This window comes from Ambystoma mexicanum, chromosome 5q (genome assembly GCF_040938575.1).
Source record: "Ambystoma mexicanum isolate Mex_15411 chromosome 5q, UKY_AmexF1_1, whole genome shotgun sequence".
NCBI classification, from domain to species: Eukaryota; Metazoa; Chordata; class Amphibia; order Caudata; family Ambystomatidae; genus Ambystoma; species Ambystoma mexicanum.
The window spans coordinates 539,341,441-539,413,529 of record NC_090933.1 but is presented as its reverse complement, the minus strand read 5'-3'; positions in this window follow the sequence as shown (position 1 = coordinate 539,413,529).

Here is a 72,089-nt window from a genome sequence, read left to right as displayed (position 1 = left end):
TATCAAACAATCTCTGGGGAGGTGAGGGGTGATGAGGATGGGATGGGATATGACCGAAAGAAGCCAAAAAATTGGTGTTTTTCATACCCGATGTCCGCAAATAGTCCAGATGTTCTGATACAGTCCTGTGATGGTGGCAAACACTTCAGATGTTCAGGGACATCTATGCCTATTTTTGCATTACAGGGTTGGTGAAAAGCAGTTATTGGATGGCTTATTACTTTGGTGCGACTCAATCAAACTGTTTGTTGGGATTTTGTCAAGAATGGGCAACATTAGAGGGGGGAATCCTAAAATATTGTATAGGCTTATACATGTTATGCCATTTGATGAATCTACACCAAAAGTTTGTAAAAACATTTTAGATCTAGATATAAATGCTTTTGTAAAGTTTGGTGGGATTTTGTGAGGAGGGGGCTAAATCAAAGGGGGGTCTCAACATGTTTGAATGGCTTATAACTTAGTTGCGGTTTTACACATGTGGACAAAAGTTTACAGAAAGATTATAGACCCAACATTGAATGTTTTTGTAAAGTCTGAAGTCCTTAGTGGGGGCTAAGTTATATGACTATTGTATGCACATACATTTGCGACTTTTGAAAAAATTAAATATGGACGGATTTCCAGCAAACTCATGTAAGGAGCATTGGCAAGGACCATAAAGCATTGTTTTGCAAATGTGCCCGTTTTTTATTTTTTGACAAGTGTCATAATGTAGGTATAAAAAATTGTGATATGCCTTTGGGGACTGACCCAGACTATCGGGCAACTGGCCATGAATACGAGGGACAAAAGGGGGTTAAAGTGGCCATGTCCAACTGGGACCGGCTATGTTGTAAAGTTAATTGAAAGTGGCATAGGTTTGAAAGGGAAAATAAATTGTGCTTGTGATAATATGGTCATAGGGTTCTCTCTTCGCCTTCTTCAGGCTGCAATGGAAAGGGAAGATGAGTTGTGTACGAAGCCCCACCTTTCCTTTCCATGGTGGCCTTCTTGGACAAGGATTTTCTGGGATGCAGCAGAATCATTATTTTTCTTTTTTGGCAACACGGATGCCACTTTGGGAACCCGGGGTACAAATGGACTTCATCCCACATTGCAGGGGTCGGCACGGGTATAATGGTCCAGAGCCCTGATTATCCGCCCTTGCTTCTCTTGGGCTGATAACTTGTGCTGCCAGGCCATTATCACCTGTTCCAGTCCCAGGAATGAAGGATGAATGCCACATTATTATCATTAGCGTAACACAAAATGCTAACAGGAATGTTGGAAAATCTTATTGAATCTTATGACTCCCCATATGGTAGATGGGGAGCAGGTGCAAGTGAATTTAGGTCACCTGGCCTAAGCCCCACCCACCTAGCACCTTCCAGGTTGCCGCTCTTTTTCCCCAATTAGCAAGCCCCGCCCACCTAGTGCCTTCCTGGTTGCCGCTCTTTTCCCCCTACTTAAGGAGCCCTCCTGTCTCTTTTCCTTTGCAGATGGGGAGCTGGTCCAAGTCGATCTAGGTCACCTGGCCTAAACCTTGCCCACCTGGCACCTTCCAGGTTGCCTTTCTTTTTCCCCACTTAGCAAGCCCGCCCACCTGGTGCCTTCCTGGTTGCCGCTCTTTTTCCCTACATAAGGAGCCCTCCAGCCTCTTTTCCTTTGCAAATGGTCCAGAGCCCTGATTATACACCCTTGCTTCTCCTGGGGTGAAAACTTGTGCTGCCAGGCCATTATCACCTGTTCCAGTCCCCGGAACAGGGGATGAACGCCATATTATTCTCATTAGCATAACACAAAATGCTAACGGGAATGTTGAAAAATCTTATTGAATCTAATTACTCCCCATATGGCAGATGGGGAGCAGGTGCAAGTGGATCTAGGTCACCTGGCCTAAGCCCTGCCCACCTGGTGCCTTCCAGGTTGCCGTTATTTTTTCCCACTTAGCAAGCCCCGACCACCTGATGTATTCCTGGTTGTCACTCTTTTTCCCTACTTAAGGAGCCCTCCAGCCTCTTTTCCTTTGTAGATGGGGAGCAGGTGCAAGTGGATCTAGGTCACCTGGCCTAAACCCCACCCACCTGGCACCTTCTAGGTTTACTCTTTTTTTGCCCACTTAGCAAGCCCCGCCCACCCGCAGCCTTCCTGGTTGCTGCTCTTTTTCCCTATTTAAGGAGCCCTTCAGCCTCTTTTAACTTGCAAATGGGGAGCAGGTGCAAGTGGATCTAGGTCTCCTGGCCTAAGCCCTGCCCACCTGATACCTTCCAAGTTGCTGCTCTTTTTCCCCACTTAGCAAGCCCCGCCCAGCTGGTGCCTTCCTAGTTACCGCCCTTCTTCCCTATGAAGCAGCCCTCCAGCCTCTTTTCCTTTGCCGATGGGGAGTTGGTGCAAGTGGATCTAGGTCACCTGGCTTAAGTTCCACCCACCTAGTGCCTTTCAGGTTGCCACTCTTTTTCACCACTTTTTGAAGCCCCACCTACCTGGTGCCTCCCTGGTTGCCACTCATTTTCCGTACTTATGGAGCCCTCAGCCTCTTTTCCTTTGCAGATGGGGAGCAGGTGCAGTGGATCTAGGTCACCTGGCCTAAGCAGCGCCCACCTGGTGCCTTCCTGGTTTCCACTCTGTTTATCTACTTAAGGAGCCCTCCAGCCTCTTTTCCTTTGCAGATGGGGAGCAGGTGCAAGTGGATCTAGGTCACCTGGCCTAATCCCCGCCCACCTGGTGCCTTTCAGGTTGCTGCTCTTTTTCCCCACTTAGCAAGTTCCGCCAACCTGGTGCCTTCCTGGTTGCCATTCAATTTCCCTACTTAAGGAGCCCTCCAGCCTCTTTCCTTTGCAGATGAGGAGCAAGTGCAAGTGGATCTAGGTCACCTAGCTTAAGCCCAGCACACCTGGCGCCTTCCAGGTTGCCGCTCTTTTCCCCCACTTAGCAAGCCCCATCTGCCTGGCACCTTCCTGGTTGCTGCTCTTTTTCCCTACTTCTGGAGCCCTCCAGACTCTTCCTTTGCAGATGGGGAGCAGGTGAAAGTGGATCAAGGTCACCTGGCCTAAGCCCCGCTCTCCTGGTGCCTTCCTGGTTGTCACTCTTTTCCCTACTTAAGGAGCCCTCACACCTCTTTTCCTTTGTAGATGGGGAGCAGGTGCAAGTAGATCTAGGTAACCTGGCCTAAGCCCCACCAACCTGGCATCTTCCAGGTTGCCACTCTTTTTTCCCATTTAGCAAGCCCCGCCCACCTAGTGCCATCCTGGTTGCCGCTCTTATTCCCTACTTAAGGAACCCTCCAGCCTGATTTGCTTTGCAGATGGAGAGCAGGTGCAAGTAGATCTAGGTCACCCGGCCTAAGCCCCACCCACCTGGTGCCTTCCAGGTTGCTGCTCTTTTTCCCCACTTAGCAAGTCCCCCCTGCCTGGTGACTACCTGGTTGCCGCTCTTTTTCCGTACTTAGGAGCCCGCCAGCCGCTTTTCCTTTGCAGATGGAGAGCAGGTGCAAGTGGATTTCGGTCTCCTGGCCTAAGCCCTGCCCACTTGGTGCCTTCCAGGTTGCCATTCCTTATCCCCACATAGCAAGCCCCGCCCACCTCCTGTCTTCCTGGTTGTGCTCTTTTTCCCTACTAAGGAGCCCTCCAGTTTCTTTTCCATTGCAGATGGGGAGCAGGTGCAAGTGGATCTATGTCACCTGGCCTAAACCCCGCCCACATGGTACCTTCCAGGTTGCCGCTCTTTTTTCCCTACTTAAGGAGCCCTCCAGCCTCTTTTCCTTTGCAAGTGGAACTAGGTCACCTGGCCTAAGCCCCGATCACCTGACACCTTCCAAGTTGCTGCTCTTTGTCCCCACTTAGCAAGCCCCACCCAGCTGGTGCTCTCTGGGTTGCTGCTCTTTTTCCCTACTTAAGGATCCCTCCAGCCTCTTTTCCTTTGCAGTTGGGGAGCAGGTGCAAGTGGATCTAGGTCACCTGGCCTAAGCCCTGCCCACCTGGTGCCTTCCAGGTTGCCGTTATTTTTTCCCACTTAGCAAGCCCCGACCACCTGATGTATTCCTGGTTGTCACTCTTTTTCCCTACTTAAGGAGCCCTCCAGCCTCTTTTCCTTTGTAGATGGGGAGCAGGTGCAAGTGGATCTAGGTCACCTGGCCTAAACCCCACCCACCTGGCACCTTCTAGGTTTACTCTTTTTTTGCCCACTTAGCAAGCCCCGCCCACCCGCAGCCTTCCTGGTTGCTGCTCTTTTTCCCTACTTAAGGAGCCCTTCAGCCTCTTTTAACTTGCAAATGGGGAGCAGGTGCAAGTGGATCTAGGTCTCCTGGCCTAAGCCCTGCCCACCTGATACCTTCCAAGTTGCTGCTCTTTTTCCCCACTTAGCAAGCCCCGCCCAGCTGGTGCCTTCCTAGTTACCGCCCTTCTTCCCTATGAAGCAGCCCTCCAGCCTCTTTTCCTTTGCCGATGGGGAGTTGGTGCAAGTGGATTTAGGTCACCTGGCTTAAGTTCCACCCACCTAGTGCCTTTCAGGTTGCCACTCTTTTTCACCACTTTTTGAAGCCCCACCTACCTGGTGCCTCCCTGGTTGCCACTCATTTTCCGTACTTATGGAGCCCTCAGCCTCTTTTCCTTTGCAGATGGGGAGCAGGTGCAGTGGATCTAGGTCACCTGGCCTAAGCAGCGCCCACCTGGTGCCTTCCTGGTTTCCACTCTGTTTATCTACTTAAGGAGCCCTCCAGCCTCTTTTCCTTTGCAGATGGGGAGCAGGTGCAAGTGGATCTAGGTCACCTGGCCTAATCCCCGCCCACCTGGTGCCTTTCAGGTTGCTGCTCTTTTTCCCCACTTAGCAAGTTCCGCCAACCTGGTGCCTTCCTGGTTGCCATTCAATTTCCCTACTTAAGGAGCCCTCCAGCCTCTTTCCTTTGCAGATGAGGAGCAAGTGCAAGTGGATCTAGGTCACCTAGCTTAAGCCCAGCACACCTGGCGCCTTCCAGGTTGCCGTTCTTTTCCCCCACTTAGCAAGCCCCATCTGCCTGGCACCTTCCTGGTTGCTGCTCTTTTTCCCTACTTCTGGAGCCCTCCAGACTCTTCCTTTGCAGATGGGGAGCAGGTGCAAGTGGATCAAGGTCACCTGGCCTAAGCCCCGCTCTCCTGGTGCCTTCCTGGTTGTCACTCTTTTCCCTACTTAAGGAGCCCTCACACCTCTTTTCCTTTGTAGATGGGGAGCAGGTGCAAGTAGATCTAGGTAACCTGGCCTAAGCCCCACCAACCTGGCATCTTCCAGGTTGCCACTCTTTTTTCCCACTTAGCAAGCCCCGCCCACCTAGTGCCATCCTGGTTGCCGCTCTTATTCCCTACTTAAGGAACCCTCCAGCCTGATTTGCTTTGCAGATGGAGAGCAGGTGCAAGTAGATCTAGGTCACCCGGCCTAAGCCCCACCCACCTGGTGCCTTCCAGGTTGCTGCTCTTTTTCCCCACTTAGCAAGTCCCCCCTGCCTGGTGACTACCTGGTTGCCGCTCTTTTTCCCTACTTAGGAGCCCGCCAGCCGCTTTTCCTTTGCAGATGGAGAGCAGGTGCAAGTGGATTTAGGTCTCCTGGCCTAAGCCCTGCCCACTTGGTGCCTTCCAGGTTGCCATTCCTTATCCCCACATAGCAAGCCCCGCGCACCTCCTGTCTTCCTGGTTGTGCTCTTTTTCCCTACTAAGGAGCCCTCCAGTTTCTTTTCCATTGCAGATGGGGAGCAGGTGCAAGTGGATCTATGTCACCTGGCCTAAACCCCGCCCACATGGTACCTTCCAGGTTGCTGCTCTTTTTTCCCTACTTAAGGAGCCCTCCAGCCTCTTTTCCTTTGCAAGTGGAACTAGGTCACCTGGCCTAAGCCCCGATCACCTGACACCTTCCAAGTTGCTGCTCTTTGTCCCCACTTAGCAAGCCCCGCCCAGCTGGTGCTCTCTGGGTTGCTGCTCTTTTTCCCTACTTAAGGATCCCTCCAGCCTCTTTTCCTTTGCAGTTGGGGAGCAGGTGCAAGTGGATTTAGGTCACCTGGCCTATGCAGCTCCCACCTGGTGCCTTCCTGGTTGCCCCTCTTTTTCCCTAATTAAGGAGTCATCCAGCCTCTTTTCCTTTGCAGATGGGGAACAGGTGCAAGTGAATCTATATCACCTGTCCTAAACCCTGCCCACCTAGCACCTTCCAGGTTGTTGCCCGTTTCCCCACTTAGCAAGCCCCACCCACCTGGTGTGTTCCTGGTTGTCGCTCTTTTTCCCTACTTAAGGTGCCCTCCAGCTTCTTTTCATTTTGCAGATGGGGAGCAGGTGCAAGTGGATCTAGGTCACCTGGCCTAAGCACCGCCCACCTTGTGCCTTCCTGGTTTCCACTCCTTTTCCCTACTTAAGGAGCCCTCCAGCCTCTTTTCCTTTGCAGATGGGGAGCAGCTGCAAGTGGATCTAGATCACCTGGCCTAATCCCTGCCCCCCTGACCCCTTTCAGTTTGCGGCACTTTTTCCCCATTTAGCAAGACCGTGCATTCCTGGTTGCCACTCGTTTTCCCTACTTAAGGAGCCCTCCAGCCTCTTTTCCTTTGCAGATGAGGAGCAGGTACAAGTGGATCTAGGTCACCTGGCTTAAGCCCAGCCTATATGGCGCCTTAGAGGTTGCCGCTCTTTTTTCTCACTTAGCAAGCCCCATCCACTTCACACCTTCCTGGTTGCTGCTCTTTTCCCTACATACGGAGCCCTCCAGCCTCTTTTCCTTTGCAGATGTGGAGCAGGTGCAAGTGGATCTAGGTCAGCTGGCTTAAGCCCGGCTCTCCTGGTGCCTTCCTAGTTGTCACTCTTTTTCCCTACTTAAGGAGCCCTTCAGCCTCTTTGCCTTTGCAGATGGGGAGCAAATGCAAGTCAATCTGTGTCACCAGGCCTAAGCCCCGCCAACCTGGCACCTTCCAGGTTTTTGCTCTTTTCCCCACTTAGCATGCCCCGCCCACCTTGTGTGTTCCTGGTTGTCGCTCTTTTTACCTACTTAAGGAGCCCTCCAGCCTCTTTTCCTTTGCAGATCGGGAGCAGGTGCAAGTGGATCTAGGTCACCTGGCCTAAACCCCGCCCACCTGGCACCTTCCAGGTTGCCGCTCTTTTTCCCCACTTAGCAAGCCCCATGCACCTGGTGCCTTCCTGGTTGTCTCTCTGTTTTCCCACTTAGCAAGCCCTGCGCACCTGGCTCCTTCCTGGTTGCTGCTCTTTTTCCCTACTTAAGGGGCCCTCCAGCCTCTTTTATGTTGCAGATGGGGAGCAGTTGTAAGTGGATCTAGGTCACCTGGCTTAAGCATTGCCCACCTGGTGCCTTCCTGATTGGAGGCCTCCAGACTCTTTTCCTTTGCAGATGGGGAGCAGGTGCAAGTGGATCTAGGTCACCTGGCCTAATCCCCACCCACCTGGTTCCTTTCAGGTTGTGGTTCTTTCTCCCCACTTAGCAAGCGCTGCACACCTGGTGCCTTCCTGGTTGCCGCTTGTTTCCCTACTTAAGGAGCCCTCCAGCCTCTTTTACTTTGCAGATGAGGAGCAGGTGAAAGTGGATCTAGGTTACCTAGCTTAAGTCCAGCCAACTTGGCGCCTTCCAAGTTGCTGCTCTTTTTCCCCTCTTAGCAAGCCCCATCCACCTGGCACCTTCCTGGTTGCTGCTCTTTTTCCCTACTTATGGAGCCCTCCAGCCTCTTTTCCTTTGCAGATGGGGAGCAGGTGCAAGTGGATCTAGGTCACCTGGCCTAAGCACCACCCATGTGGTGCCTTCCTGGTTGCCACTCTTTTTCCCTACTGAAGGAGTCTTCCACCCTCTTTTCCTTTGCAGATGGGGAGCAGGTGCAAGTGGATCTATTTCACCTGGCCTAATCCCCGCCACCTGGCGCCTTTCAGGTTGCTGCTCTTTTTCTCAACTTAGCATGCCCCGCACAGCTGGTGCCTTCCTGGTTGCCACTCGTTTTCCCTACTTAAGGAGCCCTCCAGCCTCTTTTCCTTTGCAGATGAGGAGCAGTTGCAAGTGGATCAAGATCACCTGGCTTAAGCCCAGTCTACCTGGCCCTTCCAGGTTGCAGCTCTTTCTCCCCACTTAGCAAGCCCTTTCGACCTGGCACCTTCCAGGTTGCTGCTCTTTTTCCCTACTTATGGAGCCCTCCAGCCTCTTTTCCTTTGCAGATGGGGAGCAGGTGCAAGTGGATCTAGGTCACCTGGCCTAAGCACCACCCACCTGGTGCCTTCCTGGTTGCCACTCTTTTTCCCTACTGAAGGAGTCCTCCATCCTCTTTTCCTTTGCAGATGGGGAGCAGGTGCAAGTGGATCTATTTCACCTGGCCTAATCCCCACCCACCTACGCCTTTCAGGTTGCTGCTCTTTTTCCCCACTTAGCAAGCCCGTCCACCTGTCGCCTTTCTGGTTCCTGCTCTTTTTCCCTACTTAAGGAGCCCTCCTGCCTCTTTTCATTTGCAGATATGGAGCAGGTGCAAGTGGATTTAGGTCACCTGGCCTAAGCCCCGCCCTCCTGGTTCCTTTCTGGTTGTCACTCTTTTCCCCTACTTAACTAGCCCTCCAGCCTCTTTTCCTTTGCAGATGGGGAGCAGGTACAAGTGGATCTAGGTCACCTGGCCTAAGCCCCGCCCACCTGGCACCTTTCAGGTTGCTGCTCTTTTTCACCACTTAAGCAGCCCTTCAGCCTCTTCATTGCAACATTATGTAACATTATGTGTTACTACTGACTTCTGCAATTGTATTCACTCTCGCCTCTTCTCCACTCTTTTTTGACTGCTTACTCTCTGTTCTCTCCTCCTCGCACTTTCTCCCCTTTCCTATCTCCTCCCCTTACTTTCTTCTATGCACTTACTCTATCAGAAATGTCCCTGGACCTAGTATGATAGCAACCTCGTCTGTCTCCTCCCCCCTCCCCTTAATTGTTTCCCCCTCCCCCTCCAGCACTATCTGAAATGTTGTCTTTGCCTAGTACGATAGTCGCTTGTTTTGCTACTCCCCTCCCTTTCTGTACCCCTCTCCCTCACCTTTTGTTTTTCTCAGGCTCTACCAGAAATGTTGTCAGGCCTAATATGGTAGTCACCTGTCTGTTTCCATTTCCTTTCCACTCTCCCCCTCCCTTCCTTATCTATGTCTTAGATCTTGCACTATCTGAAATGTTGTCAGGCCGAGTACAATAGTTAATTTCACATCCTTACTGTTAATGGCCTGTAAGAATGTCATTGTATTTTCAATTGTTCCCTCCCTTGCCTTGAAGCGCATGAAACACATTGCATATAGGCGCTATATGCATAGACTATCATATCATATCATGTGCTTTACTGAGAAATGTTAAGTAGATGGAGTCTATAATATTTTTTTGTTTTGTTCTATTTTTCTAACTGTGAAAGGTGGTACCCAAAGGAACCTTCCATGTGTTATTGTTTGATGTATTTTTCTTTTTTGCAGGAGAGGTTAGAATGTAAGGTGGGGAGAGAATTGAGGGAAGAGGCACCAAGCATTAATATGGAGGAGCAGGTGGACAGGGGAAGATGTTGCGTGTATGTTACTTCTAGTAGTTGGCAGAGTTTCTCATGCTCCTTGATTACAGCTTCCAAAGAACTTTGAAATTGCTTCTCCCTGCAGAGTGGTGTGTTGCAGTATATACACAGGATTGTTGTCTTCAAAAGATGTGGATTAACTGCCTCTTTTATTGCTTGTAAGTTAGCTGGTGGGATTTTGTGTCTCACAGAAGTAGGCTGTGTGGTTACAGTATTGGTTGAGGAAGATGAGGTGGAGGAAGAAAGGCTACTACATGCTAAGAAAGGAACAGCCTTTCTGAGAGCATTGCAATGGTTGAATTGGGTGTGTCGGCACATGGCGGTGGGCCTGTTGTAGTACTGTCCAGGTAACCCGTGACTGTACAAAGTTGCACTCAGTGAATTTCACTTTGGTAGCTTTAACCTTTTGTACATTCCCAACAGTGGTAAATAACTGCCACACCAATGATTATCTATGGGTGCTAGAGGTAGGCTCTTCCTCTACCTCATGTTCTTGGCCATCGTCATTGTCTTTGGAAGTACTGTGCTTTTTTTGTTATGTAGGTCCTCCAGCTGGTGGTGGTGGTGGCTCTTGGGAGGAGGGATGGCAATAGCTGATGCCATTTTAAAGATACATAGCAGTTCTGCTAATATTCTTCCAAGTATGTACTTTGTTCTAGATTTTTACTGGATAATGCGTAAGTTTAGGTGTAGGAGCTGTGCAAATGGTACATTTTGAGCTTGAAAGTTCCTAGATCAGTAGAAAATGTAGCTCCGAACTGTCCTCTAAGCTTGGACCCAATAGCGAAGTGCAGACGCGTTCACAGACACGTCATCATGCCACATGCGAGAGCATGGTCACGTGGCACTGTCCGGAAGTTCCACGATGACATCAGATGTTTTCAGCCATCGACGGACGCAAAAACAGTAGGAAAGGTTGTAAAAAGTGTATAGAAGTGTTAACAATGATGCTTGAAGGTGATAAAAGACCGAGCTTTAAGGTGTAAATTGTACAACAATGTTGCTATATTGGAGAAAGTATGATATTGGTAATGTTGTAGGGAAATTGCATGCACTGGTAAAAACCCATGAAATTCACAGAAAAAAAACTTTGTTAAAGGGACTTTATGGTTAAGTTTCACTAATAAAAACATATGAAATTCAATGAAAAAACATTGATAAAGGGACGTTATGGTTACAAGTAAAACTGAAAAACCACAGAAATTCTCCAGTTATGTAAGCTAAGCAACCATAGCTTGTGCCACCACTGTGCACTGCTAAGACTAACACCAAGGACATCAAAGAGAACATCACAAATGTCATTGATGACATCACTGATGATATCACATGATATCACACGTGACATTAATTTTGATGAAAAGTCCCTACAAGGAGTGGTGTTTATAATGTTGATAACAATATGTCTGGGGTGATCGGGAGACCTATCATGAACTACTTAATCTAGTAAAGAATGTACTCATCTAAACTACATTGTAGTGGAGTGTTGTTGTTAATAATTGAACCAAATCATACATAAACATAGGCAATGGCAGCAGCATGCACCATAGAAGTACAATATTTATAATCTTGTAATTTTGGATAGTAAAATAATGAATGCTACCTTATCAGAGTTTGGAGTAATGTTAAACATGTAATAACTAGCTAACAAATCAAGACTCACTACACACTTGTGTTAGTACAAACAATACATATGAAGACCCAGAATGCATACAAATCAAAGGCACATACAGAGAACTAAAGCAAGGAAGAAAGAAACAGCATCATCCTATGACAAGGTTAATGTCTAGATATATAGAACCTTTTGAATATTAATATTCTGACCGTCAGTGAACAAACCACCTGGCCTAGATATGTCAGTGAACAAAAACAAGTGACCCAGAATTGTGATGTCATCAATTTCATTTGTGATGTCCTGGGTGTTAGTCTTAGCAGTACACGGTGGTGGCGTGAGTAATGGTTGCTTAGCTTACCCTAACTGGCGAATTTCTGAGGTTTTTCCGGTTTATTTTCGTTGAATTTCATAGGTTTGTATTAGTGCAACTTAACCATAACATCTCTTTAACGAAATTTGTTCAGTGAATATTACACGGCCAGCGGTTCATAGGAAAACCACTTTTTGGCCGGCTTGTAATTTTGCTTCTCTTGGATGAATTGGCATAAAACTTTGCAAATTATTATACGGCTTTCTCCGAATCTTTTTGGGAAGATGGTTGAGGGTTTGTGGAGAGGGGTGAAAGTTATAGCAGGGGGGCCAAATTATTATTTTTTTCCACAGACTTAATGGGCAAAAACTTTGGGCATGGCTAAATGCTAAACCTATGGACTGATTTTCACCATATTTGCGGCAGGAGCGGTGTCTTGGTTCCAAAAGTGTGCTTACATATTAAAAAAATGATGATATATGGTTCCGCTCTGCTGTCCCCGTTCCCTGTGCGCTCGGCAGTCAAAAGTCTCATTGGCATGGAGTGTGGTGTGATGTCGGCCAACATTGGACGCACCCAGTGGTTGGCTGTAGGGAAGCGTGATGTGCGTCACGAAACGTTGCTGTGTTGTATCAGAGGATAGTACGGCACCGAAAGGGTCTGGAAATCTTGGTTTGCTGCATCTGGTGAGTGGAAGAGGTGGTGGAAAGGGTTGGGGAGTGAAAAGCGGTTTATATGATATTATATTTGTTTAGGTGGAAGAAGACAGTGGTGTGCAATCAGGGTCCGCGAGTACTCTGGCAATTCGCGGATAGCTCCTCAGGAGACTAGCTTCTGTGGTGACTGCAGGGAGGCTCAATTGGGGATGACGAGCGCATTGCATATGATACCTAGTTATTCCCATTGTGTTGTGGGATTTGGTAACGGTGCCGGTGGCTGTGTTACATTTTTGGGTTGTGGTAAGTGGCCACATATTCCCATGCATGGCTGCATTGCGCTGCCGCGGTTGTTGCCAAGGCTAAGCCTCTTGGGTGCCTACAGCCTCCGCATGCACCTTAGAGTCTAGGCCTTGGCCACAACCACTGCAACGCAATGCAGCCATGCATGAGAACAGTGTGATACTGGTATGTGGATTGCACAAATATGTATACAGATTGCATTTTATTTTACTTTGCTCATTTGGGCAAGTTCTTATAACCATACATTGCTCCACCCTTTTAAATATGCATCTCTCCTAGGGTAGTCACCTTTACAGATTGGTTGTAGAGGACATTGTAGACTTGCAACAGAACCAGAAGTGAGCTGAAATGCGTGCACTTCCATATGCTGTACTTTATTGCCCTTGTTGCACATTATGGAGTGACATGCCACCATTTGCGTTTGCCCCTGATCACACCCTTTCCTCAGCGAGTGTCGTAAGATATTGCCACATTAAAGGATTTCCATAGCATCACACAAGATATTGCCAAATGAAAGGATTTTATTAGCATCACACATTTACAATATGGACAATGTACTTACCTACTCACATATACTTGATTCTTGGGTAGCTCCACAGGCGACTACCTTCTGTGGTGAGTGCAAGCAGACTTCATTGGGGTTGGGGATGGGGAGAGGATTGCAGATGATATGTGGAAATGTACATTTGGTCCACTAGTCTGTGTTGTGTGTGCCAAGCCCCTAGTGCCTTGTGAGCACGACTGGAGGACTTGGACCGAAGAGTCTGCCCAATGGTTGCAAGTAGGTTTGTGACTTTGACTTGTGTGTGTGCTTTGTGACAGTGCACACATTTTTGATTGCAAGGGTGTGGTGATTGTGAGCACATCCTACAGTTTTCCGTCCATGCCTGAAGGTGCTGGAGTCAATAGTCCTGCAGAGTGTCCACTGGCTGAAGTGTTGCAATAATGTATGTAGAGAAGTGGATAGGGTTCATGTGGATGGTTTATGTGTTTGGGTTGTGCCCATAGGCCAGATGACTGAGAACTTTACTGCATTATTGGTTGTCAGTACTTAATACAGTCTTAGGTGTAGGGCCAATGCCCTGAAGATTTTGTGCTTTAGTTAAAATGAGTACAATAGTATGTGAACGGAAGTGTTTGGGGATGCTGGAGGCTGTGTTATGTTTGCGGCTTCTGGTAACGGGCTAGATGTTTGTGTGCATGTGTCTATTATGTTGCTGAGGTTTGGTTGGGGTGCTGTTGGCTGTGTGATGTTTGTGGGTTGTGCTAACTAGACAGATGTTTGCCTCTTGGGTGCATGCGGAGGCCTACAGTCTCCACCCATGCACCCAAGTGGCTAGGCCTTGGCCACAACCAGCCCAACCTAATGCAGCCTTGCATGCCAACACTGTGATACTGATATATGGATTCCACAAATATGTTTATGGAGTGCATGTTCTTTTCCTTTGCTCGTTTGGGGAAGTTGTTATAACCATATGTTGTTCCATCATACACCCTTTCAAATATACATGTCTCCTATAGGTGGTCACCATTACGGAATGGTTGTGGAGGACATTTTACACTTGGTAGAGCACTAGAGGTGCCTTGAAATGCATGGACTCTCTTATGGTGTACTTCATTAGACTTTTGCCCTTTACGGAGTGACATGCCACCATTTGGTTTCGTATGGTTTTACCCTGATTGCACCCTTTGCTTTGGGAGTGAAGTAAGAAATTGGGACATGACACAAGTTCCTAAGCATCACACATTTGAAATGTGGATAATGTACAGAGGTACCAATACATATTTGAAGGTGTACTTCACATATATTTGTACAAAATGGTCGCCTTATAGAAATGCTTTGGAAAGCAAACATATCCCACTACAAGAAAAGGTGCACTTCACAATGATATACCATTGCGCTACATATTTGGTCATAGACATATGTTCTGCGAAATTAGTATGCTGTAATTGTTTTCTCCCCCATCCAGCATGGAAGGTAGATCAGTACTAAACACACTACTGTGGGAGAAAAATGTTATACTTCACTCAGAAACGTACACGCTTAGTTGCCAGACAACATGCTCCACTGCTGCTGCTGTTCACTTGGAGTCCACATTTCTTACGGAAAAACAGTCCTTGCTAATATCCCCCTCTGGCCTCTATTGATGTTTATCTGCTGCCATTGCAGTGGTCTGTTTACAGAGAGCAACATCTTAAAATGCTGCACATCCTGGGAGAGCTCCCCTAAAGCCTTTCTGCTTTAGCGTTAAATTTTCACACAGAAGTGTGAGCACAGGGCACAAAAGCTTTTATGCAGACAGCGAGTGAAGGCACATTTGGCATGTTTAGAGGTGCGCGGAGAATGCCAGCAAATCACCAGAAAAAAAAACATCTATGTGGTTAAGAACTGCAAAATACAGGAGGGGCATCCATCTCACTAATAGCTTTCTTTTGTGTACTTTTTGAGGTGCGCAAAGAACGCGGTCCACACTGCCATTCTGTGCTACTGTTATGTGTGCCATCGCTTGCACTAACTTTATGTCTGGGCGCGGCAGAACATCACAACACTCACCTCATAGCTGACATTAGTTGTTGACAGTAGTTGCTCAAGGCGTGTACCACAGACATTTTCATAACATGCATCACCAGCTAAGCCCACCCTGTCCATGTGAGGGGCTAGGTCCTGAAATCAGTAACATAAACAGAAGGTAAAGTAGACATGTGCGGTCTTGTTCTACACAGTAGTTGCTCAGAGACCATTTCAATAATTTTTGAATAATACTGTGTACTGTTGCAAGTGGCTTTATTTTTCATACAATGTTCACAAGAAAGTGTAAGCTGCTTGCAACTACTGATTTTTTTCATTTTGCTGATAAATTCCAGTGTAGAATTCCATCTGTGTTTTTCTGTACTTGTGTTGTATGGGAAAGTAGCAAAAGGATTAATTGGTGGTTCATGTGGGAGAACACACTTTCTTTGTAAGTTAGGAGACCAGCAGTTGTCTCTGGGATGCCTTCCATCGTAAAGGTTTGCAGACTGCTTCTTATTGCCGGAAATGTAAATGGACAAACAGGCCCATAGCAGTCATCCCAGATTACAATGAGCGAAAACACAGCGTTTATGGTAATCTTGCAATGATTGCTCCACCATCCTTCTGTTGGAATGTGGAAGGGGTAACATGCGCAGTAAGGTGCAAGGGATCTGAGAACAAACAGGAATAAGAATACATTTAAGTAGCCTTTATCAGTAGCAGCGAACAGGACAAGGGTCTGCAGGAAGGATGTTGTAAACCGGCTCTAGGTGGCTGCATCATGGACCTTTGGGTGATCTACTTTGTGTTATTGTGTATCGTCATATGTTCACCTACTGCCTTTTGCTCTGTTTTGTAGGTTCCTCTCTCCTTCTACGGCTACAGACATGTGAATCATCTATGAAACATTGCCAACACACCCGCCTTTCATGAGTGCGCTTTTCACAAAAGATGTCAGTGGCAGCGAGTGTTGTCAGATCCACTGCACATTCTCAGTGTGTGTGTGTGTGTGTGTGTGTGCAAAGAAACATGAAAAAAGATGCAACACTACAATATTACTTGTTGACATATGTGTGCCGGTCGAGTGCTATATGGACCTCTGACCGTTAATAGTTTTAATACAATGAAGGCGCGTACAACTCTTAAGTGTTTCAAAGGTCATTGGAAGGACAATACAGGCAATGTAGGAGCACACAATTGAGCATATGGTGTGCTGTTTCAGTGCACGAGTTGCATTCACTTTCAGTGTTGTGCTTTATGTATAGATTTGCATGGGCTGGAGAAGCATGTCTACAAAATCAACAACAATCAGCTTATCTGCCTTAAGTATTTCTTTAGAGACTCACAACCAAAACAGGATCGAGATAACATCACGGGACTTAAACCTGCTTCCACCTTTATTCCTAATAACAGTATGGTTAGTTCAGCCATTTTGGCATTTGAAAATAAGATCAGCCATGAAAGCGATGTTTACTCAAAAACAGAAACTACCACCATGACAATCTTTCTCATAAAGAACGTATTGCCCTAACACAACTTCAAAACAATGAATCTTTGGTCATAAAACCTGCCGACAAGGGGGGCGGCATTGTCCTTTGGGACAAAAAAGCATATGACATAGAAGTAAAACTACAACTTGATAACACCTTGTTCTATCGTCAAATTAATATTGATCCATACCGAAACTAACAGAGGAAATTACCAGCCTCATGTACCATGCACATCTTGAAGGCTGGATAAGCCTAGATGAACAGCAATTCTTGATCGCTAAGAATCCAATTATTCCAGTATTCTATCTGTTACCTAAGGTCCATAAAATCGCCACTTGTCCACCAAGTAGACCTATTGTCTCAGCTCTTAATTCCATTCTTGAGCTGTTATCCATCTATGCCGATTGGTTCCTTCGTCCATTTATCAAAGAGATGAAATCTTTTATTAAAGATACAACTAACATGATCCAAATAATAGACAACCTATTTACCATAGACACAGATATCTTGGTCACTCTTGATGTAACTTGGTTATATACAAGCATACCTCAATCGGACTGCCTTCAAGTCATTGAACTCTATCTTAACCAAAGAACATCGACTTTACTCTCTGTACCTACACCTTTTCTTCTAGAATGTGCCAGAATTGCATTAATGGCAAACTTTTTTCTCAACAATGGCTCATTTTACAATCAGAGGCACGGCACAAGTATGGGGGCTACTTTTGCCCCAGATCTGGCCAATTTATTTATGGCCAATCTGGAAGAACATTCCATTTACCATCCTGACAATCCATATAAAAATAAAATTCTTTGTTGGTATAGGTACATTGATGATATTTTTATGGTTTGGAGAGCGTCAACCAACAACCTCTGCTTATTTATCCAATGGATCAACGGACAAAATCCACACATACAATTTACGGGGACAAATTGTTTCATCTCTATTCCTTTTATGGACTTAGTCATCAAAAAATCCCCGAATGGTCATCTAGAAACATCATTATATCGAAAGGAAACTGATAAAAACACCTTGCTAAGATTCGATAGCTTTCATCCGGCCAGCTTAAAAGAAAACCTGCCAATCGGTCAATTTCTCTGAATCAGACGTAACTGACCTAACATATCTGATTTTGAACATCATAGAAAAACCCTAAAAACCCGCCTATCCAACCGGGGTTATCCGTCTAGGACCATACAACGAGCATACAAAAGAGCAAAACACACTAACAGACAAAACTGTTTGGCACTGGCCATTAGAAACACAATAGACAAAATCACCTGTGTCTCAACATTTTCACCCATCAGTAATCTTCTAAGGAAGACAATAATAAAAAACTGGCACATCATAACAACTCCTGGTATAAACAAAATAATCGGGATGGGGAGATCCAAAACAGCGACACAGAAGTGCTAAGTGTGTGGGTTTATTATGTATTCACACAGGACGAGGTAGAAAACTTCACAATTTAATTTACATTACTTCCGATAAGCACGAAAGTTTGATTGAAAAAAGACGGACAGGGTTGGTTTATGCAGTAATGACACAAATAGGTGTAGACCTCTGTAGTATAGAGGTCGGCACTACACTGGGATACATGTTGCCTAATAAATCAGGGGGGTATAGGAACCCACAGTTACATAAAACATGAAGTGCACACAACAATCTTTGAATTTTAACGAGTGCAGGTAATGATACAGTTGTGATAGGGAGTTCGACACAGGGAGTGACACAAAGTGTGTTTCGGCCAAAGAAAGTGGCTTGGTTGTAGCCGTCTTTGTGCTGGCCTTCGTCAGGAATCCGGCGCCCAGCAGTCTACGTCCAGCACGGCAGCGCACCATCCAGACAATAACTGGGGTTCAATTACGCCCCACTCCGGCTTCGTGAGTCTTTGAACCACGCCAGCCCCTAGGAAACTAAAGCCTTTCACCAAGTGCTAATCCCAGCACCGGACGTTCCGCACCTTTCGCGGCTTCCCTGACAGCACCCACCTGACTCCCTGCACGGCAGACAGCACGGACAGCACCACCATTGGTGCCCCTTTTTCCTGACGAAGGCCAGCACAAAGACGGCTACAACCAAGCCACTTTCTTTGGCCGAAACACACTTTGTGTCACTCCCTGTGTCGAACTCCCTATCACAACTGTATCATTACCTGCACTCGTTAAAATTCAAAGATTGTTGTGTGCACTTCATGTTTTATGTAACTGTGGGTTCCTATACCCCCCTGATTTATTAGGCAACATGTATCCCAGTGTAGTGCCGACCTCTATACTACAGAGGTCTACACCTATTTGTGTCACTACTGCATAAACCAACCCTGTCCGTCTTTTTTCAATCAAACTTTCGTGCTTATCGGAAGTAATGTAAATTAAATTGTGAAGTTTTCTACCTCGTCCTGTGTGAATACATAATAAACCCACACACTTAGCACTTCTGTGTCGCTGTTTTGGATCTCCCCATCCCGATTATTTTGTTTATACCACGTATACCCACCTGGGTAAATCGGGACCTAGCCAGGTGCCCTCAGATTGAAATATCATAACAACTCCTAACTTTGTCCCTCCGATACCCTGTTTTGCGTTCAAGAGACAACTCAATCTCAGAGACAAACTTGTACACACATATCCAATTACCCGCAAGCCAGCAGTCACACAAACCACACTGTGGTCTATGCCACCTGTGGTAGGTCATTTCAAATGCTGTTCGTGCTCTGTTTGCTCTTTAACAAAGAACGTAAAAACACTTGAATTGTATGAAACGAAATGGACTCTAACAGGCTTTACCAATTGCAATGCTCCGTGGGCCATCTATGGCATCAAATGCCCCTGCAATTTATTGTATATTGGAAAAACCAAACGTCCAATAAAACAAAGAATATGCAAGCATCGCTTGTGTATTAAAAATAAGATCGACAATAAACCAATGATGGCACATTTCACACAGTTAAAACACTCTTATAATGATTTATTCTGGTTTATAATTCAAACCATTCCAGCGCCCGCACGAGGAGGCAATAGAGATCTGCTCCTCACTAAACATGAACAGAAATGGATCTTTAACTTGGATACTGTTAAACGGGGTCTAAATACCACAGTGGAGTGGTCCCTCTTCTTTTAGAGAATTTGAGTCCACCGGTTCCCAATATATGTAGACCACCTGTCCCCTTCACAAGAATAACAAGAGTAGTTTTCATGCACAGCTTTTTGGTCCTCAGACCTGACACCGCAATCATGTAGATTTTCATCTCGTGATTTGCCCAAATAACAAAAAAAAACAAAACAACAAACTCTTGTCTTTGCATTTCTGCACCCTTCATCTCTTATGCTGAAACTGGAGAGCGCTTCAGGTTTCATTTGAAAAGAGCCATTTCGTTAGGTCAAATAACATTTAATACAAGTGGGTTTCATGCCCATATGAAGTCACCCCAACATAGGGTTTTAGCATGCACGCGTTACACCCTGCCGCTTTTGACACAATTTAATCATGCTTTCACTTTAAGCACTCAACAACGCCAACGCCTCGGCTCGCACTCAGCTGCTCACGTCAACACGTACGTTTGACCAGCTGACTGCCACGGCTTCAAGGCTCTGGACAACTCCGCCCCACAGAGACTGCTCCCGGCTTCCCTGAACAAGAACGAAGCGTTTCACAAGCCTGCTCGTCCAACGTTGTGGCCATATCAATTATAAGGTATACAGGAGTCCATTGCCTCCAGGATCTCAGCACGCTGAGATCCTTTCGGCTATATTTAAACTCAGCACTGACATATGTGCTTTTTACTATGTTTCCTCTAGGCACCACTCTTGATTAGTGTGAAAGGGCCAGCTGTAACATCCCTCAAGCGGATTTACCCACCGGTCCATCTAGAGGTAATAACTTTCCACCTCTTCGTATACAATGAACAAGCATTCTGCTGTTATGAATCTGTTTTAATGTACTCCCATAAATTTCAGATTTGTACAAATGCTAATTCTTCTGAAATGGCCTCTCTGGACTAATTATTACTAAAAAATACCCCTCAAGGCCACACCACAGAAGCATTCAGCTTATTGTACATAGCTCGAAACAATTTTTCTAATGTAAGCACACAAATGCAATCAGGTATGCCAAATACATATGCTTCTGTTCTAGGTGTCTTCTACCAATAGACCTCTATCGACTCCTGTGTTAATCAACAGATTTGCTTGCGCTGAAATCTTGTGAAGCTAACTGCAACTTTGTCTGCTTTAAATTCATATATAGGTGAGTTCCGCCACCTTATTTAAATATGTCCTCACAGACATGGGTTGATCATAACAGGTTTTAACAACCCACCAGTCGGAAGGTCAAAAAAACATGCCTCCTCACTCATTGCATGATAATTCAATAACACATGCTTTTGGTTCTTTTCCCTTGGCCGCAGTCAGTGATGGTAAATAATGATGTGTACCGTCAGTTTGGTTTTTCCCCTCTGACATTGTTAGTGTTTTAACTTAACAATCTCATTCAACCACTTTAATAAACTTAGTTTTAATTGATTTTTTACTTGATTTTCACCAATATGTTCATGTGTGTTTCATTCTTCAGTGGGTTTCGTGTTAAAAAACACAGCGATTAAGAAGTACTCAGCACTATCAAAATTGTTGTACTGTTCTTCTCCTCTTGTCCTATATTTGCATAAACAGACAACATTCTTGTGCTTTGTCTGATTTTTTCTGATGCCATTAGCTGAAACATATGTCGACTCTCACAAAATCAAACCTAGGACATCTAATAGGTTTTCTTTTTATTTGATAGAGCTGGCTTAATTATATGATGCTCTACTGTTAAGAGTTGGATGTTACAAATTGAGTGCTCACACAACTTCTTTGGTTCCTCACGTACTAACCCCACTTAAAACTATCTTTGATGCAATCATATTATATAATGTGTTTTCTCTCTAAAGGAAAAAACATTTTAGATCGATTTTAACTTGCTAAAAAAAAAGTAATTTTGTTATGACCTAGTGGTTTTTTTTTCAATATATCTTGACAAATGTTTTTTGAGTGAAATCTGGTGCCACTTGTATTTTCAAGCCCCCTCTTTTTACCCTAAGTCTAAACAAGTGTGCCGGGGGTAATTCTCCCCAATGATAGGCACATCATTGACCTGACTGAGGTTCCAAGGGCATAGGGTCACCACCTCCCCCTGTTGCTCTCTTTCCTAACGCTAATCTATCCCAATACTCAGGCAATATAAAGTTGTACTTACATAACTTCTACAAATTCCATGGTTATACTGTGTGGATGAGAAATTGCTGTGTACTGCGTATTCAACAGTCACAGACTACCTTTGCAGAACATATGCGCAGCAACTACACTGTTAGTTATTTTTGCTATTTTTAAAATGTCATACATTGTGTGCCCTTGGAGGTAATGATACGTCCTACTTTTACAATAAGCATTTTTCTTGTTGGAAGAGTGGTATGTTGGATTTGCTTTCCGCCAACCATATGTGCAAAAAGAAAATCAGGTGCCAACATGTTTCGATTTCACTGTGCATTTCCGAATATTAGTAGTGTTGTTACGTTGAAGTTAGTATGACGGACATGGAGAGATGATGGTACCTTACACATGCTGCACTGAATTCACAGATGACAAAGTACATACAATGTACATTTACAGCCCCTATGGACTATTTATATGAGGAGTGTCAAATGAAGCCAAGGAGAACGATGGCAGACTGTGTGTGCGATGTCTCTGCATACTTGGTTGGAGGGCCATCTTACGCAGTTTGGTGTCTTGCAGCACAAGGATATTTGGGTCTCTCGTTTAGCAAAGAAAAGGAATTACTTAACACCTTCTTCAAACATTGTAAGGGGGTATGGTTTTCAAATTGTGTCTCCATTAAACATTAAAAAAGAGAAGGAGAAGTTTGAAATATTAAGGAGTACTGCACACTTTACAATATGGCTGCCGAGTTGTGCACCATGTGCTCCATTGTGATCTGTACCTTCCACTGAAATGGTGTACATAGCAACAAAGATGACCTAATGCCCTAAACGGTGGAATGCAAGGAGGCAAAACTTACAGCACATATGACAGTAACATAAGACATATTGATGCATTTTTCAGTTTGGACTGTTGTGTTTGTGCATATTATTCAGTAGGTTACTGTACTATAGTGCATTGAATGTGCCCACTTATTAAAGGCTTAGGTGAAGAAGGTATTCAGCAAAGAGGTTGTCCATCGTGTGGAAGTAATTTCATACAATGTGAACTGAAGTGGCTAAGGGGTAGGTGGCTGTGTTTGTTTGTTTGTTTGTTTATTCATTTGTTAAGCTCACTAGACTCGTAAGTAAAAGGGCGCAACGACAAGGAAATGCAAGGCTTACATAGTTACGTATACACAGGTTACAGGATTTACATATAGCAAGATGAACAATTTTTGCATGACTACAGGATATATACAATATGAACAAAAGGACTGAAGCAAAGGTACATGCACTAAGGATATAAAACTTATATTGTTACATATACACAGGCTACAATATATACATAAAGAAAGAATATAGCAAGATATACAGTTTTCTTAATTGCAGGCTAGTGTCTTCAGGGGAGAGGTTGATGGGAGGCTAAGGATTGGTTGCAGTGATGTGTTTTATTAAGTTTTTCTTGAAGAGTGGATATGGTTGGTCAGCTCTCAACTCCTGGGGCTGTGAATTCCAGCTTTTGGCAGCCTTAACAGTGAAGCCATTACCCCTGATGGTAGTAAGTTTGTATTTGGGGATATTTAGGCAATTGGTGTTCCCACTTCTAGTTGGTCTGAGAGAAGTTCTTCTCTGGAGTGTGTCTATAAGGTAGCTAGGGGCCGCATTGTTCAAGGCTTTGTGTGTCAAAGAGAGTGTTTTTAGAAGTATTTTATTGGATGTGGAGAGCCATTTGTGTTGACGTCTCAAGACAGAAATGTGGGTTTTCTTGTTTATGCCAAGGGCTGCTCTTAAGGCGTTTTTCTGTAGCGTTGGAGTTTTTGAATAGTAGATTTGTTAGCCCCAATGTAGAGGGCATTGCAATAGTCGATTCTAGAGAGTATAAGAGCTCTAGCCAGGATCAGACAACTATTGTCGGAGAGGAACGGTTTACCAGCTCTAAGAAGTTTGCATGTGTAAGCCGTAGCCGAGGTAAGGGATTTGACCTGCTTGTCAAAGGATAGTGTGGAGTCCAAGTAAAATCCCAAGGTTTTTACTTCCTTGGAGACTTTAATAGTATTGCCGTCAATATTGAAGGATGAATATTCTTGACCTAATTTTTTGATATTGGCCTGTGAACCCAATATTATTAGTTCAGTCTTATCATCGTTCAAGCATAGACCGTGAGTGGCCATCCATGCTTGGATGATAAGGCAAACCTTGTTCACTAGGCCCATGTCCGTACTGTAATCCCCAGAAAGTGGTAAGAGAATCTGAGTATCATCTGCATAGTTAGTGTAGGTGATACCCAGCTGGTCCAGATTGTCGAACAGTGGCTTAGTGAAGATGTTGTAGAGGGTAGGCGAGATGCAGGATCCTTGGGGAACACCACATAGGATAGGTGTAGGATCGGCTGATGCTGAGGGGGAGAAGACTCTCATGGTCCTCTCACTCAGGAAAGACTCAATCCACTTGATAGCGTCCGTGGAGAAGTGAGCTGCAGAGTCAAGGTGCCGACATAAGACTCTGTGGTTGACCAGGTCGAATGCACCGGAGAGGTCGAGTAGGAGCAGGAGTACTGTCCTTCCTTTGTCTCTCAACTCGTCTCTTTGGGACTTGAGGTCGATTAGGGCAGTCTCAGTTCCGTGCAGTGGACAGAAGCCAGATTGTCTGTTGCCCAGGAGTTTGTGCAATTCTAAGTGCTTCTGGATTTGAGTGTAGGCGGCCTTATCCAATATTTTTAATAAAAATGGGACCGTGGTAATAGGCCGGTAGTTTGTAGGAATGAGGGGATCAAGTGTCTGTTTCTTGAGGAGTGGTAGCACCCAGGATTGCTTGAGGTTGGTAGGTATAGTACCTGTAGCAAATGAGGCATTTATCAGTTTGGTTATAAATGGGGAGAGTTCTCTAGCAGCATCTTTTATTAGCTGTGCAGGGCAGATATCGCCTTTGCAGTTTGAGGGCTTCAAAGATAGGATAATTTTTTCTACCTCTAGGATGGACATTTTAGAGAAGTGGAATGTGGTATTATGTGCGGGTGGAGGCTCGTTGGGCAGGAGAGTGTTAGGCGAATGCAGTAAGTTTAGAGCCTTCTTTTTTAGTTGAATTTTATTCTGAAGTGTGTCAATTTTATGCGCTAAGGCTTGTTGTATATCTGTACACCAGGATTTGTCCTTGGTGCAGACGTCCGGGATAGCAATAGGAGACTCTAGTTATTTGAGTATGCAGAAGAGTTCTTTCATGCTTGAGTTTGAGTTAGCAATACGTTTGTCGTAGGACTCGCGTTTTGCTTGGCAGATTTCTTTTTTGTAATGTGAGGAAAGTGCAGTTAATTTAGCTTTATTCTCACTAGAGGGGCATAGTCTCCAATTTGTTTCACTTTTGTTCTTTAAGGTGCAAAGGTCTTTGAGTTGTGGGGTGAACCATTTGTTTAGGTGGGCTATGGGTTTCCTTGGTCTGAGTTTGATGGGAGCAGTTTTATCCAATGTGGTGAGCATGATATTGTTAAATTCCTGAACTAGGCTGCTGGGGTCGAGATTATCAGGCAGTGCGTTGAGAGTGGGCAGTATGGCGGGAATAATTTTTTCTCCCTTAATACTTTTATTGCTTCTGGTTGGGCATGGTGGCACTCGTGGTCGAGCCAGTGGAGTGGCTCTGATAGTAGATAAGTGAAAGGAGATCAGAGAATGGTCTGTCCATGCTAAATGCAGGATGGAGGTGATAGTGGCAGAGCAGTTAAGGTCCGCTACCCAGTCCAATATTCTCCCTTTAAGGTGGGTGGGTGTGGTGACTTTTTGGGTAAGGCCTAGTGCTTTGATCGTGTTAGCTGTTTCTGTGGCATTTTTGTCCATTTGGTCATTAAATCCTAATTTGAAGTCACCTACTATAAGTAGTTGTGTGGTAGGTTTCAGGTTGTTCATAATTATATTATGCAAGTCTTCCTCAAAGGTACCAAGAGGGCTGGGTGGTCTGTAAATAAGATGTATGGTAATGGATTGCGTATTGTTTATCTGAATTTTGGCAGTGAGGGTTTCACATCATTGTAGAGGCTGGGTAGGGGCTAGTCTGAGACCAAGAGCCGTTTAGAAATAATAGCAATGCTGCCACCTCATGCATTATCACGGTCGTGTCTGATTATGGTGTAGCCATCAGGGACAGCTAGCATGAGGGCAGGTCCTGCTGCATTATGGAGGCAAGTTTCTGTAATTGCAAGATAATCCAGGTTCCCTTCCGTAATTAAGTCGGCAATATCCGTGGCGTGAGCGACTAGTGATCTAGCATTAAGGAGCGCTCCCTTGAGAGGGGGGGCTTCAAGAGTTTTGTTAGCTCAGATGGGTTTGTCTACAGTGGGGCAAGCTTTAGGTTGGAGGTTATTAAGCTGGAAGGTGTTTACATTCAAGGTAGATGTTTGAGTAGGCCCTTTAGATTGGCTGGGCAATCGTGGGCTAGGTTTGTAGTTGGTTTTGATGTTGGAGGCCAGAAGGGCTCTTCTCAGTGGTTCGTGTAGTTTAGCTAGTCTTGCACGGAGTCTGTTGTTTCTATTGGGTGTAGTGTCGGTAGGGAGGCATAGAGTATTGTTTCTTGGGCCTTACAGAATGTGGAGAGATTAGGTTGCATAGCGTTAGTAGTGAGTTGGCAAGGGTTTGAGGTAGGTGTTGGTGACTGATCGATGTGATCTTGACTGCTAGGGACAACCTGTGTGACTGTAGCCATGATACAGAGGACTAATGCTAGGTATAGCATCCTTCCAGTTCCAGTGGCAGGAGAATGTGGTCTAATGGCGACCATAGGGCACAACACAGGGCTCAGCATAGGTCAGATGTGGTCTAATGGCGACCGTAGGGCACAACACAAGGCTTAGCATAGGTCAGATGTGGTTTAAAGGCGACCATAGGGCACAACACAGGGCTTAGCATAGGTCCGATGTGGTCTAATGGCGACCATAGGGCACAACACAGGGCTTAGCATAGGTCCGATGTGGTCTAATGGCGATCATAGGGCACAACACAGGGCTCAGCATAGGTCCGATGTAGTCTAATGGCGACTATAGGGCACAACACAGGGCTCAGCATAGGTCAGATGTGGTCTAATGGCGACCATAGGGTATAACACAGGGCACAACATAAGTCGAGTAGCGACCAAAGGGCGCAGCATAGGTCAGATGTGGTCTAATGGCGACCATAGGGCACAACACAGGGCTCAGCATGGGTCAGATGTGGTCTATTGGCGACCATAGGGCGCATCACAGGGCTCAGCATAGGTCAGATGTGGTCTAATGGCGACCATAGGGCATAACACAGGGCACAACATAAGTTGAGTAGCGACCAAAGGGCGCAGCATAGGTCAGATGTGGTCTAATGGCGACCATAGGGCACAACACAGGGCTCAGCATGGGTCAGATGTGGTCTATTGGCGACCATAGGGCGCATCACAGGGCTTAGCATAGGTCAGATGTGGTCTATTGGCGACCATAGGGCATAACACAGGGCTCAGTGTAGACAATTTCAGGGTCGTGGTCAGGGTCTACTGAGTATCATCGTATGGACAATAGGCTTCTTGCACATACAACAGTATAATATGTTTGCAGGCAGATAAGTAGTGTTGAAAAAGTATTGCAGAGTTTGTTCAGGACAGTTAAAGAGTCATGTATCTTAGTAGTGAGATTGGGCGGCCATCGGCGAACAAGGCCTTTTTCCCTGGCCTTGGCTGATGCAGGGTGAGAAGGGCCCCTGCCCTCTCAGTATGGAGAGTAGCGGCAAGACAAATGATGCCTGGTGATGGCGGTCCGGCGGTCATGCATGGACAGGCACAGACAGGTGGTGCCCTTGTTGTCGGCCCTTATTGGGCAGGCCGGCTCTTGCCTTCCGGTGACCCAGCGTCACGGAAGAGCTGGAGGGTGGCCAATAGGCTTCAGGGTATGTTGCTAGGCAACGAGCATAAACAAAGTTACGGCCGCCATTTTGCGGGTCTCCTCGTGTAGCGAGGCCGCGAATCGTGCTATGAATGCACTAAAGGATGAGAGCAGGGCTAGATTATGCGGCAGATTCGACCAGGGGGTGCATCCAGGGACAGTGCACACGCTTACTCTGGGAGATCAGGTTAGGTGGAGAACGATCGACGGCGTGAGCACACAGGCTCCAGCATCCAGGCAGCTGATGCAGAGGCTCCTGCCTCCTGGGGCTCGCTGGTGAGTGTGGGTAGGTGGTGCTCTGTAGATACCCTTGTTGGGCAGGCCGGCTCTCACCTTCCAGTGACCCAGCATCACGGAAGAGCTGGAGGGCGGCCAATAGGCTTTAGGGTACGTTGCTAGGCAACGAGCATAAACAAAGTTACGGCCGCCATTTTGCGGGTCTCCTCATGTAGCGAGGCCGCGAATCGTGCTATGAATGCACTAAAGGATGAGAGCAGGGCTAGATTATGCGGCAGATTCGACCAGGGGGTGCATCCAGGGACAGTGCACACACTTACCCAGGGGGATCAGGTTAGGTGGAGAATGATAGACGGTGTGAGCACACGGGCTCCAGCATCCAGGCAGCTGATGCAGAGGCTCCTGCCTCCTGGGGCTCGCTGGTGAGTGTGGGTAGGTGGTGCTCTGTAGATACCCTTGTTGGGCAGGCCGGCTCTCACCTTCCGGTGACCCAGCATCACGGAAGAGCTGGAGGGCAGCCAATAGGCTTCAGGGTACGTTGCTAGGCAACGAGCATAAACAAAGTTACGGCCGCCATTTTGCCGGTCTCCTCGTGTAGCGAGGCCGCGAATCGTGCTATGAATGCACTAAAGGATGAGAGCAGGGCTAGATTATGCGGCAGATTCGACCAGGGGGTGCATCCAGGGACAGTGCACATGCTTACCCTGGGAGATCAGGTTAGGTGGAGAACGATCGACGGCGTGAGCACACAGGATCCAGCATCCAGGCAGCTGATGCAGAGGCTCCTGCCTCCTGGGGCTCGCTGGTGTGTTGGGGTTCTGGTAAGTGGATAGATGTTTCTGTGCATGGCTGTACTGTGCTGCGGTAGTTGTGGACAGGGTCTATAATACTGAGTGCATGGCTGGAGCCTGTACACTGTACGGTGTGTAGTGAAGCGTGTAGACTGTGGGCACAAGCAACACAGTGCAATGTAGCCGTATATTGAACATTGTGGCATTGATATGTGGATTGCAGAAATATGTGGACACATTAAACTTTGCAGATTATAAAGAAGTATGCTAACAATACTTTCATACTTACTGTTTCTATTGTGGAGGGCCTGTGTTGTTTTTTGTGTACGGGATGTGAAATGTTGTCGTAATCATTCCTTCATTATCTGTGTAAACAGGGAACATAACATGTTAGAGCAGGCATTTCTTTACTTTGCAGTTCATTACATGGAAGACATTTTTATACTTTGTGGACCCTCACAATTAGTACTTCATAAGTACTATGCTTAAAAAAGTGTACTGTGCAATGTGTGCAGTTCCTGTGTTTCTTTGCATAATCATTGGGTCTATGGGGGAAAAAAATCCATGCTGGATTAAAAAAAAAAAACATCCACATTTATTTGCTTTTACATTGCACAGTGAATTACAGTAACATTTGCAATGATTATAGCACTGTTTATGGTGTTCTGTTGCAGTAGGAGGAATTGCAATGGTGTATGATTTATAGCAGTTGGTGTATTCTAAATGTTTACCTGCTTCCTTTTTTAGCACTGTTTCTTTATGTGTTTGGTTGCTGCTGATGTTTTGCAAGTATTGTGCAATTGCACCCTGCTACTGCAGAATTGTGAGGGCAGTTACATACCTGTTGGCGTACTGTAACTATTCATACTTTGGAAGTGTTTGAGGATATGTTTGTAGCACAGTGGTTGCTGAACGTTGAGTTGGGCTGCTTCAATGCTGCAAGTAATATTGCAGTATTCTGGTTGCAGTTAGATACCAGGTGGTGTATTCTAACTGTGTACAGTGTCCAATGTATAGGGTATGTTTAGAAGCTTGTGCATTCCTGTTGGTAGTGTTAGTTCTTCCCACATTCTGAAGTGGTGGTGCACCATTATGGGTTTTATGTACTGATATTTGCATTTGCATTGAATTTTTATGCACATTGTTAGACAGGTGGTGACTCATTAGCATACTTGGTGGTTTCAGAGTTTACGGAGGATAGTTATGCATCCTCATACTTAGTGCTTTTTGTAGCAAACACTATTAGTGCCATTTATGGACACTTATTGTTTCTCTGAGTGTAATCATTGGGTTCATTGGGGAAAAAAATTGTTGAACAGACACTTAGATGCATTTGTTGGATACCTATTGTATGATAAGTTGTTCGAGTTCCACAATGTAGAAGGTGATTCTTTTTTTTTTTGCAATTACGTAGGTACTGGTGGGTGCTGGGTGGTAGGGTATTCTAATTTTGTACATCAATGAGTACATTTTGGCTAAAAGAATATTAAGTAGGCATTTGCAAGATGTGCAGGTAATCTCTTCTTTGGAATAATGGAAGCATCATTGCATTCCCACCATAAGCATTGCATTCTAATGTATGCAATATAGTGGCCTGCACTGGTTGTGTCACCTGTGTGGCAGATTATGCCTGCTGTTGTGAATGTTTTCTTGCCAAGTGACACCTGCCCGTGTGTGAAGGTGGTAAGTTTGCAGTTATTTTTGGTTCCATCCGCATTGTATAGTAAAAGCATTAATATTACAAATTGGCTATGTGATTGTATATGTACCGTTGAACGATTATTGGAATTGCGAGAAGTACACAATATGCTATGGTTCACATTGTGCACCAGTTGCTGAAATGGAATTGATTCACAGTTAGTCACTGATACATAGACAAAGCGTGCATTAGGGACTTCTTCCTAAATGACATGGCTACAAAGAGTGCATGTATGTTTCCACATGTAAGAAATCTGAAATATTTCATTCATGGGTATGTTTTTGATTTCCAGTATTTGCAGTAAGTACATTAGAAATTCCTGTGGATCTTCTTGCCTGTTTAATGTGAATTTCACCATTCCAGCACAGTAGTCCAAGTCCTGCCTTATCCTTATTCCTGAGACACTATAAGTGTTGTCAGGATTATTTACTGCATTTCTGTAAAGTACTAGCATTTCTAAACACAACTGGTCCAAGCCATTTAAATAAATGTTTTCAACAATTGCTGGTATTTTGAATAGAACATTCATTGCTATATTTGCATAGAAATTTACACCAGTTGTATTGGAAAATTTGAATGGACCAGGTAGTTCTGTGCTTGAGTACTTTGATGGAAATGCATGTGGTTTCTTTGAAGAGGTAGTTTTGTTTGTTTGTGGAGTTTGGTATGTGTTGTCCTTTTCAATCCATTTGTCTGTGTTTTTGGTAGTTGATGCAGTATGAGCTGATTTTTATTTCTTTGGTTGTACTGTTGGGAAATCATTTAGAACTTCTGATTGCAGGAGTTTCCTTTAAAAACCTTTGCGTTTTTGAGGAACAGGGTATATTTTGAGATGGGGTATGTAGACTGCACGTAGTCTCTTGTACTCTATGATGCAAGGAATGTCAGCGCTGACTGCACTTGCACCAAAATTGACTCTATATTGTCCTTCAAGTGTATGTAGGCGTGACAGTGCTACGTAACTCATGCTTTCTTTGAGGACTGTGCTGCCAATATCAATGAATGCTTGATCTAGGGTTACACCATGCGATTTATGAATAGTCACGGCATACGTTAGCGCCAGAGACAACTGTTCTCTGCCTACATACATGTCTTTGAAAAGAAGGAATCAAGCTGTTGTGCGTCCTATCCTTTTAACTTCTGAAAGTTTGTCAAACTGGATTTTGACAAACTGAAGGCTGTTGTCCCGTGGATATGTTTGGAAGGCAGCAACTGTACCAAGTGCTCCATTAACTAAACCTTGCTCTACGTCACGGTTACGCTTTAGCATTACTCTACAGTTAATACATAATATTAACATTTTCTCCAAACTAGCTGTGTTGGAGATAGAGTTTTCTAAGTTTTTTAGTCGTGCTATGGCTTTTTGACACATTGGAATTGTCATACCGTGTACGTCCAGTTTGTCTGTGGAGTGAATTTCCACTAGTGGTTGAATTTCTTTTTTCAGCATTGTTGAATTGAATTTTGCACAGCTTGCTATAGTTGGCATTAAGGACATACAGTTGCCATTTTTGTGAGCTAATTGTTCCATGACATCAGTAGCTCATGTGTTATGCCCGTACATCTCATGGTTGTGTCTGTTGTTTAGGGTAGACTGTGCTTCCTTTGATAGTACACCAATCTGCATGTTTTTTAAAATGTTGGCGTAGGTCAGGTCTGCAGACTGACCAATGATTTTACTTATTTCTCTGTATTTGAAATGTTGCCAGAGATTTACATTCCCAATGCTTCCCAGACTTTTACGGCACAGTTTGTGTCCTAAGATTTTAAAGATAGGTTCACTTTTCACTGGTGTTAATTGCAGGAGATTTCCAAAAGCAATTACATGTTTTCCTCCAAAGAGTTCTTTGTAGTATGTTTTGAGGACCTCTTGCAATCTGAGGTGAATCAAAGCTAATATTAGGTTGGAAACCATGCTCACTTCATCTATTAGGAGCATGTTCATTTGTTTCAAAACTCTGCATAGCTCCATAGCAGCTTCTGCTGAAAGTTTGCAGTACTGTAATTTGTTTTGGTCTTCTACTGGAAGGAGTAGCAATCGGCGTAAAGTTACGCCACCTATTTTGTAGGCAGCTAAACCTTTGGGATGGTTACAACAGCTGAAAGGTTGTTGTTTCTTAATTGTTGGAGGAATTTACTGATAATTTTTCTTAAGAATGTTTTCCCTTAACCAGCTTTACCACTTACATACAGCAGTACAGGTTTGTAGTTTTTGCAGGTACACGTTTTACTTTCATGCTGTACAGTATGTTTAATTTCTTTACTTACTTCTAGGAAAAAGGTACGCTGCACATTGTTTAGTTGGGATTTTAGTACAGCAAACTCTACTGCAGATTGCTCATACTGACACATGGTGGTCTTTACTTCCATCATGGATAATTCAGCCTCATTTGCTATGAGTGGTTCTCCAAGTGGTTCTTGGTTTCCTGTCACAGAAAGTTCACTGCTCTCAGGAGTGTCTACATTTAGTTGTCCTTAAAGTTAACGACTGTATTAGCTCTTCTCTTTGAACTTTCTGTACAAATTCTGCTAGTGGTGGATGGCTACTTTCAATGCTTTTAGGTTGCACTGATCCTTTTCTTCATTGTTTTCTACAGAGTTGCTGTTTGGTAGGCATTCTGTAGTAGCTGTTGGAGAAAAAAGGAAAGTGTGGGTGTGCAGATTTTGAAATGTATATGTGTGCAATGTGCATGAGTGGTTGAATGTGAGGGTGGCATATAAATGGAAGTGTCTCACTGTGTAATGGGCTCTAACTATCACTTCAGAATGGTGTATTACTATCTGAAGGTTAGTATAATGGTGGTGAGATAATAATATACAGTGAGGAACTGTAGAGGTATCATGAGTAAGAATGAAGCACATACCGGTGGGATGACACAATTCTGTATCTTACACTACAAGGACAATGCACTCTCTTAGTAACATGTAAAACACTAGGATGGTATTGTATTTCCTTTGTTGGTTGGTGAGAGTATGTTTGTTGTAGGTTGTTTTTTCATGTTTTCACACCAGTGGCTTCCAGGACAGAGGTGCGTACTGCAACTGCATAAGAAGATCATAAGAACATATGTTTGCTAATGGCATAGTGATTGTATTTGGAGAATACATTCTTTAAAAGTGTAGGGGGATGCTTGGCAGGAAGAGTTAGTGTGTGTGTATAAATGGATGGCTTAGTATATGAATGGGGACATGGGAAGATCAGCACGTTTGGTAAGGGGGTAATAGGGTTATTTGGAAGTGTGTTTTATGACGTGCTCTTTGGCAAGTATGTTTATTGGTGTAGGACTATTTACTTTGAAAATGGATTACTTCTCATTGTAGAAAGGTAAGAAAAAAGGTTTGGAAAGATGTACAGATTGCAAAGGAGAATCTTTTCGTGTGTGCAATTACATTTACTTGTCTGCATATATATATGCTTGCCACATGAATGGAGTAATTTTTTCAGTTCTTTCTTTTATTTATGCACTTTTAAGAATGGTGCTGTTGTGAGTGCACACATAATTTCTTTTTTAAAGTAATTTGAATTCTATGAAGTGTGCACAGTAAGTGACTGGCAAACCTGTTATTATGCACGCAATGTATGCACTTGGCTTAGTTTGGTAGGAACATTCACTTATCCTTTTGTGTGCGATTTTTACGAATTTTATAGGAGGTGTGTTAATGGGGAAAAGATCATAGAATTGACTGAAAGAAAGAAGAGAGTAACCGTTTGGATATTACAATGGCTGCTATGGGAAAATGTCACTTTTGCAAGCACTCTCCGCTGTAGGTGGCATTTGATGGTAGGTGATGGGAGAAATGATAGTATGCTTTTTGAGTACGTTATGGAGGTTCAGTGGCAGGTACCCTGTTGCAAGGCACTTATAACATAGTTGAAAATGTACTGTACAAAAAGTATTGGTACCTGCAGGTTGTGTTGATGGGTGGCGATGTGGATGAATCTGGATGTAGAAATCATAGTTTTACAGTAATTTCCAGTGGAGGTGCTATTGATTCACAGGACACTTGTACTCTGAGTGTTTAACGGTTAGTCTGGAGTATTCAACAGAGGAGACAGTGTTAGATGTAGAGGTCTTGGATGTGATTGGTGGATGCGTGTATTACTGTTTAACAGTAGCCAATGAGAAGTGCTGGAAAAAAAGAGTTCTAGAAAGGGAATAAGGACTCCCCCTGCTTTACTGGGGCATGGCCCTCGCACTTGTTGGGGAAGCGTATGTGCTACATGCTGTCCTTCTCACTGTGCTTGGCATGGACATTGGACTGCAGATTATCCAATCAGGTGTTGAGGGTGTGCTTAGCAGGAAGGGGTGGTCATACTTTTTTCAATTGCTGTGTACCGTGAGAAATGCAGGGATGCAGAGAGTGAGAGTGCTCATCGTCGGTGATTCGTTTGTGGATGACCTGCACACATATAACCAGGGTAGCAGCGTTGATGAACATTTTGGTGTGGAAGGAATGCATGCTTTGTGGTGCAGTGTGGCTCTACCGAATTTGCAAGCTGTCATTGCAGAGTGCAGAAATGTGGCCACTTGGAGTACTGTTGACATACAAGTTTTGCATTGTGGAGCACTGCATGCAGCTTTTTGCACTCCTTCAAGTGTGCTTGTGGACTGGAGGAGGTGCTGAAAGCAATGATGACATTTTACCCACTGCAAAAGTGATTTTTTCATGCATACCACCACGAAGGATGTGGAACAATCCCGATGTACTTTCTTCAGAGGTAGAGAAGGAAAGGTGTTTTGTAAACAGCGGCATGTCTGCTTTTCTGTTCGATGCTGGGATGTTCTTCTGTGCCCATGAGAAACTTAGTGCTTCCAATGTGAGGTTCTTCAGTGGAGCGGATTTTTTTTGTCCCGCATTGAAAATGCTCTTGTGTTCCAGAATCTAAAAGAAAATTTGGAGAAGCTTGTGTAATAATGTAAGGAGGAGAATAAGAGAACAATCCCCAACAAATACAAAAAATGTGTTTACAAGCAGCTTTAAAAAATTAATAATTTTCACAACTACCAATAAAGAGGAGATCCTCTACCCTGCTTGAAATGTGTCTCTGCACCTGCGCACCACGGACAACATGTCCATGGACACTGTGCCATTTGAAGGTGTGCACATGCCACATGCAGGTCTTTTGAGGGTAGCCGCCATGGAAATGGCACTGTGCAGGCATGGGGATTGGTCAATAAGGTTTCCTGAGTGTGGTGTGTAAGGACAGATTGTGTCAGAAAGTGTATTTGCAAATAGGAGTGCACATGGCTACTGTTATGGCTGTGCCAGCGTTCAGGTGGCAGAGTGTATGGCTTTTGGGTGACTCCTGGATAGATTGGTTGAAAGTGTACGTAGAACGCTGCAGAGTGGCTGAACACCTTGGATTCCATAATGCGGATGTCCACTGGTATGGAGTACATGGGGTGAAGTGGCTGCATGTCGGTCCTCTTTGTGCCACTTTGGTGACGCTCAATCATCCAGACATTATTATTATTCATTGTGGTGGGAACAGCTTAGGACATGTTACCGCAATCTCACTGAAGTTTGCGATGAAGGTAACTCTTCACCAAGTCATGGAAATGTTTCCAAAGTCTTGTGTAATTTTTTCTTGCATTGCCCAGAGACAGATGTGGCTGCGTTCCTCCTCATTTGGGCCACAAATGGAGAAAGCACACCGCAATGTGAACAAGGCTGTTTGCACCTTTTTGCAAGATGTTAGCATGTTCTCCTTCCACAAAGAAAACATTCTGTTTCATAGTACCAACAGTTTTCGTCCATCTCACTCATGCTGCAAGTCTAGCAATCATTTCCCAATGGGTGTTCAGCACTTCAACCCTTTCAAACACAAACAGCACAAAAAGGCTCATTTCAGAGCCACCACTTCCTTTTGGGAGTCTGTGCAATGTGTGTGACGGAGCCACGCCTTGCATTTTTTACTGCACTGTCGGCTGAGCTTATAGGCTGCGATACGGCCTGCATACTTTCAGTGGAATTCTACTTTTTGAACTGTGAAAGGTGGCTCTGAAAAGAGCCCCCCCGGCCTTTCAGGTTGTTTTGCATTTTTCCTATTCTTCTAACACACGACACAGAAGGAAAGGAAGTGAAGGGAGGATAGGGAAAGGGCACCAAATACAGGGATAAGAAAGGGCAAGTGGAGAGAGGAAGATGTTAGGTGGCCCTTACTTGGGTAGGGGGCACTCCTTGTCATGCTCCCGGCCCGGAGCCTCGAAAGCACTTCGAAGCTGCTCTCCCCTGCAATGTACTGTGTCACAGCACATATACAATACAGTGACCTTTGCAAGGTACGGGTCTGCTGCGGTGCGTATGGCCTGCAGAGCTGTTGTAGGGATCCACTCCCCCATTGGAGTGTCCCTAGTGGTGGCACGAGCAGATGCAGAGGATGCTGTAGAGGAAATTACATTTGTGATGTCATCTTTGATGCCATGGGTGCTAGTCCTTGTAGTGCACAGTAGTGGCACGAGTTATAGTTGCTTAGCTTACCATAACTGGCACATTTCTGGGGGTTTTCAGTTTTACTAGTAAGCATAATATGGATAGGTTTTTATTAGTGCAAAGTAAGCATAATGTTCCTTTAAAGAAGCGTTTGCACTGAATATGACAGCTTTTTATTAGGGCAAGTGAACCACAAAGTACCAGTATCAACGTGTTTTCACTGAATTTGATAGTTTTTTAGTAGGGCACCTTAAGCATAATGTTCCTTTAACATAGTTTGTTCAACAAAGGTGATAGGTTTTTAGTAGCTCAACTTAACCATAAGGTCCCTTTAACAATGTTTTTTTCACTGAATATATATACATATATGTATAAAATGTTCCAGCTACTAACCCTGTAATAAGCTTCTCAAGAAGCATATTCTCTTTTGTAACCACTCTAGCAAAAGCCATGCATTGTAGCATTCAGCACCTGTTCACATGACGCAGGAAATAACTACAATGCGCTGCGTTTAAAAAAATGTTAGGAGCAATTTCATTAACGTTAAAAAATGCATATCTGCATTCACAGTAGCACTATATTTCACTTTTTCATAAATGAAAGGAAACGCAGATAGAACAGATTTGTAAACCATTTTTAAGTGACACTGAGGGCCTGATTGACAGAGCATTTTCATATGGGACTCCACCATTATTAAAACGCTTCTGTGAATTAGGCCCTTATTGTGTGCCAGTTTAATGTGTTGGCAGCACAAGCATACATCCAAACATCACCGATTCCAATCTGAAGGTGCTTGTCAAGTTTTCATTTTTTCTTTTGCATTCTGTAACTTCCAATTCCACTTCTCTGATTATAAAACTCAAACTACAGGTCCCAGAATACGCAGAAGAAAAACAGGACTGGACTTAAACATTCAAAACTGTGACATGTATATTTAATAAACATATACAGAGGCCGATTCATGAAATTAATGTGCGCTGAAATTTTCAGCGCAAGCGTGCGAAAGCGTGCAAATCGCAGTGCCAGTGCGAGAATCGCAGCGAAACCCGCACGCAGCGATTCATGGAAGTCAGTGCGCGTGGAAATCCCAGGATGTGCGCCAAAATTCTGCGTGGCGCACACTGGCGCACAAATCTCCAAACAGCGTGCGCTAAGCGCACAGCGAAATTGCACATAGCGCGGCGCACACAACAAAAGTAGGAGGAACAGGGGGCGTGACACGCGGAATGGGGAACAACTCGTGAAAATGTGGGCATCACGGGGTAAGTACAGGAGGCAAGTGCGCGGAATGCCCACACGCACGTTCAAAACATGTGTTCATTGAATCGAATGGGGCTAAGGCGTGCGCCAAAAAAGACACGCTAATCAGGAACACGTACGCCAGCAGGAAGCAGGCATACGTGGACCCGTGCAGCATAAAAGTGGGCGCAAACAACATACAAGCACAGACGCCAGGATGAATATACCGTTCCTAGCAGCAGTGGTCGTGGGATACCGCAGGAAGAAGAAGAGGATAGTCAGGTCCAGAATTTTTACACCCAGAACCAGCCTTTTTGGGATGCCTGATGACCAGGTGTATGGGAGGTACAGGTTTCCATCTCACATAATACTCGACCTGGTCAGTGAGTGGGAGGATGACCTCACATCACCCACCCTGTGCTCCTAAGCACTCAGCCCCCTGCATAAGGTCCTTAATGTACTGCACTTCTTGGCCACTGGATCATTTCAACGGACAACTGCTATAGTGGGGGGGGGGTGTCACAGGCCACGCAGTCACGCTGCCTTCACCAGGTCTTGCCATCATGACTGCACGCCCATCAGTCCGCAGGCACATATACCTACCCAGAACACCTGCAGAAAGGCAGGCTTTCGTCTAGGATTTTTATGGGGTGGCACACTTCCCTAAAGTGCTAGGTGCCATTGACTGCACCCATGTGGCTCTACGTCCCCCCAGGGCATCAGAGCACATCTATAGAAACCGAAAGCACTGACATTCCATCAACGTTCAGGTAGTATGTGATGCCAAGGGAATCATCACCTCAGTATATGCCAACTATCCAGGGTCCACCCACGACAGTTTTATTTACAGAATGTCAACCCTAAACCGGGACCTAGAAGCTGGGCGGCATGGTGATACATGGCTGCTCGGTGAGTATAAATGCCACAGCACATGCATGCATGTCAGATACTGAGCAATGTCACAACCCCACTAATGATACCCATCACCACCTCCCCAGGGGACAGTGCCTACCCTCTGAGCACCCACATGATGACGCCAATTCGGAACCCCACCACGCCACCCGAGGTAAGATACAACACAGTCCACATTGCAACCCGGGGCATAATGGAGCGCACATTCGGAGTGCTCAAGTCACGATTTCGCTCCCTTCACTGTTCTGGCAGGCAGCTGTTATACGCTCCCCCAGTAGTGTGCAGGATCATAGTGGCAGCATGTGTCCTGCACAACGTTGCAACATGCCGGGGCCTGCCCGTGGAAATGGTGGTGCCCCACACCCCCAACCAAATACACGCTCGCTGCGCATGGGAGGGGAAAGGGCACGGGGTGAGGCAGCCCGTACGCAGCTGGTGGCTAATTACTTCACCTAAAATCACACCCCTGTGGAGTGCACACAGCCCTGGCACATACCAGCTGACAATCAATGATGATGACATAAGGGACAGTCAACTGTCACAACCATACCAGCCTGAGATTGGTCACCTGGAAGTGTTACATTGTGTGCATCCCTACCTACACAAACACCACCAATGCTGTGTCATCAAAAGACACACTTCTATGCTGCAAAAATCATTATCCCCTTGCAAAATACAACATGACAACAGTGCCATGTCACCCAAGCCCTCCCCAGCACCGCCCCACAACAGACCATGGCATGTCATGCTATGTGAGAGCAAACAAAGCAATCCCCAAAACATGACACAAGTGTCAAAGTACAGTGTCCTTAATGGAAACTGCCCACACACAATATGCTCCCAGTAATGTAGAACTAACAACACACATGACCAAATACTTACCAACAATACAATGCAGCTACACAACCTCAAACATAGCATAAACATGACAGTACTCAGTTAAAGTAGTGGTAGTCTTACAACCTGATCATGCCAGCACATCGGCCACTTCCAACTGTACAGTGCTGCTGCCACGCAAATGTCCAAGTGCACTGCTTACAACATGAACTCCATCTCCAAAGTAGACGGCCTTGTGAAAACATGAGGAATTAACTTGCAAATTAGGCAAAAGACATGGATGCACAAGCACATAGTAATACACCATGCAGTGTACAATTCAACAACAATATCCACTAGGAATGTATACACAGTATTGACTACAGACTGCCCACACAGCTCATGGGAGTCCTGTGTCACCGTGTAAGTCAATGTCACTTGGGCACACCCTTTGCAAGCCCATGGAAATGGGAAGCAGGAGGGGTGTGTGTCTCACGAACCGAAGCATCTAACCCAAGCTCAGGACAAGCCTGCATGTGCCCAGCCGGAATACAGTGGATGCCCACAGGAGCCACACAAGGCAAGACACTGCAAAAAAACAACAAAAAAAAATCAAAAATCAAAAATGGCCATGTGGGGACCAGGGGAGGCCAGCCAGGAGGATCCGAGGACAGGGTGCGCACCAACACCCACCTGTGTGGATGTTGGGAAAAAAAAAACACCTCCATGGGCTCATGGCCTGCACGGCTATGCCATTGTGGAAGAACTGTTGCTGTCGCTCTCATCACCCTCTGCTGCTGCCACAGGAGGCGGTGCTGCCACAGGAGGTGGTGGTGCTATGGGAGGCAGCCCACGCAAAGCCCTGGTATGGTCCTCCATGGCAGCAAGCATGCAGGTGTGGAAGGTCTCGTTCTGGAGGATTATAGTGTGGAGATCCCCATGCAGCACCTGACGTGATGCCCGGATCTCCTCCCGAGTTGCCTGCATCTCAGCTGAGAGCGAACGTGTGAGCCGCTCCAGCTGCTGTTCTGTCCTCAAGTTAGTGAAAGCCTCAAGGTCAACAAGAGTCTCCCTGAGGTGATGGAGTTCTACCATCAGGGCTTCCCTGTGGCCCTGGGACTCTATTGATATCGATTGGCGTTGAGTCTCCAGTGCCGCCCGTCTGTCCCTGTTGGACACCAACATGTCCTCCCTGTGTGATTGGCAAATGGAGTCTGTTGCCTGCTGTAGTAGCTCCATCTGCCTTTCAGGGGGGACAATGGAAGTGGCCACCCTCTCCATTGCTTGAGCCATCATCTCAACTGATGCTGCCTGTTGGGTTGCCATACCGTAAATGGATTGTTCCCATGTGGTATTGCCTGGTGGCGTATTGCCCCCGCTCGGCGGGCACCACACCTGTTTAGGGCAAGGCGATCTGCGCCTTGCTGTGCCGGCACTGCCTGAGGCTGCAGGACTGCATTCCCCCTCTGATCTGCTGGCCGAGGAACAGGATCAGATGTTGTGGAGTGTGACCCTGCATCCGTAACCGCCAAAGGCGAACTTACCAATACTGACGTCCCCATAGAGGGTTCTACCCCTGGTACAGGTGGGTTGGATAGAACAGAATCCCTGCCAAGAACACGTACCTGCGACGCCACATAGGTCTCATCATCCGAATCAGCAACTGAATAGAGGTCTGGGGAGGTGCACCCAGAGGGACCCCTCGACAGAATGTTCTGCAGCAAGATTGGGTTCTCACCCACCACCACACCACGTCCCCCACTGGTACCCGGTCGTGCCTGGGATTCCTCCTGGGTCTGCACCATCTCCTCAACCACAACAGCATCAAGTGCGTCATCCCCTGCAAAAACATGAAAGACAAAAAATGGAAACAGGCATTAGCACCATAGCACACAAATAGGCCTGATAAGCTACAGAACCAGTACATGATTTACACATTTCCCACATGACTATAACCCTCCCATACATGCACTGTCACTGAGTTGGAAGGGGAGGCAAAAGGCAGACACTGATGACACCAACATGGAAGAGCAGCACATTTGCAGCATGCTGGGTAGCACTGCCATCACACATTGGCCTGTGAGTGGCATGTCCAATAAACATACATGACACATGCCATCACTCAGATGGCATGTACCATAGCCATGGTACATTCCACAAGTACATACATATGTCAGTGAATGAATACTGTCAGCCATCCATGTGAGATGGACATGATGAGATGAAAAATGCTACATAGTGTGACAAAATAGGCATGTGCCACACACTGCAACACACCCAGTGTACAAAAATACAGTGATTGCAGGCCGATGTACACATCAATGGTTTGTCACTTCAACATGACAGGAAACAACTATCATGTTCCACATTCAAACAGACCCCAAAAATTCCTGTGATCAGGCCAATACTCAATTAGCCTGAATGGTCAAATCATTCACCTAACAAGGTAACACATGTGGTCCAATGTGGGGTTCATCAATGACAGAAGCATGTCACAAATGTGACAATAGGGCTGAGGAATGCGTAGCAAAAGTGGGAGAATGGAAACAATCAGCCTGAACGAACACTGAAAAATACAAACAATGTTGTTGCAAGATGCCACTTCAAGGGCAACTGCCATAATGTTGAGCCAAATTACTAATGTGGGCAGAAGGAATACTGTCACACCCAAATCCAAGGCCGCTGAATGTTTTGGATGAAGCACATGGGTGACCCATATCACTCAGTCACACACACCCTCACCTGGCACTCAATCAGAACCCGTCACCCAAACAACATACACATGCATTACACACACATGCATGGGCACTCACCGGACAATGCATCATAATAAGGTAGTCCTCCAACACCTTGGATCTGTGCCTCTGAGACGAAGGCCCCAGCAACAGATTCATGTTCAATGAGTTTGCTGTCCTCTTGTGGAGACCCACCGCCAGTCACCAGAGTAGCGGCATGATTTGAGGCCAGCTTGTTCTTTGCTCTGTGTTTCAGGTCATTCCACCGCTTGTAGCAATCATCAGCTGAGCGCCTCACAAATCCAAGGGCACTTATGCGGTCGGCGATGGTCTGCCAGTGTGCCTTACGTTGACCAGGTGTGGTCTTGCACCCTGCAGTCACCAGCATTTCGTGGCTAGTTGCCGACACATAGCCCACAAGTGCATCAAGTTCCGGATCATTGAAGCAAGGCTTCCTTGAGGTACCGGAGTGTGTAGCCCTGTCTGGGGTCTCAGCCTGTCGTGCCAGAGCACCCTTATTCCTCTTCTTTAAAGGTGGAGCAGAGCCAGAGTGGCTTACGCCGCTCTGGTCAGTAGGGGCAGAATCACTGGTGGACTGGGTAGTAGGAGTGTGGGAATGCACAATGACCATACGGCTTGATGCAGGCATTGGTTGCAGGGTAATGTTGGCAGGGGGAACATCAGTTTAATGGACTGGGACTGACACTGTCCTGGCTGGGAGAGTCAGAGCTGGGGCAGATGGAGCTGCAGCTGCCCCTGCAGCCTCCCCACCCTGCATACTTGGGGCAGCAGATGACATAGCTGCCCCAGATCCACATGGATTGGTGACAACAACTTGCACCGCCACACGTGGCCTAGACTTGCTGACCTGGAAGTCAGCCAGGGAGTCATCCTGTGCCAGGTCATGTGCCACAATGGGCTGGTCCAACAGGGGCTGAGCTTGGATGGTGTCAGCCACGTTTCCCTCAACCATGGGGGGGGGGCATGGGTGTCCCTGATTGTTCTTCCACACATGGGGGCATAGGGGCACCCTGCAAATCCCGGCCACGTCCCCTACCGCGCCCACCACGGCCACTTCTTGAGGGTCGGCCACCTTTGCCTCCCTTACCGCTTGGTCGCCTCCCAACCATGGCACTAATGTTGTTGTGCGTATGGGAGTTGCAGTAAACTATTGTCCTGGGCAATTGGGGGCCAAAGGGGTAGGATACCAGATGGAATTAGTACCCTAGTGCTCTAACAAGGCTGTCTGTGACCCCTGGGGGAAGATGACTGGTCACGCAATGCACAGGCAGCCCAAAATCAAAAATAAACGTAGACCACGTGCGTGAAAACATGAACCCGCACTACGCTGTGGCACCCAGAAACACAAAAAAAAGCATACGCGTAATACACGCAGCCTACAATGACATCTGAAGGGAAACACGACACACGGGGCAAGCACAGTTGCTAAGTACGTGCGGAACTCACCGTCTACCTGGAAAAAGAACGTGAAAAATACCTGCATTTGCGCGTTGGCAACACCCCCGCCAAAAGAAGAATTGTATGCTGTCTGAGGAGACAGGACAAAAGGAGAAGTGAACTCTGTTTGAGGAAACAGGCCAAACAAATAATCAGAAAAGAGCTTTCAGAGGTAACAGGGAGTACGAACGAGAAACGCTGTGAAGTAATCGTGTGTGAAAGTACAGATTTCACCCACTCGCTCTTCACAAAAAACACGTACAAGGAAATGGCGTCCTACACGCAGCTTTTAAACCGGCCCACACGTACACGTCAGAGAGGCGTTTACGCGGGCGCTTTCATCCAATTACACGCGATGACACACGGACGTGTAGTTTTTCCACATGTGCTCTGTCATCACGTGCTATGAGGGAAACGTCCGCGCGTGTAATGTAACTTACGCGCTTATGCGCTTAGGGCCTTTGGTCCAATGGAATCGCGTGCGTGTGCTGACGCACTTATGCGCTCAGGCCCTTTCCTCGAATTACACGCTGACGTGTAAGATTTTCACGTGCCAAAACACTCTGTATCAAGCTGGCCACGCGAAAACACATGGAAGACCACGCTCCTGCCTAGAAGGCCATTTTCCTGCCCCCCAGAGCCCCGAGCACGCTCCCACCTGCCATCTGCTGCTGCCTGACTGCCTGCTGCCCACGAGCCCTGCTATTTGGTGCCTGCACATGAGCCATCTGCAGGGGTCCAGTTGCTGTGTCCACCCCTGCTGGAACAGAAGACTCCCAACTGGGATACCATCGCTCCACAGCCCAGCCCCAGGACACAGTTGCCCACCCACGCCTGCCTCAGGAGTCGCCATGTCGGGGCAAACACCATCTGAGACCACTGGCGACCCCCAGCCAGAGGGGCAGAGGGCCACCAGCTTCAGTCAGAAGGAAGTTGGTGTCCTGGTGGAGCATGTCCTGGGGCATTATGATGCCCTCTTCGGAACATCACGCACCAACAAGGAAGGACGGGATAGGATCTGGGATGACTTTGTGGTTTCCATCAACGAGGAGGGGGTGGCAACCCGCAACATCAAGCAAGTCAAAAAGCGCTGGGAGGACTTGAGGTCCAGGACCCTCATAAAGGCCTGGCGCCTCGTGGAGGGGGGCCGGGGCAACATGAGTACCATCCAAATGAGGGACCTGGAACGCATAGGCCCAGCACTCCATGCCCAGATCCTTCAGAGGCAGACACGTCTGGAGTTGAGCGGTAAGTGGCCAAGCATTGCTGTGTGAGACAGGGCATGTTGCAGGGTGCTGTTTGTCTGATACTTGCCTGTATGTGTGACATAGGCCATGTACGTATGTGTGTGTGCAGGGACATCAGGGTCATGCATGTGAGACCAGTAATGTGTGAACCACATGGTTGGTGCATGTGTTACAATGCAACATGCGGAGCAGCATGCGGAATGCACACATTAATGCATGCCTGTCTCTGTTATGGATGGGGTGTGAGCGATGGGTGCTGCTGTCATGGACATGTATGGTGTCCATGTCTGTGTGTCTGACTTGCATGTCTGTGACTTGTTAATGCCATGGATGCATGACACATGTCTGTGACAATGTTCAGATTCACTGATGCAGCCTACTCATCCTTGTATCCACTATGTCTGGGGTGTACGAGGCCAGATGGATGAAACTACGGTGAAGTGTGTGCATGTGATAGACATGACCCATGATGCATGTGAATTTCAAACCGGCATTGTATGTTTCAAGAGTTCCTTGGAGATGTATGCTAATGTTAATAGCATGTGCCATGCCTGTTACTGCATGTGTTTTGCCTGCACTGACCCATGTGTTGTGGAGGGACATGATGGAAGTGATGTTTGACAGTGCCATTCATCTGCTATTGCTTCCTGTCTAGGGGCCCATTGTCCAGTACCCTGATGCTTGTGTTCTATGTCTGCCTCTACAGAGCGCAAAGTGATGAAGAGGGCGGAGATGGCGCTGTGGAGCAAAGCAGCGGGGATGCCCCCACCGGCCGGCGACACCCTCCCAGAAATTACCATTGTCTGGGAGTGAGGGGACTGGTGCTGCGTCTCGCACTACAGATGCTGCGGAAGGGGTGGGTGAGCCCCCACGGGAGCTTGCAACGGCAGAAGACGGTGTGGTGCAGTTCAGGTTGGTGGTTTCCACAGAGGAGGAGGAGACCGCTACTGAGCCGCACATGGGGCCTGGTGGGGGTGGTACCACTGGTGCAAGTGGTGCAGTCCAGGGGCAGGAAGCAGCACCGGTCACCGTAGAGGGGCATGTGCATGTCACTGTCCCTGACACTGTGACTGCACCAACATGCACCAGCAGGGATGCCCCATCCCAGGCCCGTCCGCAGGTAGGGGGGATGTCCATGTCATCTGACACTCCTCTACCTGCGGACGAGGGGACCACTGAACATATGGAGAAGGTCCTGATTGGTGTTGCGTTGCGCACACGTGACATTCGTGATGACGTGCGTACTTCCCGGGGGGAGCACGCACGTCATCACGAAGAGCAGCGTGCCAATGTGGCCCAGTTGGGAGTGTCCATGGTCGGGGGTTTTGTACATGTGTCGGCCACACTGGCGGCCCTCTCCTCCTCTGTGGAGACTATGCGCCAATCGTTCTCAATGCTGTCTTCTGGCCCAGATGCCACCAGGGCACCCTGTGGACCTGCCCTGACCAACGCAGCCAGGGGGCCTGCTGGCAGGTGCCCTGCACTGCTGGGGGTGGGGGTGAAGGGGGACATGAGTGGGACATGAGTGGGGGCCTGCTGGCAGGTGCCCTGCACTGCTGGGGGGTGGGGGTGCAGGGGGACATGTGTGGGGGCCTGCTGGCAGGTGCCCCTGACTGCTGGGGGTGGGGTTTCAGGGGGACATGAGTGGGGCCTGCTGGCAGGTGCCCCTCACTGCTGGGGGTGGGGGTGCAGGGGGACATGAGTGGGGGCCTGCTGGCAGGTGCCCCTCACTGCTAGGGGGTGGGGGTGCTGGGGGACATGAGTGGGGGCCTGCTGTCAGGTGTCCCTCACTGCTGGGGGTGGGGGTGCTCGGGGAGATGTGTCGGGGCCTGCTGGCAGGTGCCTGTCAATGATGGGGGGGTGGGGGGGCTGGGGGACATGAGTGGGGGCCTGCTGGCAGGTGCCCCTCACTGCTGGGGGTGGGGGTGCAGGGGACATGAGTGGGGGCATGCTGGCAGGTGCCCCTCACTGCTGGGGGATGGGGGTGCTGGGGGACATGTGTTGGGGCCTGCTGGCAGGTGCCTGTCAATGCTGGGGGGTGGGGGGGCTGGGGGACATGAGTGGGCGCCTGCTGGCAGGTGCCCCTCACTGCTGGGGGGTGGGGGTGCTGGGGGACATGTGTCGGGGACTGCTGGCAGGTGCCTGTCAATGATGGGGGGTGGGGGCTGGGGGACATGAGTGGGGGCCTGCTGGCAGGTGCCCCTCACTGCTAGGGGGTGGGGGTGCTGGGAGACATGTGTTGGGGCCTGCTGGCAGGTGCCTGTCAATGATGGGGGGTGGGGGAGCTGGGGGACATAAGTGGGGGCCTGCTGGCAGGTGCCCCTCACTGCTGGGGGGTGGGGGTGCTGGGAGATATGAGTTGATGATCATATTGCAACGTGACATGTGGTTTGGCTGGGGGGCATGCCAATGGTGGATGGGCTGCCTGCGAGACATGACCAGGGGTGCAGGGTAGTCCCCTGTGGTGTGGTCTGCCTGCAGGGGCCATGGAGGGGGAAGAGGGGACACCTGGGAGGACCCACACTGCCAATTCACGTGTATGACTCCCCGCGCACCCCCGAAATATGCGTTCCCCGCTCTGACAGCAAAATCGCTTGTGAAACTTCATGCGCAGCCCATTAATACATGTACCCTGCTCCAATCGCGTGTGAAACTTCCCGCACACCCCCGAAATACACGTACCCAGGCCAATCGCATGTGAAACTTCCCGTGCACCCCTGAAATACACGTACCCAGGCCAATCGCGTGTGAAACTTACCGCGCACCCCTGAAATACATGTACCCAGGCCAATCACGTATGAAACTTCCGCGCACCCCTCAAATACACATACCCAGGCCAATCGCGTGTGAAACTTCCCACGCACCCCTAAAATACACGTACCCAGGCCAATCGTGTGTGAAACTTCCCGCACACCCCCGAAATACACGTACCCAGGCCAATCGCATGTGAAACTTCCCGTGCACCCCTGAAATACACGTAGCCAGGCCAATCGCGTGTGAAACTTACCGCGCACCCCTGAAATACACGTACCCAGGCCAATCACGTATGAAACTTCCGCGCACCCCTCAAATACACATACCCAGGCCAATCGCGTGTGAAACTTCCCACGCACCCCTAAAATACACATACCCAGGCCAATCGCGTGTGAAACGTCCCGCAAACCCCCGTAATACACGTACCCTGCTGAAATCACCTGTGAGACTTCCTGCGAACCCCAGTTATACACGTACCCTGCTGAAATCGCGTGTGAGACTCTCCCAGGGCCAATGAAGTCTCACACGCGATTTCAGCAGGGTACGTGTATAACTGGAGTTCGCGGGAAGTCTCACATGCGATTTCAGCAGGTTACGTGTATTATGGGGTTCGCGGGAAGTCTCACACGCGATTTCAGCAGGGTACGTGTATTTCGGGGGTGCAGGGGAATCCTACACGTGATTTGGCAGTGCGGGTCCTCCCAGGGGTTCCCTCTACACCCTCCATGGACCCTGCAGGCAGCCCACACCACAGGGGACTACCCTGCACCCCTGGTCATGTCCCGCAGGCAGCCCAGCCAAGCCACATGTCACCTTGCACTACTGATCAACAACGCATGACCTCCTGCACCCCCACCCCACAGCAGTGCAGGGGCACCTGCCAGCAGGCCCCCACTCATGTCCCCCTGCACCCCCAGCAGTGCAGGACACCTGCCAGCAGGCCCCCACTCATGTCCCCCTGCACCCCCACCCCCCAGAAGTCAGGGGCACCTGCCAGCAGGCCCCCACTCATGTCCCCCTGCACCCCAACCCCCCAGCAGTGCAGGGCAGCTGCCAGCAGGCCCCCACTCATGGCCCACTCATGTCCCCCTGCACCCCCACCCCCCAGCAGTGCAGGGGCACCTGCCAGCAGGCCCTCACTCATGTCCCCCTGCACCCCACCCCCCAGCAGTGCAGGGCACCTGCCAGCAGGCCCCCACTCATGTCCCCCTGAACCCCCACCCCCAGCAGTGCAGGGGCACCTGCCAGCAGGCCCCCACTCATGTCCCCATGCACCCCCACCTCCAGCAGTCAGGGGCACCTGCCAGCAGGTCCCCACTAATGTCCCCCTGCACCCCCAACCCCCAGCAGTCAGGGCACCTGCCAGCAGGCCCCCACTCATGTCCCCCTGCACCCCCGACCCCCAGCAGTCAGGGGCAGCTGCCAGCAGGCCCCTACTCATGTCCCCCTGCACCCCACCCCCAGAAGTCAGGGGCACCTGCCAGCAGGCCCCCACACATGTCCCCCTGCACCCCCACCCCCCAGCAGTGCAGGGCACCTGCCAGCAGGAACCCACACATGTCCCACTCATGTCCCCCTGCACCCCCACCCCCCAGCAGTGCAAGAAACCTGCCAGCAGGCCCCCACTCATGTCCCACTCATGTCCCCTTGCACCCCCACCCCCAGCAATGCAGGGCACCTGCCAGCAGGCCCCCACTCATGTCCCACTCATGTCCCCCTGCACCCCCACCCCCCAGCAGTGCAGGGCACCTGCCAGCAGGCCCCCACTCATGTCCCCCTGCACCCCCACCCCCCAGCAGTGCAGGGGCACCTGCCAGCAGGCCCCCACTCATGTCCCCCTGCACCCCCATCCCCCAGCAGTGCAGGGGCACCTGCCAGCAGGCCCCCACTCATGTCCCCCTGCACCCCCACCCCCCAGCAGTGCAGGGCATCTACCAGCAGGCCTCCACTCATGTCCCACTCAGGTCCCCTTGCACCCCCACCCCCAACAGTGAAATGCTGATCTCTTGAGACAAACCAAAAGTCAAAACTATGTACATCAACACATGCCCGTCACACACATACACTGGTTGGCATTGCTTGTGTAAACCCACATTTTCACATGCATCAAGCCAATGAGCGAATCCCACACATGGAACTAGAAAATGAAAATGTATTACGTACATGAAATCAAAAATGAAATGAAAGAATACCAAAATATGAAACATGAAATGAAAAGCATGTGAAAATGATGATTGAATGAAAATGACAACCAATCCATATGAATTTGAACGAAAAACAGCCCAAAGTCAGCCTCCAACAACGGAAATCCAAAGGAAATGTAAAAAAAAAAGAAATCCATTGCTTCATGTTCATAACCAAAAAAAAGAGAAAAATCAATCCATTGTCAGACTATTTACAATCCATTGCCCGGGAAAAAAAAAATCCATTGCTCCATGGATGTAAAGCGTCCATGATCCCAACCAAACAAATGAAACCTACCTACCTACCTAAAAAATATGACTATATACACATTTGGGTGGCATTGTCCATTGACCACAAATAAAAGGAAAACATAAAGGAAACCTAACTCTAAAAACTATTTACAAGGGCAGCGGGCTAATCCGACGGCTCACTTTTGGATGTCTCGGGCTAGGGCATCATCGAACTCCTGCTCAATGTCCTGGAGATGGTCCTCTTCCATGGTCCCGAGGGTTCGCAGGGACGACGACATGTTCTCCTCCAACTCCCTGCGAATTGCCTCGAGGCACTCGGCCCGCCTCAGGGCCCTCCGCATGGAGTTCTCCGCCCTGACCATCGTGAGCTATGCCTCTTCTGCCCGCTGCCGCTTCGCATCTATAGCATGGCCTAACCGCTGCCACACGGAAGACACTTCCAGTGCTGGGTCCTCCTGCCCTCTGGCCGATGCCTGCCCCTCCGATGTTGAAGGCCCCGAACCATCATTGCTCCCACCTAGAGCCTGCTCCTGCTGCTGCTGTCCATGTTTCGTGTCTGATGGTGCCTGCACATCCTCCATCAGCTGGTCTCCACTTGTGGTGTCCACCCCTGCTTGGCCAACGACTCCCGACTGTGGCAGGGAAGTGAGCTCCAGCAAGCTGGCTGTGTTGGTCGGGCCAGGTCCACAGGGGGCCCTGGTGGCATCTGGGCTGGAAGATGGTGGAGAGAACGACTGGCACATAGTCTCCACAGAGTAGAAGAGGTCCGCCAGAGTGTGCAACACATGTAGGGACCCACCAACCAGGTCGGAGACCATATGTTCGTGGGATCTTTCGTCCGCAGGTAGTGGAGAGGCAGATGACATGGCACTCTCCCCTGCCTGCGGACGGGCCTGGGATGGGGCCTCCCTTCTGGTGCATGGTGGTGCAGTCACAGGGCCAGGGACAGCGACATGCACAGGCCCCTCCGTGGTGACCTGTGCTGCCTCCTGCCCCTGGCCCAGGACTGCACCACTTGCACCAGTGGTACTACCCCCATCAGGCCCCATGTGCGGCTCAGTAGCGGGCTCCTCCTCCTCTGTGGAGACCACCAACCTGGATGTCTCCACACTGTCTTCCGCCATTGGAAACCCTTGTGGGGGCTCACCCGGCCCTTCTGCCACAGCCGTTGTGGCAGACGCAGCACCAGCCCCCTCGGTCCCAGATGATGGTAATTCCTGGGAGGGTGGCTGGGCCTTGTGTCGCCACCCAGTGGAGGCATCCCCGCCGCTTGGCTCCACAGCGCCGTCTCCGCCCTCTTCTTCACTTGACGCTGCATAGAGGGAGACATAGAACACAAGCATCAGGGTACAGTACAAAATACCCTAGACAGGAAGCAATAACACATGAGTGGCACTGTCAAATGTCACTTCCTTCCTGTCATTCCACAACCCATGGGTCAATGCACACAACACACATGCAGAAACAGTCCCGGCGCCTGCAATCAACATCAACATCCATGTAGAAGGGCCCCTGTAAACCAAGATGTTGCCTTCAAAGTCACATGCAGCCATGGCGTTTCAAAGTCACACACACACACTTCTCTGGCACACACACACACGTTCCCCATACAAGTACATGACATCAGCACCCATTCCTCACCCCCCACTTCATGTCCAGGAACAGAGACAGCCATGCTTTCATGTGTGCATTCCGCATAGAGCTCCCCATGTTGCATTAAAACACATGCACCAACCATGTGGTTCACACATAAATGGTCTCACATGCATGACCATGATGTCCCTGCACACACACATCCATACATGGCCTATGTCACACATACAGGCAAGCATCAGACTAGCAGCACACTGCAACATGCCCTGTCTCACACAGCAATGCTTGGCCACTTACCGCTCAACTCTGGACGGGTCTGCCTCCGAAGGATCTGGGCATGGAGCGCTGGGCCTAAGCAATCCATGACCCTCATCTGGATGTTACTCATGCGTGCCCAGCCCCCCTCCGTGAGGCGTCGGGCCTTGTGGAGGGTCCTGGCCCTGAAGTCGTCCCAGCTCTTCTTGACGCGCTTGATGTTGCGGGTTGCCAACCCCTCCGCGTTGATGGCAACCACTATGTCATCCCAGATCCTCTCCAGTCCTTCCTTGTTGGCGCGTGATGTTCAGAAGAGGGCATCATAATGCCCCAGGACATGCTCCACCAGGACACCAACTTCGGTGGGAGTGAAGCTGGTGGCCCTCTGCCTCTCTGGCTGGGGGTTGCCAGTGGTGCCAGATGGAGATGTGCCCGACATGGCAACCCCAGAGGCAGGAGTGGGTGGGCAACTGGGTTCTGGGCTGGGCTGTGGAGCGATGGTATCCCAGTCGAGAGTCTTCTGTTCCAGCAGGGGTGGACACAGCAACTGGACCCCTGCAGATGGCTGATGTGCAGGCACCAAATAGCAGGGCACGTGGGCAGCAGATAGGCAGCAGCAGATGGCAGGTGGGAGCATGCTCGGGGCTCTGGGGGGCAGGAAAATGGCCTTCAGGGTGGGAGCGTGGTTTTCCGTGTGTGTATGCGTGGCCAGCTTGATACGGAGTGATTTGGCACGTGAAAAATGTGCATGTCAGCGTGTAATTCGAGGAACAGCCATTAGCGCGTAAGCGGGTCAGCACACGTTTGCGATTTCATTGGACCAAAGGCCCTTTGCGCGTAAGCGCATCTATGACGTGTCACGCACGGGCGTTGCAAACCCCACAAATACACTTACCCCATGCGCACAGGGCCCTTTCGTGTGTAAAACTTCACACGAACCCGAGGAATACATGTACACCACTCGCACAGGGCCCTTTCACGTGTAAAACTTCCCGCGAACCCCAGTTATACACTTACCCTGCTGAAATGACGTGTGAAACTTCCTGCGAACCCCATAATACACGTACCCCGCTCGCACAGGGCCCTTTCGCGTGTCAAACTTCACGCGAATCCCAGGAATACATGTACCCCACTCGCACAGGGCCCTTTCGTGTGTAAAACTTCACGCAAACCCTAGTTATACACGTGCCCTGCTGAAATGGCGTGTGGGAATTCCCGAGAACCCCATCATACACGTACCCCGCTTGCACAGTGCCCTTTCGCGTGTCAAACTTTTTGCTAACCCCAGGAATACACGTACCCCACTCGCACAGGCCCTTTCGAGTGTGAAACTTCAAGCGCACCCCAGTAATACACGTTCCCCGCTTGGCTTTGCTGTTTGGCAGCCCTGTAAACTGGTCCAGGGTTTAGCGCAGCCCTTTGCGCTGAATTGGGAATTTTGATGGCTTTTCCTTGCGCGAGGGCGTTCTTGGGGGCGTAACTGGCGCTGCTGCAGGGTCGCTGCGCCACTCTGCGCCATGGTTCAATTTTAGCGCATGCAGCTGGCACAGACATTCGCACGCGCACACTGTGCGCAGCTGCGTGCAACACTTTTGTGCGAAATTCTATGAATTACCCTGACAATGTTGTCGAAAGAATTTCCTAAAAGAAAGTAAAACCAGATAAAATAGAATTGTACACCATTTTTAATTGGCATTCAATGTGTGCCACTTTAATATATTGAGAGCACATGTATACTTCCTAACATAACCCATTGCAATCTTTAGTTGTTGATGCAGTCCTAAAAGTTCCTCTACAATCTGGGACTCTAACTTTTAAAATGGGAAAAGTGGAACTACAAGTCCCAGAACGCAAACAAAAAATCTAGGACAACATAAACGGCTACAGATTAGAACACAGCATGTTGGCAAGTACGCATATACTCCTTACATATTAAACTTCCACTCACCAGCTGCCATTTAAATGTATACTACAAATCCTTTCCATCAACTGTCCTTCTCTTTTACAAAACCTTACAAACAGAGCTTCTATAAATGCAGATATGCATTTCTTAATTTTACTGAAAATGCTCCTAAAAACTAAATTCTTTAAACGTCCAGCAATTTCATTAACTGTTTTTCCCCAAAACTCCTCCTACCTTCATAAATAACAACCATGCTTATTAAAAGTATTTCACCATTACCACATATTCTTACTAACTTTCTTTTACAATTACAGGAAAGAAGCACATTCCTGAAGACAAGAACTGAAAAAAGAAAACCCTTCACATCCTACAAAGTATGTACATTGATGTACCATGTACATGTATGTAATTACGACAGCACAGTTCCACTATATGTATCACTCCATTAGTACATACAATAGCAACACCCCTCCCCAACTTCCCCAAATATACATCCCCCTTCCCACCCAAGTCCACCTACATCACATTCTGAATCTAGTACATTGAAAGATATTTCCCCCAAATCTTCTCAAACAGCGCGTTTCCCTTCTCTTCTATATAGCACTCTCTCCATCTCTGCCAAATGATGCCTTTCTGTGAGCCAAATACCTATTTCCAGGTGTATTGCAGACTTCCAATTAGTCAAAACGTGTTTCTTCCCCATCATGGCACCTCTGAATAACCATTTTCTCTGGCATAATGTGAGCCCTTCCAAAATCGCATCACTTCCCAGCACCAAAGTTTTGAAATCTAAATCAAACTTCTCTGTCAGAACTCTCTCACAGATCGTATCAAATTCCAGCCAAAATACTCTCACTTTCCTGCAATCCCACAACATATGCTCAAGGGTACCAGATTGATGCACAGATGACCAACAATTAGAATTGTCCAACAGACCTCTCTTCCACAATCTCTCAGGGGTCCAGAAGATCTGGTTCAAAATCTTAATCTGACGTGATCTTTCACCAAGCTCCAACGAACATAGTCTTACATTCCCACACATTCTTGACCACAGCTCATCCGAGATATTGCAATCAATTCTTCGACTCCACTCATCCCTAAGGGAATCGTTGCCTTTGTATTCTGCCGCAAGGCAAACGACCATGAAGTGTGAAAAGAACGCAAGATGGTAGGCCCTGAAATTAGGCACTTCCAACCCACCCTTTGCCAAAGGTTATTGCAATTTTCACAGCTTCAGTCTGGCGGGGGGTTTTGGTCCCAAAGAAACTCTTGAATTGGTCTATCTAGTTCTTTCCAATATTTCAAGTCGATGTTCAGCGGAATCATACTCAAGACATAATTAATCTTAGGAGTTGAGACCATATTGAGAGCATTCACCTTCCCCCAGAGCAACATGTGTGGGAATCCCCAGCATTCCAAATCTCGTCTCAATTCAGTGCATATCATTCTCAAATTCTCATGTGCATAGTCAGTTATACTAGGTGTAATCCATACCCCTAAGTATAACAGTGTATCTGCACACCACTTGAATCCCAAGTTTGTTACGAACTGCTTATCACAATATGGAACAGTATTTCTAACTTAGTCCAATTTATTTTGTAGCCAGAGGACCGATGAAATAACAACAAAATGTCCATAAGCATACGTAAAGACTGTTCTAAATTCCTGAGGACCAAAAGCAAATCATCGGCATACAACCACAATTTTTGTTGTAACCCCTAACAATTCAATCCAACTATCTTAGATTCCAGCCTAAGCACAGCAGCTAAAGGTTCAATTGAAATAACAAACAATAAGGTGGACAGAGGGCACCCCTGCCTCGTTCCCCTACTCAATGCGAAAGAGTCTAAACGTAAACCATTGGTATTAACATCAGCTGTTGGATCAGTGTAAAGTAACTTTATCCAAGACACAAAGTTCACTCCGAACCCCATTCCCTCAAGGACCGAGAAAAGGAAGTCCCTCTTTACCCGGTCAAATGCCTTCTCGGCATCAAGGGATAGGACCGCTGTGTCATCTTTAGAGTCAGCTTCCATTGATATTGTGTGGATCAGCTTCCTAATATTGCTCAAAGTCCTCCTTCCCTTCACAAAACCCGATTGATTCTCATGAATTAGAACCGGAAGCTGATTCTCCAACCTTAAGGCCAAAAGTTTAGACAGAATCTTATTATATGTATTAACCAGACTAATTGGTCTGTAACTTGTCAGAAGGGTATTATCCTTTCCTTCCTTTAAAAAAACAGAGATGTCGTATTTCTGATGGTTGGCGGTAAAGAGCCCCTTTTCAAAGATGTTGTATACATGTCTTTCAACAGAGCCAGCGCTGAATCTGGCAGCAATCTATAGAATTTGACCGGTAGACCATCTGGTCCCGGCGACTTTCCAAAGTTCAACCTACTGATTGCCTTCTTGATTTCCTCCAGCATTATATCTTCCTCAAGTGCTTGTGAAGCACCCTCTGTGAGCGTCAGAAGCTTTATTCTTTCAAGGAACTCTTCACCTTTGCCAGTGACGTTCGATTCATTTTGGTACAACTCTGTGTAGAATTTTCGAAATACATCATTGATTTCTTTCCGATGAAAGGTTATCTGCCTATCCTGACCTTGAATCGATGTAATTGATCGGTCTGACTCCGTCCTTCTCAGTCTGTATGCTAGCCAGCGGTCACACCTCTCTCCCTTTTCAAAATATTTACATCTCTGTTGAAAGTTTTTACGCTCTACCTGATCTGTGATTAGCGTCTTCAATTCCTTCTTCAATATCAGCAGCTCTGGAACCATATCTGAACACCCAGAATTAACCATGACCCTCCTCGATAAGTCCTTTATTTTCAACTCAAGTTCTAATTGCGTCTTGTTGCACTTTTTCCTCTGTCTGGATGCTAACCCAATGAGAATCCCCCTCATTGATGCTTCCCACACAGTCACTGGCCTAATAGCCCCACTATAATTTTCTTCCACAAACAACTCAATTTCCACAACTATTTTCTCCACTACCTCCCCATTCTGTAAGATTGAAGTAGTTATCCTCCACATGTACTGTTTGTGCATGGCGAAATTCAATTTCAAATACATAACCACATACTCATGATCAGTCAGAAGGATGTTACCAATTTCGCACAACCTGTAGTTCTCAGTAATTTTCCCTGCCATTAATAGCATGTCTAACCTGGAGTAAACCATGTGTGCCCTGGCAAAGAAACTATATTCCCTGGCCGAGGGGTGCTCCAACCTCCACCTATCCTTCAAATTGTGTTCAGTAAGTAGGTCTAACAAAGCCAAATAATGATTGTCATTGTGTTTATGTGGCTTAGAATTACTCTTGTCACATCTTTGATCCAGTGCTACAACCTAAATCCTGTATAGTTTGTGCAAATGTCCTAAAGAAAGTCCTGTTGTTTACTGACGGGGCATAAATATTGCACAAAATCACATTGGACTCTTGAATGATGATCAACAAGGCGTTGTATATAGTTCTTATTGTTTAGTTTTGTCAGTAGGTTCTTATATTTCCATGTGATTTGTTATACTGTTATGTTTTTTTTAAAAATTCAGAAAATAAATCATTCAAAATATATATATCACCCCAGGCTACTCTTTTGGAAACAACATTTCTTTTACTCTTAGTCATTGTACTGCACCATTCACACTCTTGCTATCATCTAAACACCACCATTGCAATACCTGCTGTTTTCCTGAAAACAGCATAATGCCCCTACTGATTCAATCACACCACCGCTCCCTTACTCACTAACCCAACACCATCCCACCTCTATAGACTCTTACTCTCACAACCTTCCCTACCTCATATCATATGCCACCTCACCATCAAACAGCATTGTATTAAGCTCTCCAATCACACCCATTCACAAAACATGCATATACATTGCATGTCTTTCAAACCAAAACTTTCTCTTCCCAACAGACACAACAAAATGGCTAATAAAAAGCAACTCTGTAGAAAAGAAAGGGGAAATAGAGCAGATACGAATATAACCAAACCAAATAGGCATCCACCACTAAAACAATTTATAGAAAACATTCAAACAAAAGAGGTATTAACCTTACTCAACAAAACTAAAACAGCCACGACTAAAAAAGGTAAGGCCCCTCTTGCATAAACTACAAGTAACAAAATATGTGCAAAGAAAAGCAGACCTACTAATGAAGCTAACACTGTATCTACCTGCGTTATCATAGTGAGGTAAAGCAATCCAAAAAATATATGTTACAAAAAATTGCTCACCAGAGAGTTCTTCACAATCTTATGAAAACAGCTGAAAAGTCACAATCATTCCTTAAATAGTACTGCAGGAGACCAATCCTGCAAGCTCTAATTGACAGTGCGTTTCTACTAATGATAACATTGCTTATATTGATTTTAAACAGAATGAAACCACTAACTAAATTAATAAATAAATGACAAAAATTACTTCTAAACATGCACAGTGTCAATATAGAGACCTTTTCCAACTTCTATGATGGTGAATGGATTCACACAAGCAGCACAGAACCATATTTCAATGAAGAAGTGTATAAATAAGAACAAACAACAATTGCCATAGACAATAATGGTCGAGGATAAGAAATGGTGGAGAACACCATTATGGCAAAATAAACCCTTATAGAAAAAAGTCCCAAACAAACTTTGAACCAAAGGCTCCTTACACCTAAATAAACTATCCAGTGTACAAATGGACACGCAGCTCAATCTGTAATGTACTCCAACAATCCTTTAAATTGTTACGACTATTCCTCAATCACTATGTGAAAATAACAGACAAAATTAAAATAAAAATTTTACAAACTATGGACTCTTGTCCAGTAGGCAGGCACACTGAACTTTGAGGACATTCATTAGCCTGCATTTTAGGAACTGCTTGCAAAAGCACCTTCAACCATATCAAAATCTTAGCAACACACCATTCTGCTATCTAGGATCTTGTGCACAGACTATACTATGCAAAACGTACTGCTGTAGTACTGCAAAATTTAAATAACATTCTCCTACATGGAAGAGCCAAAGAACTGCTTCAAGATATATAGCACATCCAACGTAAATACTATGGAACAGAGTTTGACTTAGAACATTCTGTAACTTCAGAAAACATTAGCGAAAACCTCATGAACAGCATCATCCTTATAAAGACATACAAAAAAGAAATAGCTGAGTTTCAAAACACATCTGCTGAAATACCAGACCAAATATGTGTATGTTGTCGAAGAACATTTTATGAAAAGAACACACAAATAGTAGATATAGCCTACAAAATAGAGGATAATGAAGAATCCCAACGGTTCCAATTAGCTTTATATCTAACCACAGAAACTAAATACAAAGTAACTGTCCCAACAGTGTGTACATACTGCAACGCAAAGCTTGACAACAACCAAATGCCATCACATGCTATCTCTGAATACTAGTGTTAGCAATTGTACTAGTGATTGTTCCTTGTAGCATTGCTCGATTTAACGAGCGATATATTTGACTTAGCCAATACGGCTGTTACTATCCCTCTGACGGTCATTTGTATGACGATCCTGATTCTTTCAGCTGTGTAGTTTTCACAGCCTCCTAATAGGAGTCTCCGGATTTTCCTTAAATATTATTGTGCACGCCTTGAAGACGACCTGTGTGTCGAAACACGTGTCGGCTGTTTATGATCTAATTAAATATATATATAATACTGTTTTGCATTACTGTAATGGTGTAGAGCGCATCACCATCTCATTCCTCATCAATTTTCTCTACTAGCACCAACCAGGGTGGATTGGTTGGCGGGATTTTAGTGATTGCTGCTTACACCAATCTTATTTTCATCATTCCATTCGACCATAATCTAATCAGTGATCACTAGCGCACGGATACTGAGCTTTGAATCCACTCCCATTTTCTTACTGATGTACGTTGTATGCTAACGAACCAGGCCCACCCACATGGTTTGTTGCTTTAAGTTGTGCAGAGTATGCATGGGTTGACCTGCACAACTTCTTACACACTGCAAACCAAATTAAAGACAGAATAGATAGAAAAACACCAGGAGAACTCTGTTTTCTTGACCCTGTCAATGTATCAAGGTACTTTCACCATTGCTTCACTGCTAAGCTGCACTTTATCTACAATAAAACTACCCCTCCACTTGAGAAGTTCAACACTTCTTTTGGAGAAAAGAATATCAATCCAGAAGAGCACAACACATCCACATGCTTTTGTGGATACAAGATGCTCCTAAATTTTGCCATGATACTGATGCCACTTTTTTACAGTTTATTGATATTACCTGTGACATCCCTTCAGAAACCACAGATAGTGCCCTACATATACAAATCGTACGCTTCCAAAAACCTAAGTGTGGCAAATACTGTTGATGTAGATATAAAAACAAAGGCAACTACTATACCAATTGTAGCATTGCTTCCCTAGACCAGTTTGCAAAAAAGGTCAAGTAAATAGCTTGATGTCTTCTTTTAGACACAGCGTAAAAGGCAAACCCCCTTAAAATACATACTACATTAAAAGGGACAAAGCACCCAAGTACATCAATTATTACAATGCAAGTATTGCTCTCTTGTAAAATGCAAACACAGACATACATTACATTGCAGGCAATTCCACTGCAGTGGCAAGATATGCCGCAGCCTCCCTCACCAAAGCTGAGAAAGCAGAACTAAAAGACCTCTGGGATTACATATCCTCTGAAAAAACACAATCACAAAATGTGTACAGCTTCAGTATAAAATGCTCTCCCATAGACAATGAGGGTGCTACAAAGCTGCATACTGTTTAACAGGCACAGCCTTATATGGCAAATCTGAACACATTGTTTGCCTGAACCTTGATCCACCTTTCATCCCAAAAAAGATTACTAAAATCCTACTGTAGAGGAGGTGCTAGACTTGCTAGACCCCCCGCTTCCCAACCTGAATGCAGATAACTCGTCAGGCTGATTAACAGTTTCAGTATTGCAAACACTAGAATTGTAGTGTTTTTTAGGCCAAAGAGAACATTTTAGGGCAACACATATTTTTTTATGGTCAGAATGCCTCACGCATTTGAAGGTATCTCAGGTAGTACATACATATTGTGAATATCAAAAATCTAGTCTGACCAGTGAATAGGAAAACAAAAATGCATACAAGCAGAACTAATAAATTCATCATTTAGTAACTGCACAGAGTATTTAAGCCCAGGCTCAAGTATCTTCTATAAATGGATGCTGGAAAAAAAGATGGTGGAAAAAACCCATAGTCATGCAAAGATAATTAAATAATGCTATAACAGCAGACTGCAGTTGAGGCTTATATTTAGAATTTCTGGGCAGCAATTCTGACATTGATGGGTCGGGGGAGGCAAGTTAGCGGTCTGGGAAAGTAGCAATCAGAGATGACAGCTGTTTGGTTTGCAACAAAAGAGATGAACACGCACAGTATAGCCCGCCAAAACGACTCTGGTGATCTCATAAAGACTGCTCTCTTCACTTGGCTGATCAAGAAGGGACCCTGAAGAGAAGACCTTTTTCTTCCAGGGACAAGAATCTATGTATGCAAACAGACATGTGGGTATGTGCCCTGGGGAGAATGGTAGGGTAAGTAAATGAATCTGCAGTGTGCACCCATCCTTGCCAGGGAGGTCTCCTATGGCTGTCAGCAGATGATGATGGTGGGTGTACTTTGACATCTGTGGATTTTGGTATGTATATGGGGGACTGGGGTAAAGAGGGAGGGAAAAAAGACATTAATTATTAAGGGGTCTTTAAAAAGTAATCCAAGAGAAATCAGGGGTCTTTAAAAGAGTAATCTAGGAGTAATATAGAAATAATTTAGAAGTAATCTAGAATTAATTTAGAAGTAATCTAGAGGTAATTTAAAAGTAATCCAAAATTAATTTAAAGGTAATCAATGGTTTAAAATGTAATATGGTAGTTTAGAAATGTAACAGGGGACTGTCTTAGTGTTTAGTTAATGACGAAGAGCATCACATAAGTTATATGAATGAGGAGCATTCCATAAAGATAAGCCCAGGGTCCTACACTCAGGAGCGTATAGAAGAAGTCATTATACACTCCAAGTGGAGTAAAAGTAGGCTGTGCAGTGGACAGGTCCCTGTTAGATAATGACTTAAACTTCTATCAGGATATTTAGGGGCGATAGCAGCAAAGAGCGCTGAGGAGAAGATACATGTGAAACCTGCTTGTATGTCTTTGTTTCTGCCTGTATATCTGTTATGTGTTATGTGTGAAATTAAATGTGTTGAGGAGCAAAAATGAGGTAGGCAGAGACTAGAGAAAAAAGATAGAGTTGTTTTGAGTAAGCCATTAATAAGGGCATTCACATATGTTAGTTTTGAAACACTATGTAGAAAGGAACAGGCAAACAATTTGTTTTGTAGCCAGAAAGTGTAAAGTGTGGTTACTTTAAAACCCTGCAACAGGTAGGCACTGGGAGCCACAGGGTTAATTTTTTGGCTCTAAACACTTGACATCTTTAGGAATCCAAAAACCCTTCAACGATAGGAATCGGCAGTGTGGTTCATGTCAAACGAAGGAAAGATAAAGTACTGTCACGGTTTTATAACATGGCACACTCCTGCCAGGGACTCCTTCCCCTGACAATGAATGTGGTGCACAATAAAAAACACTTTTTATCTTTAATAAACCACAGGTTCTTTATTTGAGTAGGCCCCAACCCATCTCGCATACACCTTGACACAATGGACTAGGAACCAGGCCGGTGCGTATCAATAAGATATTTATTAATGTATTATTTAATGAAAAAGCAAAATCAAACAATTTGACAACAGCCACCAATGTGTGTCCCACAATACAATGTTTCCTGCAGAACAATTGGTTCAAAAATCCTAACACAGTTCTCATAAATCTTTAATGGCAAACAGGAAAAACTGTTTTAAAGCGTGTGACAGCACTAAGGTTAAGCACTCCCCATGCAGCACTCACCCCCAAACATCAACTAACTTAATTCTCTTTGGATGGAAGGCAGTGGCAAGGAGTAACTATAAAGAGAGAAAAATCGGCTTTGGAATACAGCCCACCACCCCAAGATGGGAGGCCAGAAAAGAAAGTGAAAACCTGTATTAGGAGCGAAGTGGCAGAATCAGATTTTGATATTATGCACATGGCTACAGGACAGAATGCAATGAAATTTGTGTTGCTGCACTCAAGGTGATTGGGAAGCTTACAGACTACTAATCCGCAAACAGAACAACGTGGAAACAAGGTATGAAGATCAATTTTGGGAAGACAGGAAATGCAAATGAAAAATACACACAGCAATGGAATTTTCTTTTCACACAGGATTTGTGATAACAGCCAGCTAAGGAAAGGGATTTAGCTGTCAAAATCGGAAATCAGTTTTAAGGACAGAGACAAGGACACATGCAGGTAGGATGCTAGGTACAAGGGATTGCACTTAATGGGACTATGGTCCAGGTTTTCAATGGTACAAATGCAAGTTACGAATTTGGGTAAAAGGTACTTTTCTTCATAATACAAGGCCCTGCTTCGCAATATGGGGAAGGACAAACCTAGAAAAACCTCCACCCAAAGCAGGATAGAACAGTATGCAACCACTCCGCTGTCTAGATCACCAGAGAGATTGGCATTGACCGAACCTGACATCATGGAGGAGTACTTCTCCCTCAGGGATGTGATGGGCGCCATTGCCAGCTCCAGGACATCAATGGAGAAGAAAATGGACACCTTTGGAGCTGAGGTATCCCTGTTGAGACATGACTTGCAGAAGCTGACCGCACGCAACGGAGAGGTGGAAGCACGCATATCGGTGACCGAGGACAATCTACAAGGTGTCAACCGCCAGATAACCACCATGCTACAACGAATGAAATCCCTAGAGGGAAGAGTAGACGAAAGTGAGGGTCGATCAAGGCGCAATAACGTCCACATCCTAGGCCTGCCGGAAAAAGCTGAAGGAGAATGCATGGAGCTGTTTCTTGAAAGATGCTGAATCCTTCTCCAAATTCTTTTCTATCTAAAGAGCCCACCGCAACCCAACAGGCAGGGTCACCCCTGGGGCGCCACCGTGTGCGTTCATAGCAAGAATTCTGAACTATAGAGACAGGGATGCCATACTACAAATGGCAAGAACGAAAGGGTCCATCACCTATAACGGCTCGAAGATCTCCTTTTTCCCTGACTTCACTAGAGAAGTCCAAAAAGCGCACCAATACTTTGACCCACTTAAAAAACGCCTTCAATCGCTTGGAATCAAATATGGTCTGATTTTCCCTGCTCAACTCAAGATATACTACAAGGGCACAACAGTACACTTTTCGGATCCCAGAGAGGCATGAAATTGGGCAGAAAGGCACATTGAAGGCGATTGGAACGGAAAGAAAAAGGCTGGATACGACTGTAATAGACCACATCCAGAACATCAACAGTCCACCACAGCGGCAGGAAAATGCGCCACAACAGGAAAACGCATGACGGAAACGGTAACAGAAAAGGCAAGTGAAAACACGAAACACAAAAGAGAAATGAAACCTGCTAAAAACAAGATTCACATGGCAGTAAGTAAGTAATAGCTGGCAAATGGAACCGTCCCGCCCCCCCTTTTGGCAAGAAACGAACGTACAATGATAGGCAGAGCCCTAGACTGCCTAGATATACTGTCTAAGTAAAGTTTGAACTGTTAAGGGGCGACAGATGCTTCGGTTAGGGATGAAGTATGGGGAGGGGGGAGTTTGGCAAAAGTTTACAAGTTGGAAATACTCGATGAAGCACTACATATTACATAAAACAGTGACTAATCGACTAGCAATCACTGCTCCCTGCTGCGAGTCACACACGTCCAATGCCCCCACTATGGGAGGCTCCATTGCCAGCTGGAACCATACACATGAACCAACTCTACAAGACAATAAGAATAAAACATTAAAACTACTCACCTGGAACGTAAATGGCCTAGGAAACAGCCTGAAAAGGAGGCTGGTGAGACAGTTCCTGAACAGGCACAGTCCGGATATAGTCTTCCTAACAGAGACCCATCTGGCGGGTACATCCAACGCACTATTTAAACGTTCGAACTATCGCGCAACCATACAAGCTGGTTTCACGATGGGAGACAGAGGGGTATTGATATTAATCCACAAAAGATTACCGCTCACCCTCACCAAAACAATACAGGACACTGGGGGCAGATTCATATATGCCACGGGCACGCTCTGGAACAAAACGATATCCCTTATGGCGATCTATGCCCCACCGACTCTCCAATCCAAACTTATGGACGATGTAACGCCCTTGCTAACCAGCGACACCTCGGACACTTTGGTCCTAGGGGGAGATTTCAATGACGTCATGAACAATGTACAAGACCGTACGCATCTACGTAACAGAGACCCTAACCGTCGAACCAATCTGGCCACATTTGTGGAAGCGTTTGGTATTAAGGATGTGTGGCGCGACCTACACCTGGAAGAAAAGGGGTACTCCTTCCATTCCGGAGTACACGCATCGCTATCACGCTTGTATTATTTCTTCATGCCCGCCACATTAACACACACAGTAACGCAAGACGAAAACCTTCCACGGGGCATCTCAGATCACTCCCCTCTCCTCATATCACTCACGACGTGCAAACCAGCTCCTCCACTGGTGTGGAGATTGAATAACTACTACCTAGGTTCCCCTGAGCTGATTGAATGCATACAAAAGGCCACTACAGAGTACTTTGAGACCAATGAAGGATCAGTAGAAAGTCCCTCTACACTCTGGGAGGCATACAAACCAGTGCTACGAGGAGAAATCATCTCCTGGATGACGGCCCAAAAGAAAATCCATTCGGAATCACTGAGAGAGACAGAAACAAACATAAAACAAGCAGAAGAAACACATATTATCAACGACTGTCCAGATACCAACAAAGCACTATGCGAGCCAGAATATATGATACTGTGGACACAGCGGGGAAGGTCCTAGCCTGGCTTGAAAGGAGAGACGAAGGGCACAGCCATGTGAGAGCAATTGTGCCCCAAAACTTGGAACCCTGCCTCACGGACCAGGACATAGCTGAGGAATTCACAAAGTTTTACGAGACACTATATAAGGCACCTACAACTCCCCCTGATGCCTCTATATTAGATGGTATCACCCTCCCGACTCTCAATGAAACCCAGGTTGCTGGCCTAGAACGAGACATCACGGAAGACGAAATTGCAATGGCCATGATGCAGCTCCAGTCTGGGAAGACCCCTGGACCGAACGGCTTTCCTATAGAAACCTGGAAGAAGATAGGCTGTAACAAACTAGCTCCCCATCTACTCAACATGTTCCAACAGGCCCGGACAACGGGACGCCTCCCGGCGGACCTGAGGGAAGCTACAATAACTGTTATACCCAAAGTGAACAAGCCCCCGGATCAATGCAGTTCATATAGGCCCATCTCCCTCATTAATGGTGAAACCAAGATTCTGGCTAAACTCCTAGCGATACGCCTACAGCAAGTCATAACATCCCTAGTCCACCCGACCAATGTGGCTTTATGCCAGGCAGATCCACGAGAATGAACATAAGAAGAATACACCTGGCCATTGAGCGGGCCCAGGCCCTCATCATCCCCCTGGGTGTACTTGCAATAGATTTTGAAAAGGCGTTTGACTCCATTCGATGGGAGGCTCTATGGGCTATCATGCGAAGAATGGGGTTTCAGGAACAGTTTCTCTCTTGGGTCCAACTCCTATATGAGGCACCAATGGCTGAAGTCCGAGTGAACGGCTGGACTTCACGTTCCTTTGCATTGGGAAAAGGGACCCGACAAGGCTGCCCACTATCAGCCCTACTCTGCGCTGGCCATGGAACCACTGGCCCAGTTGCTGAGAGAGGCAACCACATGGAGTGGCATCCCGGGGGGTTCAGAATGGGAAGACAGAGTCTCATTATATGCAGACGATCTATTACTATATTTGAGGGATCCCAAGACGACGTGCCCGGTGGTGACGCAGTTGCTCCAGAAATATGGTGCTTTTAGCGGCCTGAAAGTAAACTGGTCCAAATCCATGTTATTTGCACTAAATGCTCTAGGTAGTGGGGTTCCCGAGCCTTGCCCATACAGAATAGCCCCTGATCACTTCCAATATATAGGAATTAAGATCACGAGGAACCTAGATGATTTCACACTGAACAATTTACACAGGGGGGATGTGCAACATTGGATGCCCTACCCTTGACCCTGTTAGGCCGAGCCGCACTGTTCAAAATTCTGACACTCCCCCGCTACCTGTATGTGCTCCAAAACGCCCCCCTACACATACCTGTGAAAGAATTCCAGAACATGGACAATATACTTAGAAAGCTCTGATGGGGAGGTGGACGCCCGAGAATTGCTCTACGAACACTACAAAGGTCAATATGGGAGTGTGGAATTGGCCTACCAAGGCTACAGACATACTACTGGGCCAGCCAGATGTCGGTAGTAAACGATGCAATGCACGCAGACCCAACACTGCCACATGTACGGGCTTCACCCCCCCTGGAACTGTACAAGGCAATGCCCAGAGCGACCCCCCGAAACATAGCAGCACAGACACCCCGCATTTGGGCTGAATCACATACCTTCATGGGATGGGGAGACAGAGTCACGTCAATCCAACCATTATGGAATAATGGAAACCTCTATGAGGTAACCAAATTACTGAGATGGCCAGTATGGATGGGGTGTGGTATAGAGAAGGTGGGCGACATTGTAACCAATGGCGCCATCAGATCCTATGAAGAACTGGCTATGTCCTTTAACCTGCCAGAGACAGAAAGGTACCATTACACACAGCTCCGACAAGCACTCCAGCAGCACCTCCCTAAGCTAGCTGACATGCCAGATACCACGCCAATAGAACGCAATATAATAACAGACTGCATCCGGGCTAAAGTCACCACAGTAATGTACAACGTCATCACCTCCTTTGCTACAACAGAGCTTGTGCGGCTCAAGACAAAATGGGAAGCTGAAGTTGGGGAGATATTACTGGAAGACTGGGTTCAGATATTAATGTTTCCCCGGGAGGTGGCCATATCGACCAGGCTGTGATTGGTACAGCTAAAAATACTACATAGAATCTACTACCCAAGGGTAACCCTGTACCACTGGGGTAAGATAGCAGAACCCAACTGCCTACCCTGCCAAAGAGAAGAAGGAACTTTCTTTCACACACTGTGGGAATGCCCAAACATCCACCATTATTGGCGGCAATGCTGTGACATCCTTACTAGAGTGCTACACAAGACGATCCCCAGTGACCCGAAATTGCTACTCCTTGGAGCGGACAGTGAAATAGACTTGTCAAGGTATGAAAAGCTCTGCTTCATGACAACAACAGCAATTGCTAAAAGGAACATAGCACAACTATGGGGTGCTGCAGAGACGCCGCAAATTAGCCAGTGGATCACTGATGTACAGATTTGCATTGCCATAGAAAGAAGAGTGTATAAAGCCAGATGTTGTCCCGAAAAGGCGGACAAGATATGGCACCGATGGGAAGACGAGGTGTGATCTCTGCAACCAGACTTGATATAACACTCTTTGAATGTAGAATGTGCAGGGCAGTAGAGGATCCTTCACACTAGCACAATAACTTTAATACGACTTTGTATGATTTGCTTGTTTGAGTATTCCATTGTACGGTATTATTGTTTTTAGTTTGTTTTGCATCTTGGCCCGGTGAGGACCAAAGTGTGTATGTTACAAAACCAATAAAATATAATATAAAAAAATAAAAGAATTTGGGTAATGCACACAAGACATGGGCAAATTCAGTTTTTCAGTGACAATGGGCCTCATTACAAGGTTGTAGGTAGCGTTGCCAGTAAACACGGAAAGGCTACCACCAAACTTGCAAGAAAGTCCAGCACCCACGAATGGGCAATTACTGCAGTATTTTGGCCCTGCTGAACATGGTAATTTCCCTTTCGCTGGTGCCGGAATCAGGTGATCCCCATTCGCATTTGAGCCCCACAGGGCTCAATGGGAATGGGCATGTCTGTAGCACTGGCACTGTCCATAAAGGTGCCTGTGCATGAATGGGCAATTACTGCAGTATTCTGGCCCTGCTGGACATGGTAATTGCCCTTTCGCTGGTGCCGGAATCGGGTGATCCCCATTCGCATTTGAGCCCCACAGGGCTCAATGGGAATGGGGATGCCTGTAGCACTGGCACTGTCCATAAAGGTGCCTGTGCTACAGGCATGCTGTGCTCGTGCGTGTTTTTCATTCTGCTAGGTCAGACCTGGTGGAATGAAACGCACCCACAAGCACAACTCTGAGTTTGCCGGTCCGGATACAATGATACCGATAAGCTTACCGGTACCATTGTATCCAGACTGGTTCAAACTCGTAATGAGGCCCAATGAGACTAATTCTTAGAGCCTATATTTTAAAGACTATAGTTATTAAAGAAAGGCACTAAGCACAAGAGGGTTAATTTCGAATTTTAACCAGTTTACACTGTGAATTTCCCTATAGGGGAATTCATTGTTTTACTTCATATAATGGTAAGGATTTATCCAGGCAACTGAGGATTAATCAGAGTGAATATGCTAACAGACACAAGCTAAACAAATTCTTCCATGGGAAGGTGAATGAATGATATTGGCAATTTGAGACTTTCAATGGAACTTTAAATGGGAATTTCAATGGGATTTTCAATAGGATTTTCAATGGGAGGCAATGTTACAAAAAGAAGGCTTTATGCATTTTAGGGCTGGGGTTGTTTGCTACTTACAAATTAAGCCTTGGTTTGGGATTCTGGACAACCATCGGGATCTCAGATCACTCTGGACAGCTAGGGCAAGGGATTCTGTCACTGCGCTCTCCGGGAAGGGATTCTGGACAACTATGCAAAGTTCTGGTCTCTGCACTCTCCTGGATGGGATCAGCTAGGCAAGGGTCTGGTATTAGAATTTTCTTGGATGGGATCAGCTGACTCTGTCCTCTTTCTCCTGTCTCCCTGAATTCTTGTGTGGGTGTCTGATCCAGTGTCTAGTACAGTTCCCCCTTATATAGCCCAAATGACATCACTTATTTTACAATCAGGGGGAGTGCTCTACAATTACCCATACCTCCAGGATTGGACAGTCTATCATTCCTCTCTCCGCCCCATGGCCTTATTGGTTCAGAGGAGAGAGCATCATTTGTCTGTTTGGTCATTTATGACCGTTATTGGTTTCCCAGGTCCACTTTTTAGCAAAACTGAACTAGGCATCATAACTTCAAACTAATACTACCCACTGCCATAAGAGATAGTGATGCAGTTTCAGTGGGCCACAGGGAATTAGACAGTCTGATTGCTAAGTCTGTGTGAGGTAGCATAGCCTTTTGGTACATTTTTGCCCTTTTCATGAAATGCATAACTGTTACAATTCTGCAATTAATTAGACATATTCATAACCTCATTTCCCATCTGTCTACCAATGTTCCTCCTTGTCCCATTTTACTGGCCATTTTAGTCTACAAAGTGCTAGAAACATGTACTTCATCTCATAACATCAGCCTGAAATTGCATGGAAAAATAGCATAAAAGGACATTTTTTTTCTTATTGTGAGTGCTGGGAAAATGCCTAAAATGAATCAGTCTTTTAATGTTAATTTGGATGATCTGTCACATATGGGGAACAGGGCCTCATCCCCCACAGCAAAATGTCTCTCCCTGGCTCAGCTTGCAACAAAAGACTTTTATGGCAGCCTTTGAAGTTTGTCAGTTTGTCCCTCAGAGTGGGTGCTGGAGGAACTCGCACTTCTTGGCCAAACACTAGCCCACTGACTATCTTTGCCCCTCCCCCTGCTAGGACTGTCTTCCAGTCTGGAAGCACAGGTAATTATCATGCCCTCAGCCACCTCATATGTCATTTTGGAATAGTTCACTTATAAGTGTGACTTCCAGGAGGAGGCAAGACTTCCAATTGAATTTTTCCTGCCTGAGTCAAACTGGTTTTACTGGTATGTCTGAGCCTCTGCCAGATTGATTCAAGTCTTGTGGGGAGGGGACATAATATGCATGGCTTTGCCAGCCCCCCACCCTCAATACATTCACTGATAATTCTGTGCAAGCAAAGCTACCTTATCACAGTGGCTTTTTGAAGTAATGTTCCTTTTTCCTTTTTCACACGTGTGCAAGCCGTCTTTTATGTAATGTTTGAAATGTGGTTTTGTAAGTCATGGGATTCTTTTAATTTGTCCTTCTTGAATGGGTTTTCATTTGTAATTGATCCATAGACATGGCGGGGAGACTGTCCGCACAGGGTTCCTTGATTTGACACAGGAGAAAAGAACAAACAAAGCAGTTTTCTTTCATTTGCAGTGTTTCAGAATGCTGCCGCTCACATGAAAGGCAAAACAAAAGCTGTGTCAGTTGCAATGTGAAATCCTTGCCCCCCATGTAAAATGAACAGTAAGACAAGGCTGTTTTCGGATGTATTGCCTAACTTTTTGGCATCCAGATGAAATAAAGCACACACAGGGCTGTTTTTCAATGCAGCGCATAACTTTGTGCTATTTCAGATGAAGAAAAACAAACGCAGGGTCATCTTGAATACAATGCACAACTTTGGTATTCAGATGACAGAACAGCAAATGTAGAGCCGTTGTTCATCCAGTGTTCACCTGCTTGCCACACATGTGCCAGGGAGAACACAACACAGCTGTTTTTGGGGCAATGTTTAAATGTGTTTTTTGATTGAAGGATTTCGGTTAGGGCCTGTAAATGCACCCCACAGATTGACACAAATGGAAAAGATTAATTTGGCTTTAAAACAGCAAGCTACACAGTTGCAAAGACAGGAATGCAGGTGGTGTAAATCAAAGTGAAGCAAAATCTGACATTAGATTCTAGTCTCCCAGTTCATAATCAACAGAATGAGGTATATTGCACATTTTAAAAGTGAAATTCCAGAGAGTTACAGCCTTTTTTGATAGTGCAATGTGCAGAGCTTGGCAGGAGGCCAGCACAGGCACACACAGCAAACAATGTGCGAGTGTGCTAGAAGTAACTGTGGTGCCTGGTTCAAGAAATAAGAGATAAGCAGTTGGCAGAGTTAGGAGCGCAATTTATGATCGCACGGATAATTCTTTGAGTTAATGTAACTTAGACATCTTGCGCA